Source organism: Hermetia illucens, chromosome 3 (genome assembly GCF_905115235.1).
Source record: "Hermetia illucens chromosome 3, iHerIll2.2.curated.20191125, whole genome shotgun sequence".
NCBI classification, from domain to species: Eukaryota; Metazoa; Arthropoda; class Insecta; order Diptera; family Stratiomyidae; genus Hermetia; species Hermetia illucens.
This window is the reverse complement of record NC_051851.1, coordinates 68249699-68310646: the sequence shown is the minus strand read 5'-3', so window position 1 is coordinate 68310646 and position 60948 is coordinate 68249699. Positions and strand designations below refer to the sequence as shown.

General features: G+C 39.6%; 3 protein-coding genes across 5 annotated transcripts; 2 read left to right on the top strand and 1 right to left on the bottom strand.

The window, feature by feature from the left end:
- Positions 1–4575: 4575 nt before the first annotated feature.
- Positions 4576–52078, bottom strand: LOC119651513. 2 transcript variants are annotated; one of them, XM_038055139.1, is made up of 2 exons: positions 51630–52078; positions 4576–5709 (listed from the first exon to the last, which is right to left on the bottom strand). In XM_038055139.1, the coding sequence occupies exons 1-2, from the start codon at positions 51707–51709 to the stop codon at positions 5430–5432; spliced, it is 360 nt and encodes a 119-aa protein (XP_037911067.1). In that variant the 5' UTR covers positions 51710–52078; the 3' UTR covers positions 4576–5429. The 2 variants fall into 2 exon arrangements, with proteins under 2 accessions (XP_037911067.1, XP_037911068.1); XM_038055140.1 differs by lacking the exon at positions 51630–52078 and adding an exon at positions 33941–34345.
- LOC119651511 lies at positions 23158–30502 on the top strand. The gene is made up of 4 exons (XM_038055136.1): positions 23158–23543; positions 29958–30089; positions 30151–30294; positions 30354–30502. The coding sequence occupies exons 1-4, from the start codon at positions 23252–23254 to the stop codon at positions 30428–30430; spliced, it is 645 nt and encodes a 214-aa protein (XP_037911064.1). The 5' UTR covers positions 23158–23251; the 3' UTR covers positions 30431–30502.
- Positions 41405–42867, top strand: LOC119651512. 2 transcript variants are annotated; one of them, XM_038055138.1, is made up of 5 exons: positions 41405–41544; positions 41599–41865; positions 42218–42349; positions 42409–42552; positions 42604–42867. In XM_038055138.1, exons 2-5 carry the CDS (start codon positions 41622–41624, stop codon positions 42678–42680), a joined length of 597 nt encoding a protein of 198 aa, XP_037911066.1. In that variant the 5' UTR covers positions 41405–41544; positions 41599–41621; the 3' UTR covers positions 42681–42867. The 2 variants fall into 2 exon arrangements, with proteins under 2 accessions (XP_037911066.1, XP_037911065.1); XM_038055137.1 differs by having other exon boundaries at positions 41488–41865.
- Positions 52079–60948: the final 8870 nt, after the last annotated feature.

The window sequence follows — 60948 nt, the reverse complement described above, 5'->3', positions numbered from 1 at the left end:
TCACATTGCCTTCATTAATGTGAAGCCCAAGATCTCGCTTTTCCTGCTCGATATAGTTGAAGACATCTCGGGTTGTTCGCTCTATTATGTCTATGTCGTCAACATAGGCTGGTAGTTGGGTTTTTTGAAGAAGATACAGGATGGCATTCACATCAGCGTCACGAATAACTGTTTCCGAAGATGCATGATAGAGTCTGAGACTACTGTTAATGGTGAAAGGCCCCGAAAGTTATCCAGCTGTTTCTATCTGGGCTGGCACATTGGCTATGCTGACGATATCGACATCATGGGAAGAACCACCTGAGACGTACAAACTGCCTTCATCCAGATGGAGCAGGCGGCGCGAGATCTTGGATTGCACATCAATGAAGGCAAGACAAAGTATATGGTGGCAACGTCAGCACCAAGAATCAACCAACCAACAACATCAAACCGCAATGGTCAAACGGGAAGAATAAAGATAGGAGACTACAACTTTGAGACCATTCATAATTTCTCCTATCTAGGATTGAAAATCACAACCGATAACAGCTACGATGATGAAATCCGCGCACGGTTGCTGTCAGCTAACAGAGCTATTTCAGATATTTCAGCTTACAAAAACTGTTCTGCTCGAAACGTCTCACCACAGGATCAAAGTTCTTATTGTACAAGACAATGATCTTGCCAGTCCTCATGTATTCCTCGGAGACGTTCTTAGCAAGAAAAATTGCGAGCTCTTGGTCACGCTCAAGAGAAGAATCCCCCGAAGAATGTCTCGTCCCCTTCATGAGGATGGACGATTCCGTAGCCTACATAACGACGAAATCTATGAGCGGTTGACATTTCGAGCAACATTTTGAGATCTGCGGCGGAGAAGTACATTTTAGCAGACAGACGTGAGTATTTTGGAAGTTGTACTTCGTTTTGGGCGTAAGAACATGTTCAAGTAAGTTGTGAGTCCAACAACTTTTTTAGAGTCACTACGGGCCTAGTCTAGTATTTTTCGTAATTTCCAAATCAATGAGATCGGCGGTTTCGCGGCCGGTTGGGCAGTAAGTTGATGAAATGAAGTCATAATCATTTGTATCGTTCAGAACATTTCAAATTTTCATAACTATATGATTAGTTGTTAGCCCTGGTGAGCATGTTTGTGTTGTTATCTCCCACCTAGAGTCGAAAAAAGTCTTCAAATTGTTTGAATCTAATTTCGAATGAAGGACAATAGATTGATGAAATAGTTAGTTCATCGGACATATCTGTTACGCGAATATAAGGCGTTTGCAGGTTATTTCGGGGGGCATTTCAGGATTGCTGTATTGCTTGATAGTTAGCATTCTTCTGCTCCATTGCTAGCATACAATCATGATCACACTTTTTTTGCGGCTGGGTCCAAATATGTTTGCCTCCGTACCAATAGTAATATTGTTCAGCTAGTTGTGAACCTACAGTTGCCGTGGATGATGAATTTCGGATTTATTGTTGGAGGCAAAATTAGCTGTGCATTTGGCAGTTGACTGGGGAAGGACCAGCACATCATCTGATCGGCCCGGAAGTTGAGTTTTGGAGATTCATGAAGTGGGAGGTAGAGCAGCACATAATCATCTTGGTTTCAGTTGTTTGGAGTTTGTTATTAGTATATAGTGAAGAAACACGATAAATTTCTCGAAATAAGTCTACCGCAAATTTAATATAAGTGAATTGATCAAATGTCCCCCAAGTAGAATCGGAAAACATTGAAATTGCGGATAGATTCTTAACGGATTTGTAGTGGAAAAGTGTTTTGTGGAGTAATCGGAAAATTGTAAAGCGAGGGACGCTTCCGGGACGCTGCCCGCCGCGCAGAGTTTCATGATATATTTTCTTAATAGTGGTAAGGACGTATTTCGGCCGATCATGCGGATTCGTTGGTATATATCGATAAACGGTTCTATGTATGTACTTCCGCGGAACATGAACGGGACCTGGAATACCCAGAAATTGCTCAAAGGAGAATGATCGCTATGTAGGGTGAAAGCACGGCGTCGAAACACACTTTTGAAGTGATTGTGACGATTAGTGTGCTCAGTTATAATATAATGAAAATTCCAGAATAACATAACATTTAGACTAGCAATTTAATATCAGATGAATCATTACGTAGAAGCAATCCATATAACAGCGACCATCATAATACTCGGCAAATGTGAATGTGAACTTGACCCTTACAACTCTGAGAGATCAAATATCTAATGCTTTGCATTTATTCTTTATAGTGTTTCCTTTATGATCGATTCACTGTCTGTCTGTCACTCGCACTTTTCTCCAAAACGGCTACACCTATTCCAACGAAATTTGGTGGATATATGGAGATATTAACGTAAATTGTTAAATGTGCGAGTAAGTAGTGTGCAAAGTGGGGCAGGACTTATTTTATCTAACCCGAAAATCTGAAAAAAATCAGGGTTATGCGTTTATATGAAATCTAGGTCTGAAGATATGTTCCATTCCGATGTCTGCTCAAATAAACTTACTAATAGTATATTAACATCTTTTTGACGTTGACTAGAAAACCCTTCTTAGGTTCATCCTAGCAGGACAGTATCGCGCATAAGATGGCTAAGTTTCGTGGAAAGTATCAAGTATCAAAGTTATAACAGTTCAAACTTATTGAGTGAGAGTTGGCTGCGTCTTAAGCCATGCGAATAAGATGTTGACGTCATAATTATTCTCATTAACATTGACATTCAAATGAAATATTAAAGTTTCATTTATGATGAATTTACTTCTCCCCAGCCCTTTTTCGGATCTTTTGATCTGGTCAACTTCTTCACATTTGGTAATAATGCTGAACTCCGGTTCCTCGACTCTTTCAGTTCTTATTTAATTCTATTTTTTTTACCCCTTATTTTCATTCTTAAGCTTGTCTTACTTTTTTATTTTTCTTCACTTCTAATCCTATTCAGTTCCTAATTTAATTTTTTTTTTATTTCATTAATATTATGTTTTAAGTTTATTAGCTATTATTTTTTTCCTTTGTTAATATTGAATTCTACTTTAGACGAAAGAAGCTATTATGAGTCACTAAACTAAATCTTTGATTTGGTGAACCCTTTCCGTAAATGCTTTCGACTCCCCATAGAACTCAGCATAAACACAGGTGTTAATAATAATCGTTGGCGCAACAATCCATATTCGATCAGGACCTTGAAGTGTGTTAGAGCACTTCATTCAAGACCGTAAAAAGAAAGGTGTTATCCTCCATTATTATGGTCAGAAGATGTGTAAACACAAAACCTTATTAAAATCGATTTACTGTGTCTCTGTCTGTCTGTCCGTCACACGCATTTTTCTCAGAGACGGTTATAGCGATTGACACCAAATTTGGTAGAAAGATGGGAACTATGAACGCTCCAACATACAGTGAGTTACATCCTTTTACGTTGAATGAATAAGGGGGGTGTAAAATTTTTTTTCACCAAATACAGTAATGTGGGGGATCAAATGAAAGGCCTCGGTTAGTACTTTCCGAAGCTGGTCTTAGTTTTGACATTTGTTGGAAAGTTGGAGAGTGCGGGGAGTTGAAATTGGTCATTTCTTTAAGGGGGCCATTCTCAGAAACTACCCAACTGAAAAATCTGAAAAAAATCAGGAGGCTGCCAATATATGGTGCCTGGGCTCCGAAATACCTTCCATACCGATATCTGTTCAAATAAAGTTAATAATAGTGTAGTACTATAATTTTTTGTAATTGGCTGGAAACCCCCCTTTAAATTCATCCTAGCTCCACGACATTTTGCTGCGATGTGGGCTATAATGTGAAACATGGTGGTGGTTTGGTGGAAATCGCACTATTACTAACAAAGTTATAATACGTCAAAGTTGTTGCTTCTTTGAAAATTGAAGACTATGAATGTCAATATCACCCGAAAGTGGATACTCTCACATAATATTTGGATATATTACGTGCTGCGTACTAAGAAATACACAAAACCTTTCATACCTGAAGCGTCCAGCTTCCGGGTTCCCGACTTGTTTATTTCAGGTTCCGGTGCGGTCTCATGCATCGGATTGGATTACATTAAAGGGTATCCATAAAGATCCCCTCCTCCATATTCCCGAGCATGGCTAGCACAGAGGGGCGCAAGCAACTGTCAAAGGGACACTTCAGTAGACCTGCGCTATTTGCCAACTTGGAATTTTTTTGACCACTCCTCAATCCCATTATCTATTTCGGCTTGAGGTCTTCTGTATCGAACCCAAAACACAACGCCAACGAGACAATTATCCAAATCCATATATGTCCTGATAATTATTAAGGCTGAGAAAAGGCGGTATTCAATCAACTTGAAGCCAGTTTGGATGAAGATTGTCTTGTCTGCGCGGATGCTCGCAGATTCTTTTTCGTATAAGCCAAGTACTTCCGAGGTTCCCTCCTCTACCTCGTAGGAGATGCCTTTCTCTAATCTTGCAGTCTCTTCTGTAGGGACATGAACGTTTATGAAGGTGATGTTTAGTGCAGAGTGCATAGAACTTAGAAGCGGTCGGCTTTTCAAAGTCAATAAAAACTGATTTCTTTTTGTGAGATTATATTTGTTAACGAAATAAACATTTAGGTAAGTATATTTGTCGACATTCGAGAATGTCATGTTTATTAAAATAAAGATGTCTTGCTTGCTATACACATATAGTAATTTCACAAAATATAAGTTAAATTCAAACATGCATCACAAATTTATTTTTCTATAAATAGGCTAAAGACTACTTTTCGTTTAATACTAACATTTTAGTCATATCAGATAATCAAATATAAAGAACAATCAACCGAAAATGCTGTATGATGCTGACGTCTGCCCTATCGAATTTAGGGCAACAATCGTGTTGACCTTCTTAATATTTAACTTGCGTGTTCTGTGGACGGTACTCTCGCCGGCTTTTCATATTTTTGCTTATCAAGTCTCTATTTGCGCCAATGGCAATCCGTCTAATGAAATAATTGTTATGTATTTCATCAGGGTACAGAAATTATAACATTGCATACGCTCATTTTTTTATGTTATTCAATGTCATATTATTTGTTATTTTAAAGATATCCTCGATATTAATGACATCCGTTTCGTATTTAAAAATACATCGAGAATAACTTTTCAGAAAATTGAACCACAATAAGCATGTTATCTTTCCGTATGAGATCAGGAATAAAACATGGTTTTGGATTTAAAATCATAAATTTCTCTTTAAAATGTATACTTTTTTTAACAATTTTCGCAATGTCCTGCAGGCAATAATAAATTTTTCTGTGACTCATTTCTAATGCTGCCTTCACTACTTAGTAAACTGAAGTTGAAATTGATTTTAAACGCACGCCAACTTCATTGTTACAAAGTTCCAATTATCTTCAGGATGATAATATATGGACATACATATTTTAAATTAATTGTGGAGCTATAATTAGTAGTTAAGGCTGTTCTTCAGAGGGCTAACATTACACTTGCAGTATTCACAAGATGAGTCGCAGTTGAACTCGTTCCATTTGGACTTAATAGTCCTTGAACAATTTGTCTTTTGATCACGTTACTCTTTGCTGAGCAATGTCCCTGATTATGTTCAGTGACGGCGATGATGCAAGCTGCAGTCAGTATTACAAATAGTACAGTCCAAAAAAGCGTCATCGTTATTCTACGCATATTCTGCCACCATGGATCGTTATCGAAGGGCATTAACTCCTCGAGGCTTAACCCTTTCATCAAGCTGGAAAGAAATGCAAAAAAATAAGAGTAGATTAACAATCAACCTAAAGGAAGACAAAATAGGAAATACTGGTGTGGCTTGAAATTGTAATTGCTATTCGTGATTAATTACTTACAATATTAATTGTTTTTTGATAAGAAACTGGGTGAGTGATTAAAGAGCTTTTCACGGATTCTTGGAGATACCATGCACTTGGGAAGAGTGGTCTAGGTCAAATAAAACGCTTATCGTCATTCGAATTGTACAATTTATGAGATGGAAAATTGTTATCATTTCTTATTATTTGTTATTGTCATACGCACCATATTAAGAGGTGTGACTTGTTCTGATTCATGTTAATCTAGGATCAACTGACGTGATATTTGTACCGAGCCGATGGAAATCCAACTTATCTACTGTTTTTGTGACGGGTCTTATTTATTTCAAAATTGAGGTTTCAAAATACTGGGAAATAATGCCTATAAAATTACTTGTTTTTTCTGTGAGGGGTTCATTGGCTGAGAGTTGTGTAACTGTGTTTTGTGATGAAACGGGGTATTTTTGAGAGGTAATGGGATATTTTGTATCATTCATCAGAGAAACTGACACACAATTTTGTTTTTAAATTAGCAGAGTTATTGATACAAATGTTGAGTTCTGTTCTCTCTGAGGTCGGGTTATTAACATCCTCTCCCTTTCGCTAGATTTATGCGTGTTCCTTAAGCCATCCATTCTAGAACTTTCAAGTATTAACCTAATCATCCATCATGCATCAGCTAGCAGAGACGATAAATCCTTTAGTTCAAATATATTTTTCCAATAGAAATTCTCAACTCCATTCCATTCTTCCTGTTTATTGTCATCCTACTTTATCTATTATATTTCGTTTACCTTCTTAAGCACATTTGTTACTCAAAAGGAATCCAAGATATAGTAGGAAATGACTAATGAAGCCAAAAAAGGGTGGACAAAAAAATTGGTAGCTAGAATATTTTCTTTTCGCTAGTGATATTTATTAAGCTTGCAAACACCAATATTTCGGGAACCACCTGTTCCCTTCATTACTGTTAGCAGCTCTGGACTTAATTTAATCGCTAGAAACACCGTGAAATTACAGTTAGATCGAATATTTTGTTAGTAAGCAATGGAGAGGAAAAGTGCTGAAATATTATAATTCCTAAATAGTAAAATTGTTGTTTTTGAATGATTGAAAATTGAGAAGTGCGATGAAAATTTAGGTGCCTACAGTTCATAAAAAGAATTAGATAATTTTCACTTCTCGTAAGGCGATAATAAATTAGCGGCTAGTTGTTGAGAGATTCAAGAATTATAGATTTTGGTTTCATTCATAAATTTTAATCATAGAATCTTTGTGAATGCATGCAATCAATCAATCAATATGTAATGGTGCGTTTCACAATTTTGGGATCACCTCTGAAATGCCTGGTTTAACCTTTCGTTACTATCTATGTTAACTTTTTGCTCTTGAGCACGGATCTTTTAAAACCCTTGTCAACATTCTTACATAAAATTGTAATGATAAAATAACGAGAGAGTGATAAATATCGCAAATTCGACCATTTCGTAACTATAAGACCACTTCCAGAAACGATAAAATTATCGATGAAAAATTCAAATTACAAATTAGTAGGTATTTACTAATAATTTGTGAGTGTTCAGTGTAGCTTCTCACACTATCAGCAACGTTTTACATAGTTTAGCGTTCGGTAGTATTTCACCTTGGTCGAAATACAGGTCGTGCTTAAGGTTGATACTGCATGTTGTTGTATTTAATGCGGCAAACGATGATTGCCTAAAAAGTTATTATTAGATTTATACCTGGCTGACAACTGATATGGCTAAACATCACTTTATTAAGCAGCAAGCCAGTGACTAGGGTATGATGTGTAGCTCTAATGAAGTGGTCCATTAAATATCGGTATATGCGAATGAAATAATACCCAAAAAGCAAAAACCATCCAAATATTGTAATAAGCCCCATGACGTATGTGAATCCGGATGTTTTCTTCTAAGAATTTAAAGCAAGCAAGAATCTAAAGAAAAATGACGAATATACGGCTTCAGGCTCTTTGAGAAATTTCGACATACTCAAAATTATTCCCCTGAGATGCCCCGCTTTAGCGTTCAGCTAAAGCATATTACCGTGCTTAAAATTCGGACAACAAATCAGTTCGTGAAATTTTTCCATTTTCAACGAAACCCCAGATTTTGAGTGTTTGCCATCCTTTTCTCCTGTAGGTTACCCTCTCTGATGAGAAGGAGTTTAACTTAGGAGGGCGGAAAGGCTTTTCCAGTTACTGGATGGGACCACACTTGTTTAATAAACGAGTCTGAAAGCAGGAAACTGAACGCTCCAGGTAGGAAAGGTTTTGTTAATTTTTTATGTAGGAATATTTGGCTCCACTTATACCTATATAATTCGTATACGGTTATATACCTTGAATATATTCCATATTCAATTCGATGTGATATCGGCATTTTATCTCGTGGGAAGCAGTAATTTGACGCAAAAACTTTGCAGTATGATGCTTCATGTTAAAGGCTATATTAATGTATTTTCTCTAGCTCCTTTCATATCCAGTGACAAAATGTTGGTATAAAACGGTATACAGTAGAATCCCGATAATTCGAACGTCGATTCTAAGCTAAGCTAATTCATACAAATTTGCCGGTCGCCAGAGTTAATTTTCTGCATAATAAATGCACTCCCGATAATTGGTAATCCCGATATTTCGTATCAAATCATCAGTCCCTTTATTACGAGTATACGAATTATGGAGATTCTATTGTAGCAGAACATTGGAAAATTTCTGAATTTGAAATAGAAAATTCTGATTTTGGGATGAAAAATTTTGAAATTGGCTTAGGAAAGTCTGAAGTTAATTTGGAAAAATCTGAAAATGTTTGAAATTCAGATTTAGTTTGGAAAATACTGAATCAGACTTGGAAAACCTACGAATATATTCAGTGAAAAAAATTGTACATCCCCTGTCGCATGTATGCGGAGCCTCCTTAAATTCAACGTAGAGTGGTGTATCCCATTATATGCGTGGGCGTTCAGAGTTCCCATCTTTCCATCAAATTGCATGTGAATAGGTGCAACCATTCTTGATAAAAGTGCATGTGACAGACATACAGAGAGGCAACAAAATCTTAAAAAGGACTGACTTAATAGCGACAAAAAGCAAAAGGGTTGGATAGAAGTAGCTTCTTCATATATTTGTCTTTAATATATCACTGGAATGTCGATTATTCTCGTTAACTATGACGTCAACATCTTATTTGCATGACTTAAGATGCAGTAAATTGATAACTTTTAACTGCTACAACTGTGATAACAATAGCCAGATCGCGAAAATTTGCAGTATCGGGCATAATACTGCCTCTATGCTTCTGCATGTTGGTAAACCTAGAACGAACTTAAGAGGGTTTCCGGCCAACTTCTGAAAGTTATTGAGTTTATTTGAACAGATATCGGAATGGGACATATTTTGACGCCTAGATTTAGTATATGCGCATGACCTTGCATTTTTTTCAGATTTTTGGGCATTTTTACCCCTCTCTCATTCATTTTATAATTGAACTCGACTTAAATTTATGTCATTTACTGTATGCGTGGGATTTCATAGTGTCCATATATTTACACAGAACCTTAAATATATATTTTTATGTAATAACTTTGTTTTAAGGCGATGTATTTTCAGGCCTATATTTTACATAGGGACATCGCGTTTCTGAAAATGGCACTCCTTGTATGCGTGAGATTTCAGTTTGAGTATTTTCATCAATTTTCCTTTCAAATGATACAACCGTTTTTGGAAAAGTGCGTGTGACTGGGAGAAAGGCAGTAAATCGATTTTAATAGATTTTATTTTACAGAAAACTTCAAAAAGTATTGTTGGGAGGGGGAGCGATAATTAAGAGGTGTTTATGATGAAAACCGAGATTTGCCCAGTTCATTGTTTCGAAAAATTGTCTATTTGCCCCAAAGACCCCCACTAGACAGAAGAAGGAAGCCGTTCCCCAAAATTAGCGCGGTCGGCTAAAACTTGGATGATGGACTCAGCGCCACTTAATCCCTGAAAAAAATAGAGTAGTTGTGTCCGCTAAGACCAGCCAAGGTTTCGAATCGATGGGTTTTGGCCGTTATATTTCATATCTATGTCGGACTTTGAATTTATATGGGTTACGCTGCACTGCAGGTTAGAGGTGAAGAAGCTTCTGATAAGTTTGCCTCTGCCCTGGCGAACGAAACCGACAGCAAGCATTTTTTATGATACTGTTGTTGTGCTACTCCTTTTTATATTACGCTACCTCGCGATACAGCAACGTGAAACCTGATCACCAATGTGAATTTAGGAAACAGCACACCATTGAAGCTTTCAATCTTTGAATTCTTTCAGTCAAGACCGATTGACATGAAATTTTGAGGTAGAGTGTGGCATAAGAAACAAAAGTTATATAGGGCCGACGTGCGTGTGTGTGAACCTCGGAAGGGTGTGGCACTCCCCCTCCCTTGAGGTGGAATATTTTTTTTCGAAATAACTACAGACATCGATTAAATGGTCGATTTTAAGCGAAAAATGTTTAGTAAAAATTGTTCGTACAAGTAGTAGTTTTCGAGTTATTCATGTTCAAACATGTCGCTCTTTTATAGAAAAAAATCATGTTTTTCAACGGTTTTTCGCAAGTAGCTCGAAAACCATGCATTTAATGTAGAATTGATATTGAGCAGAAGCAAAGCATATTAAATAACAAAAAGAATAAATCTTTTTATTTTTGATAGGTACAGGTGCATGCTTCACAGGCGGTCAAATAACGCAAAATCAGTGAATTTTGGTGGAAGTTGACCTGAAGCTCTTTTCCAGTGCCTGAAAAGGCCTGAGGTATAATAGAAGTCTGTGGGATAAAAAATAACTGAGCTATGATCAAAAGGAAAAAATCATTTCTGTTTTAAATATCTCAAAAAATAAAAAAGATTGTGAAATAGAAGGATCTTTTTATTTTTTGAGATATTTAAAAAAGTAAGTTTTTTTGTGTCCGGATAGCTGAGTGGTTAGAACACAAGGTTGTCGTACGGAAGGTCACGGTTCAAATCTCGCTGGTGGCAGTGGGATTTGTATCGTGGTTTTGACTCAACTGTGAATGAGTACCTGAGTCAAATCAGGGTAATAATCTCAGGCGAGCGCAATGCTGACCACATTGTCTCCTACAATATACTGTAGTGTACCGTTACGGTCTTGAATGAAGTGCTCTAACACACTTCAAGGCCCTGATCCAATATGAATTGTTGCGCCAACGATTATTTCCGAGTTATCACAATCTCGGCAGATGCCGGATTTTACCTAATACTAGCACTAAATGCCAAGCATTTAGGCTCGGACGATCCTACCTACTTAAAAACTAAAGGGGCACTGGTGGTGGTGGCCGGTGGTAGGTCAGTGGGAGAATCCGTCGAGTACCCCCCGCAACATCGAGCACGTATGCAGAATGGCGTACTTCTGCATGGTTTGAACCAGACTGTGCGAAAGTCCCAGGACATCAAGGGAAGCCGTCAGGGATTTAGGTACAATACCTGTAGCTGACAATATTATGGGAACTACAACCACCCGCTCGAGACGCCAAATTTCTTTGATTTCACGAGCCAATGGCTCATAGTTCACCTTCTTCTCCACGTATTTCCGTTCAATGTTGCTATTATGGGGGATAGCAACATCAATAATATACGCGGAGCGACTCGTCTTGTCAACTAGCAGTACGTCAGGCTTGTTGTGTGCGGTATGGCGATCAGTCAGAACTTGCCGGTCCCAATACATGCTGTAAGCAGAACTATCAAGTACTGCTTGCGGCTCATATCGGTAAACCGGACATGTTCCCGTGATCAGCCCATGCTTATATGCAAGGTTTTGAGGGATAACCTTACATACATCATTATGCCTGGTGATGTATTGCACCGGTGCCATAACAGTACAGCCAGAAATGAGATGGTCCAACGTCTCTAACGCCGAACGACACATTCTGCACTGGTCGTTCTCCACCCGTTCTTTCATGATGAGCTTTTTATAAGCTCGGGTGGCGACCACGCCATCCTGAATGGCACACATGAACCCCTCCGTCTCAGCAAAGAGCTCCCCAGCACACAGCTACCTGTTCGACAGATGCAAATCGACAAATCGCTGCCAAAGACAATTCACGTGTTTACCGTGCATTGCCTTCGACTTCCATTCCTCGATCCGCTCCTGGTCCGACTTCATCCCACTCAGAGGATTGAAAGATCGATCCTTCAAGTTAAGTAGAGTCAGTCCACAGTCTGCCTTACAGACAGCCGCATGCAAGGGGCTCGCCTGCTCTTTACTGTAAAAATAAGCGCGCAGCGAGTCGACTTGGCGATGATGTTGTGCCGCCACGTCAACCACGCCCCTACCTCCGATGTCACGAGGCAGGTTCATCCGCTCCACGGCAGACTTTGGGTGATGCATTCGGAATTTGGACATAGTTGTCCGTATCCGCCGCTGGACGTTTTCCAGGTCGGTCTTCGTCCACGGCAATATTCCGAATGCATAAGCCAGTGAAGGGATGGCGAATACATTCAACGCGCTTATTTTATTCTTCCCCGAGAGATGCGATTTCAGCACCAGCTTTACACGTCGCAGGAATTCGGACAGCAGAGCTTCCTTCAGATCACCAACTCGAGCATGGGTTCCTTGCAGAATTCCTAGGTACTTGTAGAAGTCTGTCTCGGTCATAGCTTCGATGTGGAGGTCATCAATGCTATGTCCGGCATGCGGCTCGTGATGACCTTTGCGAATGGCTTGGATTCGACATTTGTCTAATCCAAACTCCATCCGAATATCACGGCTGAACATGTCTATTATTCGCAACAGACTTCTAAGATGGTTGTCAGTACCAGCATACAGCTTGATGTCATCTAGGTACATCAAGTGTATCAGTTCGCACTTAGCACGTAGGCCATATTTTATTGCAAAACCATGCCCTCTAGCATCATTCAGTAGCCATGAAAGGGGGTTCAGTGCCATACAAAACCAAAGAGGACTCAATGAATCCCCCTGGAAGATGCCCCTCCGAATACGGATGGGCTCTGAGGTATTAGCACCCTCAGATGTACGGACTGACAAGGTGGTATGCCACCCTTCCATGACTGTCGCCAAAAACTTTATTAGTTTCGGATCAATGCGATACAGATGTAGGATGTCGATTAGCCAGGTATGCGGAACGCTATCAAAAGCCTTGGCATAATCGATATAGCAACTGAAGAGGTTTCTTTGGCCTCTAGTTGCTTGTCCTACAACTACCGAGTCGATAATGAGTTGCTCTTTGCAACCCCTTGACCCAACTCGGCAGCCCTTCTGCTCCTCGGACAGAATGTTGTTGGTCTCGAGGTGCGCATTGATCCTTCCACTAATAATGGACGTGATGAATTTGTAGAGGGTTGGTAAGCAAGTGATCGGTCTTGTGTCTGCGGGGTCCTGCACCGTGTCCTTCTTAGGGATAAGGTAGGTAATTCCCGCAGTGAGGAAAGGTGGAAATTCCTCCGGCCGACTCATGACCTCATTTATACTGCGTGCCAACCGACTGTGTACGCTGGTAAATTTCTTATACCAGAAATTCTGCACCCGATCCAGACCTGGGCCCCTCCAGTTCTTCGAGATGTTTATGGCTCGTCGAACTTCCTCTTCGGTAACATCCGCGAAATTCATGCCAGGTGTATTGGCATGGCGGGTGCCTTCGGCGGTGATCCACTCAGCATGCTCAGCATGCTGGGCAGGTAACCCCCAAAGTCCACCCCAATACTCTTTCGCTTCCGTCACCGAGAGCTGTATTGTCTGGACGCTCTGTTTATTAATATTTTTTTCAGACATGACGACATTACGTTTGACGAGCCAAACTCTGTCCATCTTGTACCTACAAAAAAATAAAAAGATTTATTCTGCTTAATATTATTTCTACATGAAATACATGAGCTATTTCCGAAAAACCATTGAAAAACATAAGCTTTATAAAAGTAGTTCCTTTGTTTTCTACAGTTCATTTTAAGTAAAACTATTAAAAAGAAAATTTTCCAGTTTAACTATAGATTTATTCGTTTTGAGAATGATGGGTTCCTAAGTCCGCATCAACTTAATGCTGGACAGGACCAAATGCGAGCCGCTACGGTCACGCTGCTCCCAGGGCAGAGGTGAGGCAGCGTCTGACAATTTGCCTCTGCCCTGGTAAGAAACCGTAAAGCCGCCATCGCTTGCTTTTTTTTTATATATTTATTGTTTTTTTAAGAAATGCAGAGGCATGTTTCGGACGCAATATGTGTCCTTCTTCAGTGTTCGTTTCTTAATTGCAAAAAATGCATTTTTTCGATGACAAAAAGATATGTTTGAACATGACCAAGTCGGGAAACCGGAAGCTGAACGCTTCAGGTATGAAAGGTTTTGTGTATTTATAAAGGCATTTGAGTGTGCATTTGTACCAATAGTGCATAGGATGCTATATATGCATATATTTTGTGAAAATATCCACTTTCAAGTAATATTGACATTCAAATTCTTGAATTTGCAAAGAAGCGATAACTTTGGCCCATTATAACTTTGTTAGTAATAGTCCGATTTCCACTAAACTTAGTAGGATCGTGCTCTATATAATAGCATAAATTGCTTCATTTCGTGGTACTAGAAAGAACTTAAGGGGGACTTTCCCTCCAATTATTAAAAATTATAGTTATATACTATTATTAACTTTAGTTGAACAGATATCGGTATGTAGGGTATTTCGGAGCCTAGGCACTATATAAAGGCAGCCTCGTGATTTTTTTCAGATTTTTCGGTTGGGTAGTTTCTGAACTAATACTGGCTTCGGAAAGCACTAATGTAGACCTTTCATTTGATATCCCACATGATTGTATTTGATGAGAAAAAAATTTACACCCCCGATTTGCATGTATGGGGTCTCCCTGCGCGACTTTTCCATGCAACTAGTTTCTGCAACCATTTCCACTTCCACTCATTCATAAAGGCAGGGAATCCGGAATCATTTCCGACAAATGAAAAAAGGGAAAAGATTCCGAAAAGGCTCACCGTCTTGCTGTCGCGAAGATATTATTATCTAAAATCGAAAGCTTAATTGATAGAGAGCAGATTGGTTTCGGCTCTAGGTTCTCCTATACCGACTGTAGTCACTCTATTGTGAAGCAGTGTTGTTATTGCCACAACAGTTCCAATGGAGAAGCATTTTTTCTAAAACTGGTGAGGCATTATTGACAGAAAAGAACAGAATTAAAGCTGGTAACTCATTTATTTACTTCACTATATTACAGCGTAAGTTTGAAGCTGCCTGATTTTTCGTAGACATTGTCGGTTCAACGGTATTTGCTCCCTATATCCTCACAGACGAATTGCGGAAATACGAAATAGCTTTCTTCTCTTGCTCAATGAAAATTCTTATTTTCAATTTACACATGTGCGTATGATAACGTAGGTAAGACAGCATTTCATATGTTCTTGAGAGAGTTCAGTATCTAAAGCAGCTTGATAAGATTAACTCAAATGACCCTGACTAGTGTTCATGGCTAGATTTGAACAACCGGACTACTTCCCAGATCATTTCTTATCACCAGTTGGCTACTACATGGGGACTCTCCCTCGTAAATACGTATAAAAGGCTTTGAGACTATCAGTAATCATATCAATATGTTCCAATGGTTAGCAGATATTTATTGAAGTATTTATTGGTAATTTAGGAGATGCATTGGTTGGTTGGTTTGATGGTTTTTATGGTTCTCTCTTATTTCAAAAAACCATACGACTACTAATTACAGATCAACATTATGCAATGTAGTCAAACGTTACGGAGTTCAAATTTCAATAAATTGCCCCCAAAAAACCAAGAAATAACACTCGATCGGCTATTTTTAAGGTTTTGTGTGAAATAAAACCTTATTAGAATCGAGTCGGTGTCTGTCTGTCACAACCGATTTATTAGGAAACGGCTGGACCGATTGTCACGAAAGTTGATTCGATCGTATGATCTCTTGATCTCTTTACATACAGCAAATGGCGCCATTTTGAGTTAAGTTTAGGGGGAGGCTCTTCATACATGCGAAAGGAGGGTGTACATTTTTTTTCCCACAGAATGTAGCCATGTGGGGTATCAAATTAAAGGGCTCAATTAGTACTTTTCAAAACCGGTCCCATATTTGACCTCGGATAAAATTTAGGGGAGTGAGGGTTCAAAATATGACCACCAAAAAGTGCAATAGGTCTCGTTCTCAGAACTTTTCCAACTAATAATGTAATGTAATTTAATTTAAATGTTTGAGAGGGATTTTAGCACGAAGTTTGCTGGAAGACTATTGCTTTCAAAAGCTTCAAATATTGACTGAATGTGTTGTCTATTGCTGCGCTTAAGATATTTTCACTCATTGCACTTTAAGAATTGTGTTGTAAATCGACTCAATGTGAAGTTTTTATCATCGTATTTTAAATCAGACCCTAGCCCTAACTATCTTGGACTTAGGTCGTCTTAGGGGGTCATCCTGGGTGTAGGATCCGAAGAATCGATTTCTTTTTTGCATCAATTGTATCTAGAATGTAGAATATATGGGCAAAGTGATTTGTTGACATTCGAAGTCGTTCGGAAATTACAATGTTAAACAGGTAAAATTTCGCATGCCAGATTTACGTCGATCGCCGTAATAAAGCGCGCATTTATCGGTCCTAATGGCGTTCGAATGACTTCACTAAAATCATAAGATTTGAAGCCAAGGCTTTACTTGTGTTTCTTCAAGAAACCTAAGGTTTATGGATTAGGTATAGCAGATTAATGGTCAGATAAGTTTTTATGGTTAAAAATCGCATTCTACTTTCTAAATGCAAGCTAGGATAATTTCGATTCATTCGATACTTTTTTCTATTCATTGAAGAAGCCTTGAAAAAACACCAAAATTTGCAAAAAAAAGTTTAACAAGGCACCAAAAATTTAGCTTTCAATATTTTTTAATAATTCTAGTTTGCGGACTGTGGTTAAGTCTGCACGTTAAAATGCCGTTTACAACTTTCCTTTTAGATGATCACAGCGTCCGCTAGCATGGCAGCAGAAAAACAGCTTTTTTTGGAGATGGGTGTATAAGTTGCTCCGCATTTTAATAATGAACTATGCTATCGGGCTGGAAAAAATACTACATATGCTCAAGATATATATATACATAAATATATGGTAAAAAATTCGTATTTATAACTACATCCAGTTCTTTACAAAAATTTCTAAAAAAAAGCGAATGTATGGGAATGTACCGAGTGAACTATGTTTTCGACCTTCGGTTAGTTATTTGGTTTTTGTACTGTTATCGCTTGTGGCTTATTCATAATGGAATATGGAATATTTAGGAATTTTGAACAATCTTGCCGTGTTAGTGGAAGTAGTGGGCGGAGGCGAAAATCACGATCGGAACACTAATGGTTATTTTAAAGTCACTTTCCTAAAAATTAAAGATTGTGATCCCATGGAATTTTGTAAGAACTGTAGAATGAATAAGGATAGATTTAATTCGTTGTTGAGTTTTGAAGGTGCTCTTAAGAAGCATTCGGTGGCAACGGTAATTTTAAAACAAAACAGAGCCATCTATGGACGTCAGTGAAAACTTGACGAACATCTCAACTCCGTATAGTTAACGCTGCTGCAAATTAAACCATCTTAAAACAAATGAACGACAACCTTGCAGGTGTCTTAAGTCCATCATAGTCAGGGTTTTTTGGGATATCATTCCATTGAATCCTATTTCAGCTTACAAAAACTGTCCCGCTCGAAACGTCTCACCATAGGGTCAAAGCTCTTACTGTACAAGACAATGATCTTGCCAGTCCTCATTTATGCCTCGGAGACCTGAGTTCTTAGCAAGAAAAATTGCGAACTCTTGGCCGCGTTCGAGAAAAGAATCCTCCGAAGAATTTTTGGCCCCTACATGAGGATGGACCATTCCGTAGCCTACATAGCGACGAAATTTATGAGCGATACCATGACCGTCCGGTTGTGGATAAAATCCGGCTCAATAGGCTACGATGGGCTGGTCACTTAATACGTATGGATGAGGATGATCCAGCCCGGAAAGTCTATAAGGGTAATATCTACGGTAGAAAAAGAACACGAGGCAAACCCTGCCTAAGATGGAGCGATGGCGTAGGTCAGGACGCCAGACAGATTTTAGAGATATCGAATTGGTGGAGCTCGGCGCAAAACCGGGATGTCTGGAGTTACATCTTGTTTGGATGCATTGTTCAATACGTTCGATTATTGGTCAATAATTTTAGTTTAAATCGGTGACCCCATTGCATTTAACATTAGACTCAATTTCAAATGAAGATATATCGTAACAAATCGTTTTGAATTTAAGAATAAACAAATGTGTACAATTTCAATGATCAGCTGAACAAGAAAGTAAGGAAAAATGATATCGTTGGTATTTATGAAAAAATGCCTGAAAGCATTTCAATATACCTACTTATCTGAATGCTAAGAATAAGCGTCGTTGGGGAATAACAAATTTACCGATTTTTATTATCAGAGTAAAACGGTAAAAAACCCAAAAAGTTGGAAAAATCCATTTTTACACTTATCATCTGATGAAATGCAATCGTTTAATTGCATCACCTGCCTATACACGTGACGATTAAATGATAATGGAGAAAATGAAAAATAAATTGAACTATTTATAAATAAACTAAGTCAATAATACGCAGTAAAAGAGAGATTGATAGTGGGTGAGTGCAATGTCAGTAGAAATGAAGATAATTATATTATATCAAATTATGGAGGGACTGCATCGTTCTCAAAACGTTTTGTAATATAGGACAGTAACGGATAGTAACGGATTCGGTCGATAAGTCCTACACAAACCGACGGAATATCACCAAACAACAAATAAAAATTTTCCACTGGAAAATCCTCTAATGACTCTTTCATTTGTCAAATTGACACTGATGGCTAGAAGTGATTTTACCTCAGTAACCCAAGCAGAACCATAAGTTACAAGTAATCAACATTTTTTTTTGTTTGGGATAGGGATGGGAGGTGAGGCAGCGTGCGTTTCCAATAAAGGCGTTATTGAGTATCTGCTAAAATTTTGAAGACGTGACCAGCTTTGAATTTGTTCCAAATAGTGCCTTCCATTGTCTTAACATGACCCAACTTCGATTTGTAACAAGAAACTACAAACCACATATTAATTGGTAAACAAATTAGTAATGACCTTGTGTTTACATATAACTGTTAAATAAAAAAATAAAATCTGATATACGAGTTGATGAGAAGTCGGCTCGTGTTAGAATTTCGAAATGATAAAAAAATATTAGCTTAGAGTTTTTGGAAAAAAATTAATAAATATACTCGTACAATATTTTGCAGGCTCCTTGGCTGATTCTTCATTCATTCGTAACGAACAAGTTTTAAACAAGTCGGAATTCCGGAAGCTCGGCATTTCGGGTATAAAGGTTTTGTGTTCATCTTATGTGAGGAATTCTCTATGCACATTTCTCCATTCATATATTGCTATATTACTCCATGCTCAAAAGCATACATATGTAAATACATTAAATACCGTTACTACTAAGGTACATACATATTTACCTTATTGTACTCCACCCGCAAACTTCTGCACTTCTCGAATGAATTTAAGGGGGTTTCGGGTAAATTTCTAAAATATAGTAATATACTATTATTAACTTTATTTATGCAGATATCGGAACGGGGTTTTTTTAGGCCTATGTTTCATATAAATGCACCATTGGGATTTTTCAGATTTGTCGGTTGGATAGGATCTGAGAACGAAACATGTTTCCCTTTTTGGGGAACACATTTTGACTCTTCACTATCCTGTGTTCCACTCAACATCAAAATAAGTTTAGTTTCGAAATGTACTAATCGAGCTCTTTGATATGATAGCTCACATAACTATATTCGGTAAGAAAGAATGTACACCCCCTTTCACATATATGGGGAAGTTACTCCTTAATCCCAATGCAAAATGATGTCACTTGCGGCATATAAAGGGACATAGAGACCACATGTTGTCACCAAATTTCTTGACAAGCGATTTAGCCGTTTCCGAGTAAATCGATGACGGATAGACAGAAGGACATTGAATCGACTTTAATAAGCTTATGTTTTGTACAAAACCTTAAAAACAGACGACATTCGTAGTAGCTTCTGGGCATTATTCCTTCCCTTATATAGATCCACAAACATTCATTGGGATGAATCATATTAAAGGCGAAAAACTGCCTAGTTCAGGCCTTAGTTGGCCAAAGTAGAATCAATTTTTGATTTTGAATTCTTTCTACTCCTCTCACTTTGCAATTGCAGTCGAAAAGTACAAATCGAGACCTTTCATTTGACACCCCATATATTGGTAACAAAAAAATCAACAATGTCCCTTTTGCCGGTGACGCAATTTGTAGAACGCTATTATTTCTTCCTGTGCATTCACTATTCTAACTTTCATACTAGGTAGGTGCCACCGTTTCTGGGAAAAATGCGTCTGACAGACAGACACATCACTGTGATTTTTTAGAGAATTTTGGGTTGGGTAGTTCTTGGAAATGAATTTTGTCTCACTTCAAATTGGCAGTTTTTTATCCCTTACTATCTTGTGAAAATATTAATCGAAATCTTTCACTCGTTCTAACATTATTGAAGAAATAAAATTACACCTTGTCCTCATTTAATCGGAGCCCTGCCTTAAATTCTGTAAAACATCCTGCCAGTCACTGTATGCGCAAGTTACTTATTACAGTTCAGATACAGCCGTTTTCAAAAAAAGAGCGTATGCAAAACAGACAATAAATCCATTTTGAATAAAAGTTAGCAAACAAAATACGCACTATGCATCAATTATGGTGAATGAAACAAATTTCCATTTTAAACAAGATGATTATCCGAGGAAAATGATCCTACCCATATAATGTCATTCATTACGGGCTAGTCATTGCCGTGCGAGAACTTAAAATAGCTATTCAAAATGGGATATAAAACCGGTCGCACTAATCAGATGATACCACGAGACTTTCTCGAATGCGCCAAGCGCTTCCTTTTTTTTCTTTTACAAACTTTGTTTACTGTTTATCTTCGTTCGTCATGCCTCTCTTTTTTGACGCCAGTCGATCGATGATGACGCTGTTTAGAGACCTCGTCCTTTTCATTTAGGGCCACCAATATCTCATCGTAATATTCTATCTTCCACTTCGTTAATGCCAATAAAAAGGTTCAGATGAATCCAAGATGCTTTTTGGACTTAGAAACAGGTCGGAATACCAGTAGCTGGACGTGCCGAGTGTAAAGGTTTTGTGTTTATCTTGTGAGAAATTTGTTGTGCCCGTTTTCCCATTCATACATACCTGAAAATTCAAAATAATCCCTAATAAGTATATATATTTTCAAACCGCAACTCCACCGTTTATACAAGTTCAGTTTATATGATGATGACGTCATACACGTCATATAGTGCGATAAATTCGATTCATAGATTTGATGACATTACTTATAATGATGCTAAATTTTTTACTTCTAGAGTGAACTTAAGGGAGATTTTCGCTAGGACCATGGGACCGTATGATTCAATAAAAAATATAAAATCGGTGTACTGTCTGACTATCTGCCCGTCCGTCTGTTTGTCTGTCTTTCTCACGAATTTCCTCAGAAACAATTACTCCTGTTGACTCAAAATTTGGTGGAGAGGTGGGCACTGTGAATCCCCTTGTATGCAGTGAGTAACGCATTTACTTTAAGAAGGAGGTCTCCATACATGCAAAGGTGGCTGAACATTTTATTTCACCGAATATATTCATGTAGGTTTTAGGTAGGCACTTTTCTAAACAAATATTGGTTTTGACATTCGTTGCAAAAAGGAGGAGTGCGGCTGTTCGAAAGGGTCTAATATTTAAGGGCCCACTCTCAAAAATTACCCAACCGAAAAAATCGTGACCTCAAAATACTCTTTTTTACGATAACTGCTCAAATAAAGGTCATAATAGTATGTTATTATTGAAATTTTTTGCAAATTTTTAGAGCAACAAAATTGCAGTAAGATAAGAATTTAATAAGAAGCATCATAATGGAAAGTTTGGTAGAAATCCTACTATTATTAACAAAGTTATAGTATGACGAAATTGCCTCTTCTGCATCAAATTACTACTCCCTACGAGATAAAATGCCAATACCACGCCAAATTGAATATCGGGCATATTCAACGCATATTCACTACGAGCTATACGTACGAGTATATGAATGAAATCATCGTGTAGTCAAATATGCTTGCATAAATTGAGGGATATAACAATACGTGCTAAGAGTTAATACGTTTCGTTAATACGAAAATAGGAAGTTTCTTTTTTCCTGCGTGCGCTCCATCCGGATGTATTTTGGTTTGTTCTATTTTTTTTTTGCAAGAAAAATGAAAATGAGAACCAATTTTCTTAAAAATTCATGTTGATTTTTCAACTTATGAAAATTTATATACAAATATCACGATAAGTCCTAACTTATCTGGTTTAGGAAGTAAAGTTTGTAAAAATCTATTATGCAAACACGTATTTTTAATAATCTAAAGTAACATATAATATAGAAAACAATAAAGTCGAAACAAGTCGAGAAATTGTAAGCTGGGTGCTTCAAGTGGCTAAGGGTTTTGTATATTTCTTTTATATGTGAATCGATATTTTCCCCATTTATACCTAGGTCGTACTGTATATGCACTTTTAATGTCAGACTAATCACTTTAGTGTGATCCTGACATTCAAAGTTTTAGATTGCAATAAATTTTCCCAAAAGCGCAACTTAGACCTATTATAATTTTGTTAGTAATAATGCGATTTCCACCGATTTTGGTAATATCATGCTATGTTACTGCAATTATGGTTTTAGGATGAACTTGAGGAGGCTTCACTAAATTTTCGAAAAATATGGTATTGTATTGTTATTAACCTTATTTGAGCAGATATCGGTCTGAAGAATATTTTTGGGTTGTGATCAATTTTTAGCCCCTGCACTTCCCCGATTTACAACCAATGGCAAAACTAATACCGGCATTGGGAAGTACTAATTAAGAGCTTTCATTTAATATGTCACACGACTACAGTCGGTGAAAAAAAATTGTACACTCTCCTGTTGAATTCCCAAAATTCAATGTAGGACGATGTTACTCACTGCATGGGCGCTCACAATTCCAACCTTCTAACCAAGCTCTGTGTCAATAGGAGTAACCGGTTTGGAGAAAAGTGCGTGTGACAGACGGACCCACAGACAAACAGACAGACAGTGAACCGATTTTAACAAAACCCTAAAGAGTAGTTCTGCTTGTTGCTTCCAAGAGCTCGATAATTTGGTAACTGGTAGAACAGGTCGTATAATCAAAATAGACTAAATGATAGTAAGACGGAGATTTCAGAGATGCTGCATAATTTCGATATCAGTTCCATGGGGTTAGTTGTTTTCAAAGCAAGTGTTGCTATTGAGACTGTTTATTCTATTCAAGGATAAAGCAAAAATGGTTGTAAAGCAATTGTTATCGGTGATATTCTTTGTGTTCACGTGCCTGGAAATTAGTAAGAGTGTGCATAATAAACATCCAGTGCCATTCAACAAATTAGCAACATGCCAGGAATTCGATGTAGAGTCAAAATCGTGTCTGCATTACTTTCCTGTTGGAAGCATTAAAAACTACAAGAACAGGGACTTTAAACTACAAATGAAGTTTTACGTGATGGCAACGAACGATGCTAATATTGTACTTACAAATGGATTGGAATTGGGAAAGGGACGTATCGCATATACCATTGGTAAATAAGATAATTTGTGAGGAGGAAGTTCACTCGAAATTATTTCCTCCGTATCATTTACATATGTGGGTGAAAGGAATTTTATTTAAAAAGTTTGATTCAACATTTTCATTACCGAACTGAGGACATGACTGTTGGGAAAGGTAAATTGCTACCTATTTAACGTGGTAATTTCGAACTCAATTTTGAAGAGTAATTAGTTATTTTGACTTCAAGATTGTTTGCATGAATGAATGCCTTGCATGGTTGACCATACACAATAAAATGTTAATATTGTGCACATGATTGAATTCATAATTTTAGACAATGAATAACTGCATAAATTTCTAGAAGTGATGAAGTAATAATCGGTGATATGCACATATACAAATGTTTTTCTCATGCTGCGAAAATTTTTATCAGATTAATAATTTGCAGTTAGGAAGAATTGAAAATTGCGATTATGATTATGGTGATGATCTATTCGAGAGGTCGTAAATTTTTAATTACTAAATCAAAATTGAAATGTACTAATGTCGATTAATTTCTTTTTAAAGTTTAAAGTTCCGTGCAAAAGAAAATGCTATTAAATTCGGTTTACTGTCTGCCTCTCCGTCTGTCTGTTACAGGCCTCAGAAATGGCTGCACTTGTTATCACGAAATTTCGCGGTAAAGTTGGAACTATGGACCAGTAGATGTTATCGTAACATTATTCTACGTTGAATTCAAGGGGGTGAGAGGTTCTCATATATCCAAAAGAGACGTAAAATTGGTTTGTAAATATGGGCATGGGGTATCGAATGAAACGTCGCAATTAGCACCTTTTCAAGCAGGTTTTGACAATAGTTGAAAAATTTGAAAAAAAAAGTTATGAAGCTATATGCCTATATCAAAAGCATTTTCAACAAACTCAATGATTGCATGAGTATTAAAATCTGCATTTTTCGATTGTTCATATTCTATTTATCATGATTAAATAATCACATACTAGGAATTCTTCTAAGCTGTAAATACCCCAAATTGGAGTATTTGTTTCGACTTGGAAACCAGAAGCTGGACTCTCCGAGTAGGGAAAGTTTTATAATTTTTTCTTCGGTAATTTTATATGCTCATCTTTTTGAATTCAGCTAGCCTGAAATGTAATTATATAGTAATTTCCCAAGACCATTTAAACTACTGTCCCTGGTCGGAGTGGTTACAGCGCAAGGCTGTTATATGGAAGGTCGCGGTTCAAATCTTACTGGTGGCAGTGGAATTTGTATCGTGATTTGTCGTCGGATACCACTCAACTTAGTTGTGAATGAGTACCTGTGTCAAATCAGGGTAATAATCTTGGGCGAGCGCAATGCTGACCACATTGCTCCCTATAGGGTACTATAATCCTGTATTTCAAGGCCCTGATTCAATTGGATTGTTGCCCCAACGATTATTATTACTATTATTTAAACGAATATAAATTTATTATTCGGTGATTTTTAAGAAAAAAAAACGTTTTCATCTACTATAAGTATAAATATACCTCGATTTACAAGCATTGAGGGATACACCTTAAAGTAAAACATTTTTGTTTCGGCGTATAAAGCAATTCTATAATATTATTACCTTTCTAATGTTCGTTACCACTATCATTAAAATTGAATGAAGTGCGCATACATATGAATGTTCAAAAGTACATATTCCCTTTAAAACATGTATTCAATGTTGATCAGTTTGGAGTTTAGTGGGAACTTTCAGCTTCTGTCGGAGTACCATTCAGAATAGCTATCCCAATGAGATTGATTGTAAGCGCCATCGATTCTCCAACATACAAAGTGGCAAATTAGTTAACAGAACGATTAACACCATTCAGTGTCAGCACGGACGCACACATTCAGAACTTGTTTAACTTTAACCAAAGGATATACTAGCCAGTTTCCATAATGAATCCTTATTTACAAAGGTGTTCATCTCAGGAACTAAGTAAATCATAAGTAGATTGCATCCAAACATCAGATTTTCAATGGAGAAAGAACAAAATGAAAAGCTACCCTTTCTTGGCGTGCTAGTATACAGAAACCAGACAACACAATAGGCCATAATGTGAAAACCGATATACACATCTACATAGGTGCAATATCGCATCCTAATATCCATCGCAAAAATACTCAATTCTCTCGTCCACAAGACTATAAACGTTAAAGTCAAGGCGCCTATACACCAGGAATTGAAAAGAATGAAGAAAGCGCTCATCCCCAACGGATCTTAGCAGATCAAACCACTATTAAGAAACAAAGGAATCCTAAAGAGACTACTGACTCGCAGAGCGAAACGAACAGCAGTCGCGGCATTACATAAAAGGGACAACGGAGAAAATCGGGAGAACCCTCAGGAAACACAAAATCTACACCATCTTCAAGCCTCCGACTAAAATGGGGCAAATGTGAAAAACACCGAAGACCAAAAGGCCGCCACTTCACCCACCAGGAAGGGAAGCGTCAAATTCTTAAATAGAATAGAAAACATTTAAAAAAAAAGTTTTCAATTATTTAAAACAAAATAAGGTTTGATTTAGTCGAATTAATCACGAAAACATTCAATATTTTAGCCAAAAATTCTGGTTGGCTTCATTTCAGCTTAAACGGAAACCTCCTAATGTGGGCTTTCAGAATGGAATTTTTAAATACTTGGAGTCAGTCCCTTCTACGACTGATTTTTTTTTTGTAACTATATTTTATTTGTAATTATTACTAACTATATTTTCGTTTGTAATTACGAGTTCTTTTTCAAGCGCGTTTCTTTTTTCACAATTGTATGAATTCTAACTCTAATTACCAAGAATATGAACCAACACTGAAGGTAATATAATATTTTTAGAGGCATTTTTTTACATTATTTGTAAAAAAGCAGTGCAAATTGAAAATTTATTTTCAGAAGCCGCAAAATTTTTGATGTCGATTATTTTCACCCGCATTGAGGTTCATATTTTTGCAAAATAAGTTAAGAATGAAAAACTTTTTGGCTTCAGATAAAAATTGGAGTTACTACATGTCCCGGAACTGGGGAACTCTAGTTACGACATTCAGCGGAATAATGTTGCATAACTTTTTTATTTATGTCTTCAATGTTTCGGAAAAAAATCTGAAAATTTGTTCAGATATGACTAATATAATGTCCAAATTTGATTCAATTAATTTTTTCCACCAAAAAAAAACGAAAAATACACGTGAAAATAAACTTTCTAATGCTTTAAGTTTGTACTTTCCTTATTTCCTTTCCAAGTCACAAGAAGGATTAATTTTCGAAACCAGTAATTTGATGACTTTTATATATACATTATATATAAATTCACAAGAAATTTGTTATCATTAGAGCAGATGATCCGCCTCGAAAACAGATCAAAGATATCGGTAACGGAAACAATAAACGATAACAGACTAACTCTTGGCTTTGCAACTAGAAAGTGAGAAAATGGAAAATACAGGAAAAGCGGACAATATCCCAGAACTAATATAATATATGTAGATATAGTGGCACTTTAGGGATTCGGCGTACGTAAAGATTAACAACATATTTTATCTTACACTTGACTGAAGATTAACACATGATGGATGACTTATATTAACAAGAGAATGGAAAGCAAAATTATAGTTATTTGTTCTTTAGATTGAGGGAGTTCTGGATTCGCCATCCACTTGCTGGAGGATCGGGCAATTGGAGTGGAAATTTGGGAGTTAGCCCTGAAAGAGGGGTTCATGGGCTAGAAAGGAAGGACTCAGCACCTCTTCAATTCCAAAAACAAATAACTAGTACAGTCGGGTTAGGCCTGAAATTCTATCCAATTTTTAAGTTGGATATAATTCGCATCCAAGGCGGAAAGGAAAGTTTTGGAGCGGACTATTGGACCGGAAAAAATTAAACTATACAGAATTAAGACTAAGTTTCTCGATCAAACTAGGAGTTACTAATACTTATCATCGACGAAGATGTAGTACGGTTTACTAAAACACAGCGCTATGCTGAACAACCATGTGTACCTATCAAGAGCACCGAGGAGAATGTTGGACACAAAGGACTTGCGAAATACCAACGAGGTAAACCAGAATTAAAATGGATATGCGATATGGTAGAAAATAGAGGGAAATGGGAGTGGCCAACTGCAAACAGAAATTAAAGGACCGGCTGATATGGAAAACGATCATAGTGTTTCCTTTACACAGCACAGGAATATGTTAGTGAAAGACATTAAATTCTACTAAAAGTGGAAAGTTTTACGGATATAGATTCCTTTCGCCCGGTTTTCCGAATCTGCAAGATAATAGGCGGTAATTCAACTTCTGATATTTAATTTCAAAAAATTGTAAATATTTTCATATGTCATATGACAGGGAATCACCTCAATAATACTGTCAAATGAGTTTTACTATAATGTATTCAGGAGTCTTAAATAATATCCGTCTGAACTATTTAATACAGTTTATTGTTTTAATTCATTTTAGATTATAAGCTCCTGAAAATTATGCAGTAACTTATTCAACAGTACGACGGAAGATATGCTTGAAGAGGGGCATCCTCTGTAAAGGTCGTTTTTAAAGTTCTGTGTGAAACAACACCCTATTAAAGTCAGTTTACTTTCTGCCTGTCTGTCTGTCTTACACGCCTTTTCTCTTAGAAGCGATAACTCCAATTGATACGCAATCTGGTAGACAAGTGGGACCTGTGAATCCAATTGCATGCAGGGTGAAACGTAGTTCCACGTTGAGTTTAAAGGGGGGTCCCATATATGTAAAGGCAGGATGTATCATTTTTTTACCAAGTATAGCCATATCAAATGAAAGGCTTCGATTAGCACTTTATGAAGTTGATGTTGGTTTTGAGATTGTTTACAAAGAAGAAGTGTGCGGGGGTCTGAAAAGGGTCAGTTACTTCAATGACCCGTTCTCAGAAACCACCCAATCCAACTATCTGAAAAAAGTATGAAGATCTATGCAGATAGTGTTCCCCCATACCGATATCTGTTTAAATAAATTTTAAGTATATTCCCATACTTTTTATAAGTATATTTTTTAAGAATTGAACGGGAACGTACCCTAGTTTACCCTAGAATCATTAGTTTGCAGTAATATAGGCCACACTAAATAGCATGATACTACCAATTTGGTGGAAATAGCACTGTTAGTAACAAAGTTATAATGGATCAAAGTGGTTACTTGCATTCTAAGATCTTGAAAGTCAGTATCAGACTGAAGTGAATGGTCTGACAAACTAAATGCATAAACGTTACGAATTCAGTACAAATGGTACCAATTAGAGTGGGCATTTGTCCCATTGTATCGTGATTTGACGACGGATACCAGTCGACTCAGCTATGAATGAGTTTCTGAGTCAAATTAGGCTAATAATCTTGAATTGTTGCGCCAACGATTATTATTATTTGTCCAAACCTTTTATACCTGATGCGTTTAGCTTCCAATTTCCCGACTTGATTTTTGATCTTTTTGGGAGTTTTGAAGAACTGAATAAAGATACAAATGTGAACTTTTCACCATATATGATATTACCAACCTTTTCAGGTATGAAAGGATTCATGGATTTTTTATGTAAGAATGCTTGGACGTACGGCAATTCCATTTGAACATAGCTCGTAGTGTATATGCAATGCATATGCTCAGCTATTCATATCAATATGATACCGTCAGAGATAAACTTTTAGTGTGGTGTAATTTCACACGCAAAATACAAATTTGTATATGTACATATTATTTTTAAATTGATTAAGAGTATCTGGTTTCAACCGTCGGAATCGAAGCAAAATGTTCGTTTTCGAGTTAGAAGCAGGGAGACGTACGATATTGTATATGACTAGAGAAAATTATGAATATGGAATTGATAAATATTTTCGAAGACTAGAGACCTTCCTGATTCAAAAAAGGGTTCTTTTTGGAAGTATGCAACTTTCCCAGTCCTTCAAAACACGACCCTAAATAACAAGCATTGTCACAAGCGAGTACACTAATGAGAGTAAACTTATATGATATCAAGGGGCAAATCAATGGTTATTGGAAAAATATACGTACGGTATAATGTGACAAACGAGAGATAGATATAGTTCCCCACTTGAGACTGATGGGCTACCAATTTGGGCAACCAAGGGTGCACTAATATTATACCATTACGCACTAATATATCGCTATCAAATATTGAAGAAATAGGAATTCAGTCACGCAAATATAGTGAGCTATTCAGTAAAGGCTGCCTACCATCGCAACTGCTAGAATATGAGAGTGTTCTCGTAAATCAAGCAATGTTTTAATAAAATTCTAAAATATGGGACAACACAGTGCAGTGTGATTGGGATTTCACTATTATCCTTACATACAAAAACATATTAGATATTGTGACATTTATGGAGGTTATCTTTCCGTCTAGTAGTAACCTACATTTATTTATTTTTCATAGTTGTTGCGGGTTTTGAAAACACATACTCTTGGATTCGAAATACAACTGAAGTGACAGTTGGCATAGACAGTCATTTGCCGAAAATTCTGTCACCACTCTGGCCAACTCCCATCCTTGTTCAGGTGAAATATGGTAAGCTTTCAATCTAAAATGTTTTCAAAAATACTGAATTCATGAAAATGTATCATATTAGATGGAACTTTGCTGGTGTCAATTCCGGATGTGGCAGAACCACTTATGGTAGCTGACGCTCGAGACTTAACAGAAATCAATCAAGTCTGCATTTATGCCTGGAATTGTGAAAGTCGGTGGTTCTATAACTGCACTGAACTTGAAGGTATTTAATAAATAATTAACTTCATTTCATTTTATATTGTTTAAATCAATTTGTTTCAGATGTTTTTATTGAAGATGAATCAGATTGTTCTCACAATAAAAGAGATTGCTTGGCAGGAATTGAATGGGTAAATTGAAAGCATCATTGAAATTTAAGTTGTATTTTTTGACTTAAGTGATAAAGTGAGTAAATAAAGTCTGTTTGGACGAAAAAATGTTTTCATCTCTCTACATAGCATTTCTCAATAAGAACGTTGAAATTGATTGTAAAGACTTACATTTGAAATTACCACATATCCTTACAACGCTACTGATATAAAAGAACTATGTGTGGCGGGAGAGGTTTTTTTAATATTTTATGAAATATAAAGCCGTGTATTCATTTACTATTTGTTAAAAGAAATTTACTCAAAAGTTATTCATTCCGCTTTTTGCAAATCCACGCATACAATAAATAATATGATTTTGCATTGTGTTTAGGCGAAAGAACTTCGTGCATGCGAGAAATCGCATAAAATCGTTATGTGGGTGATATCGTTGAAGGTGTGGAGAAATGGAAGTTTAGGATATTCCTCATCAGTGTTCTTTCCGCGGTATTATATGGGAGCAGGACTTGGAAAGTGACAGCCATTATTATTCGGTATACTTTGGCTCGGCCTAAACTCGATCAAAGAACTTCGCCGGCATACGAACCATATGTCGGTAGAAGTGTTGATTAGCGAAAGTCTCGGTGGATAATAATAATAATTCGTTGGTGCATCAATCCAGTTGTATCTAGGCCATGAAGCATATTAGAACACTTTATTCAAGATCGTAACTGAGTCGACTGGTATCCGACTTACAGCCTCTACAAAAATCTCTCTGCTATCAATGAGACTTCAACCACGACCTTCCATTGCTACAGCCTAGTAATCTAACCATTGAGCAAACCGGTCTTAGCAGTGAATAGGCCACAATTTAGGAAAAGGTGTTAATTTCATCGCTGGCTATAACCATGCAATGGAATTCACTAACCCGGATTCGCCGACGAATGGGACGCCTCCGAAACAAGGTCCGTAGAATAGTATAAAAGGAGTGCACACACAAAAATAACAAACTCCTTTTCAATAGTACTGGCCGATTGAAGAGAAATATCATCATCATCATTATAAATAAATAAGATAAAGATAAATAAGATTTGAAGCACATCAATTCGGGAAACTGGTAGCTGAATGTATCTAGCCCGTAATGTTTATGCATTTATTTAGAATGGAATTAATTTGCACAAAAGAGATTACTTTGACCTATTATAACTTTGTTAGTAATAGTGTGATTTCCACCAAAGTTGGTTGTATTGAGCTCTATAGTGCAGCTTATACTATTATACTTGATGATAGTCAATTTGAAAAAAAGTATAGTAATAACAAATATATGTAATCATATACTATTATTAATTGTACTTAAGAAGATATTGGTATAGAAGGTGTTTTGAGACCTAGAAACCATGCGCATAGACCGCCATACTTTATTTTTTTTTAATTTTTAGGTTGGATAGCTTCTGAGAACAGGCATTTTCGGACTTTCGCACTCCTCTCCTTGGCAACCAATGTTAAAACCAATATCGACTTTGGGAGGTATAAATCGAGACTTTTCATTTCAAACCCCATAATACTATATTCTGTGAAAACAATTTATACCCCTCTTTTGCATGTATGGGGACCCCCCTTAAACTCTACGTAGCTTCGACCAAATTTCGTATCTATAGGAGTAACCGGTTCTGAGAAAATGGGTCTGACAGACAGGCGGACACTGTAGTGTATTTAGTGTTTTACATACTGATCAAATAACGACCTTGAAAAATGTCTTTTACCAAATAAGAGGGTGGAGCTTTACTACAGTTCATTTTGAAAGTTGACGAATAGTGACCATATGGGTAGAAAAAACTAGCCGACTTGAATTACTCTTAAACCCAATGGAGAAAACCGACATGGAAATAAAAGCTGGGAAAATATATATTAACTTTGTCTCCTGTGTCTATCATAGTATCTCATCTCTAAGATGGTTGTTTCTTCACGAATTCCAATCCTGCTTAATTAATTAGTTTTCGATTTTTTCATCCCGATGGTATTATATATGTCTGCTCACTCCTCAAGCATGCTACGTACGTAGGTGTTGAAGGATGATTTCATCGACTCAAAATCAAGGAATGTTCAAAGATATTCTGGATTCACGATTGTAGACATTCAGACAGTGTCTCTCGAAGCGGAGTTTATCATCAAAGGTTGCGTCTATATCTTGAATGACGTTCAGGCCACCAAGAGAGTAGGAAAACCGAATAAGAGAGGATTTGAGGAAGTAGCATATCACTTGCAAACGTTTAGTGTCAACCTCTTTATACAGTACCAGCGAACCAGGTTGTCCAAATCCGACTGAAGAGCCATACAGTCTATTGAGGAAGCTACAGATGATAGAAGCGGAGTGGGAAAAGGAACAAACTTCGCAGCCATTAAAAGAAATGCAGCAAGAATGGTTGGAGAGGTAAGATCCGAGCCATGTAATGAGTGACAAGGGAATGCCAGGAATGTTAAGATTAGCGACTATATGCAAAATTACCGTGTGATTAACAGAGTCAAAGCCCTTAGAAAAATCCGTGTAAATGACGTGCACTTATTGTTAATATTTTAGATATATGGCGGCTAGGTTGATGAAGTCTAGTAGGTTAGTGACGGGAGACGTTTCACGAAGCCGGGATGCTTTTTAATTATAAGGTGGTCAAAGTGAATTGTCAACCAGCCATTGACATATCTTTCTGGACTTTCGGAACAGGAAAAGAGGAAGGAAATATGAAGTTAATTCTTGGCATATGCATGATCATGACCAGGGATAGTAAGAGCTTCATTCAAAGGCTAAGAAAATGTTTTCTTTTTGAAGTTATGTAGAGAGGGCGGGAAATCCATTGTTTCATCTGAGCAAAGACTAACATTGGCGTCAAGATTGCCAATGAGGTACTGTTACTATGGAACGAATAAGGAGGAGTATTTCATTAATAAATTACAAATTTGCACGAAGATTGAGGCGAGTCAGCAAAGGAGCCTGTAAACTCGATTGCTTATGGGTTACTTGTGTTACGGATGGGAGACTAGAAGAGGTTGAAGTTTTCGCGTGGTAAAGCAACCTCGAAAGTAAGGTATTCCTCCCGGGACTTAGCTATGCCTGAAGTCTGCAAAACTTTAAAGTGACTTTGAAGTGGGTCAGCTTCAGGCTTCCGGAAAATTTTTATTTTTTCCTTGATGCATATTTCTAACGGAGCTCCTTATGAATCTCACTGGTGAAGAAGAATGAATAAGGGCACAGGGACCTGGAGAGGGAGGGCGTAACAAGGAAGCAGGTTAAATAGGATAATATAAAAGAATCTGAAAAATTTTCCCCAATAAGCAATAATAAGACTTCAAAATAAATCCCATTTTTGCCCACATAAATTAATAATAGTAAATACTTTGTCATTTTTCCGAAATTTGTATTATTATAATTAAATTTCTTGTATTAAAAAATTACGACACTTTTGTACGTATTTAAGCACTGATTAAGTTTTCAACCCGTACACCCGGGCCGGCCCGGCCTATTATATTAACTTAAGAAAACTTTTAGAAAATATGTAGCACACTTACTCTCCGCACATTGGAAGACTTGCATCTTTTGGCATGGTAATAACACACCCTTTCAAAAGAGGTGTACTCTCTGTTGCCATTATGATTACTTTGTGTTCCGAAGGATCTTCTTTTTTCTAATCACTTTTTGCAGTATATGAATCTGCAAAAAATTATCGCAGCTGAGGACCTCTTCCTTCGCAAAGTTGTCGTCCCGTGAAGCACTGATACAATCGTTCTGTTCATTATCACCAAAATTTCTTCACATAAAACTCCACTGCACACTAATAAATATACTTTTTTTACTAAAATTTAAATGTTAGGCTTTCTAAGTATTAAGCAACTTAAGAAATGCAATTGCTTCAAAATTGGAATATTTGAAGCCTAGTCTGTTCAGAGATAGATCTGCTTTGGCACTGAACCTACTGAAGTGAGCTGTTGCATCAAGAAACCTCGTTTCTTCGGTAAAATTCATTTTGGTAAGATTTCGTTATCAGTTCTACTGTTGACGTGATGCACAGATGGGAATGCAAAAGTCCGGGCTAATAAATACTACAGATGATTATTGTTGATAAATATTATCTTGTAAAGAATATAATATTTTTGATTTAGTGAAACAATATTGATGTTTCCATAATTCTTTTTTTTTGTAATTGGGTGAAACACGGAAATCCATGAGTAATTAGATAAGCGTGTACGCTGAAGAATGATGAATATTGAAAAAATCCCTAATCTACATTGTTTGAGCGGGTTTCGGGAGATTCTGAGATGCAAATGTTTCATTGAACTGGCACTATCATCTAGTTATACCGATAGCAGGTGTGTCGGTATTGTCAGAAAAAACATTGGAGTGAAAGTCAAGAAATTTTTTGTTAATCTATTTGGATTGATAAAAAATAACGAAATACTTTTTACAAAAAGATTGTGCGGTCCGTCGAAAAAAATGCTCTACTATTATTTTCAAATTTCCGTCCTCGCAGCATATACTTAAAAGAAGGAAATGTAGAGGAAGATCGTGGTTGGATGCCAGATATAAAGAATAAAGTGGACACTCAACGCTATCACAATTTTCCAACTGCATTGTTCTGGTAAATAGGAACTCCAATTCGGAGGTTGCCTAATTATTTCGCCTTAAAGATTTTTCATAAGCACTCTATCTAGTATGCGTATTAGAAGCCGATCATAGTGACTTTTTCTTCCCTGTCTTTGGCCATTCCAGAAAGCAGTTGTGATAACATTCCCCTTCGGATACAACCTTGTCATGGTGGGGTAATCTGCAGTAATTCACTACTACATAAAGAATTTCCAAAACATAAATAAGAAATCTAAGGACATATGTAACTGGTAAGAAGTTACAGACGAATCCACCCCCGACCATAAGCAATCGCAAAACATGCGGCCGAGGTACGGACTTTGGAGCCTCGCCAAATTCATGCTCAAATTGTACGAGTGGCATCATTTGATATAGGGTTTAAGAGTAGGAGCTCTTTCTATACACGAAAGGGGGCGTGTAAAATTTGCTTATCTGGGGTATCAGATGAAAGGGCTCCATTAGCACTTTTCGAAACTGATCTTACTTCTGATACTGGGTGAAACATAGGAGGGTGAGGACTTAAAATATGTGACACGAAAAGTGTAACAGGTTTCGTTCTCAGTACCTATTCAACCAAAAAAACCTGAAACAAATTACAATGGTGCACCTATATGCAATCTACGCTTGAAAATATATTCCATTCCGATATCTGCTCGAACATACTTAATATTATACATAATGGCATATTACCATATTTTAGAAATTTACCCGAAAGTCCCCTTAAGTTGAACCTAGAAGCATAAAATTGCACCAGAATAAATGATAATATAGCACACATTGTGAAAAGTTTGGAGGAAATCCGACAATTATTACCAAAGTTATAGAAGGTCGATATTTTATATTTCAAATGAATTTATTGCTCTCTAAGACGTATATGCCGCCAATTCATATAAAATGAACTCAGGTGAACGGCAGGGTGCTTGGGAACATTAGTTTTTCGTGTTTAGTTCTTTTTAGTTATTTGGATATCAGCAGCAGACAAACATATATGTGCATATGCTAATGAAATTTCCGGATAGTGTCCAATTAAGGTAGATACACATGTACGTTAGTACCATCGGTGTCTAATTGTCGTACATATATGTGTATATGTGCTTTTCTGCACGGAGTAAAGTGGAAATATTCGTATGCGTTTGAACAATTTAGATACATACGTACATGCACTCAGATATTTATCAGTATGTGATAATATTAGAAATATATGAAGGAATATTTTCAATTTCTTTTTTAATTGAAATATGTACTTAGAAAGTTTCTCACATAAGATAAACACAAAACCTTTCCGACTGGTTTACGATGGATCTGCATGGATAGAGCGTACATAGACAGGATCCCTGTATGGGAGCTGGCATGGGTGAGGTAACTACAGGTAAAATTCCACCTATTAGAATCTTTTTATAAACCCACATAATGGGAAGCAAGTAATGTGGACTTAACTGGTCCGATACGCTCGATACGATCGTTTGTGGAATCAAGTCTTTGCTGTGCGGATACCCCGAATCAGAGAAGGCGTTAAACTGAAAACGGAAGAATGTTTTAAGGAAAGAGACGAGACCTTTGTGCAGTTTACAGTAGAGTGTGAGAAAAACCCATTGACTCCAGTCGGGTCCACATTGACCACGACATACACTTCTAACGCTACGATTATATCAAAAATCATAAAGGTTGGTCAAATCAATTTGTAGCATGCCAAAGCCTCTTCCTTTACACAATAAGGCTCATTAAGCTGCTTGACTGGCCTTCTATCTTTCTAGTGCAAGAACTATGAGTTCAATCTAACAAAGTTTGTAGTATTGTTGCTTTTTGTTACCCTATGATCCACGGTGACCTCAGATTGCGCAAGTGCTTAGAGATCTGGGAAGTGGTTCTGACCTGTCAAGGTGTTATAATACGAACGCTTAGCATATTCAGTGGGGAAGTAGCAAATATAATTCTAGAAAATGGAAGCTATCTGATTTCAGTTGCTCCCGTTACTTCAACCCGTTTCATTATTACGTTTGACTAAATACTACTTTGGTGATAGAAGTTCAATTCTACACTATGAACTTCATACTTTTAGAAGGTTTTGAAAAGATTTGCTCTCCTACCCAAGGAAAACTCGGTAAAACGTTTCCTTAGTGGAATCGAGAATTGTGCTTGAAAATTTCAAAGTGAGACTCCTTGAAAATGAACTGTGAGGGTTTGAAGATGAAAGACAGGCTTCAAGGCTGTGAAGACTACTTAAAAGACATGAGTCTTGGCCGACTGCTGGAAACTTTTAGAAAATCGGATCGTACCTTCACAAACTTTACAGTTGAGTCTGTATAGACTCTCTTAGAAGTACCCTATCCGAAAAAACAAATCGTATTCGCTAAATCAAAAACAACACAGTTGTCAGCGTAGAAAGTCCTGCGAGTTTATTCGGCATTCTTTGATTGTCAGAAAACGTAACTCTCAAAGAAGAGTACGCGATGGGTGGTCGTGGAAATTGAAATGACTTTTAATTGTGCCCCTTTGTAGGTGTTCAGAAGTGGCCCGGAAGTAGACGGGGCAGCATCCCTGTCGACCGAATCAATACCAAATGACCAAGGAGGACCTCAATATGGTGACAGCCGTTGTATTCACCTTGAATTGCTGGTCCTGATGCAGTAGTCGAATGCTCCAAGGTCTTGAGCGATCAAACTTATCTGAATTCACCAGAGGTTATCTGGTAAAATTGGATCCGGAATAGTCTTCTGAGTTCATGCCCCAGTATTCTCGTGAGGCAGAATTCTGGGGCATGTGTTCTCAGCCCGGTTGTTTAAGACCCTTTTGTGGAAGTTTCATGAGGATTGTGGTTGCCTCCACAGAGCCCTTCGAGTCTCAAGCGTTGAATTTCGTTATACGGGTGTTGTACTCTTTAGTTCGGTAGAGATTTTAGGTTGGTCTTGTATTCACCAGTATTAAATGGGGTTGCACAACAGGACTCTGATTCTCTCTGGTCACCAAATCAATCCCTGTCTTAAGAAGACTGTAAACTTTCCCTATGCGTGCCCAAATATATGGTCTGGCTCATCGAAACCTCAAAAAAGTTTGTAGGAATATATAGAGACGCATTGGTTTGATTTACAGCTGGTGTCTTAGACCTGGGCGCTCAGTAAATCTAAATAAATACATATATGGTTGCCATTCAACCCTTCGTAGAGGATAGTGCGTCAACTGCGCCTGCGCGCCATCGTATTCGATCCAGTGAAATGTACTTCAACTCTCTGACTTCTCGAAACGTACGCACTGCTCCTCCATTGTTCTGTGTTCTTGGAGCAATCCACTCTTCGACCATCTTGGGACAGTGGGATCTACTGCATATGCTAGCTAGCAATGAATTTGTCGTCCCTCCTTAACGTGTAATCTATCCATTGTCAGTTCCGCCTTCTGCTCACAACAACTATGGATAACTTACCTGCGTGCCACCAAGTTCTTTGCTCGGAATACTATCACGCCAGCATGCCTTGATGATAGGCAAGTGTTCACTAAGGTTTGAACCTTTTGTGTAATAGTAGGGGTCACTTTCCATTTGCTACTCGCAAATCACAACACAGAAAGAACACTAGCATAGAACAAACTTAACTTGCTCCTGGTGTTGAGATAACCGCATTTCCAGATTGTATACAGCGTAAGCGGATCTAGTACTGTTAATACGTCGAGCGACATCTAGTTTGCTGCCCCTGTCGACAGAAACCACGGTTTCTAGATGTACAAATTGATTAATGCCTTCGATGCTCTGCCTATTAATGTAGATACGGAGAGTATGATGACCCGTTGGACTGAGAACCTTAGTTTTGTTGGTGTTTACCTTCAGTCCAAATCTACTTGAATCTTTTTCCAAATCCAGAGCCATTTGGCTAAGGTCTATGACCGGGTGAGAGGAAGTAGATGTCACCAATGTAGTCGAAGTGTTTGAAGAAAGATGTCATAGTCCATTGAAATTATCCACGTCTTGTGGACAAGGCAGTATGAAGAACGTCACTAATAACAAGAAAAAATAATATCCGTGACAAGATGCAATCCTGCCGGACTGCGTCGAATTTCTCTAATATTCTACCTCGATGCAGCATTTGAAATTTTCCGCCATCATATGTCCCTCTGATAATGACTATTAGTTTCCCTGGAACGCCCCTACTGCAGCGAGCACTCCATATATACTCCCTGTTCGCCTTATCCAAACTATTTTCGAAATCGAGTTCTATCGTGATACGGTATACACTTCTGAAATCATTGCTACCTCTTTGCTTGATCAATGCAACAACAAATTGTCTATTGTCACGGCACATATTATGTTTAATTTCCCGGGATTTTGCATGGTATCAAAGTTTGAGTGAACAACAGCAACTTCAGCGGCAAAGGGGCACGGAATCTCATCGAGGCAGGTAAGTTACACGAGACCCGTATCGGTATGTCGATGCCGTCTAGACCGTCTCCCTGCGTGTGTTTCCTCGTCTTATTCCAGCCGGAAACGTATGCATCCAAAAGATTGATCTTGAATGTTTCTACTTGCTTCCTCCTCACTTGCTAGGAGAGCAAACATGAATTTATTGTCGAGAATGTTGCACGTGCTTGCCTCAACCAAGCTTCCCATAGAGGAATTTTGAAGTATCATTCGCTCACTGATTCTATTAAGATCCATTACCATTAATCTGAAATGAATCTTTAAGAAAGCTCTGCCTTAACTTCTACTGGGATGTGGGAAGCCCATAAACAGCTAGCATAATGTTTGTTGGTATGACAGATGCTGCCACGTACTTGGAGCCAAATGCTCCCAACGCCAATGCACTACATCACATACATTCATTCGAGGCCGATGTCATTGCAACACTCAAACAGAAGACAACTCCTTAATCTACTGTTGATCGCGAAGTGGACAACCCGATTTGATGAGGTTGTGGAAGCTTCAAGAACCCAAAAACCTACCAACATTATTGTTACGGTGGCCAACAACGTGTCGTCCCCTCCTCCTCCACACTTCTCTGAGCAAGTAGTTGTCAGAGGCCGCCTTGGAATTCAGATTATTGATCACGATCACAATGTCACCTTTAGGAAGCCTCTTCTGCGTGTTCTTCATTATATCGGAAACCTCCGTTGTTACATCGCACTGTACAAAAGTGATGCTACTTAACATGGACTGAAATCATGCAGGCAAAATCCTTTCAGAAGCTAGGTCCCAAACCAAGAGAGTGCATTTTACTTCATTTAGACCCAGAATGTCCAGCTTATATCGTTAGAATTCTCGCTCGAGTTGGAGAAAGCAAGCTTTCTGAAGACACTCGCCACCTTTGCTGAGGAGCGTGCGCACATTCCAGAACTTAATCATAGTTCATTTTCGATAGCCAAAAGCCTTCGGCGTGAGGTCAATCCCTACCAGAGACGACGTTGATTCCGGTAGCAGTATAAATTCGGAATTTTCTAGTTCCTATCCCACAAATTTTTATCCCTTTTAATCGCTGTTACAGCAAGCAGGGCTTGAGTGTATTCTTAAGCCCTAACTCACAATTAGGAAATATTATATCAATACGACGACATGTCATAAATACGCATTGCTTAGGGACGGCTTCACATAGAGAGTAGTATACAAATGAAAATCACCACAAACATTCAGGATTCAAATTTAGAGTCTAAGGTCGACAGAATGATGCTCAGCCAACTCGCTCGTTTTATTTGTGAACATAAAGAATCGAAAATGGACATTTAGAGTAAGTCTAGTGAAACCCGTCTTATCCGTAGTTTACGTCATTTACTGAATGAAATCAGAAATGAAAAGCGGTTTAAATACAAAACGTTAATTGAATGCACTAAATTACAATAGCGTGATATACGATTATATGTTCAATACATATACTACATATATATGTAGGTAAGTTTGAAATATTTTGTCATGTCTGGATGGGGTTTTTGGGACAAATGCAGTTATTTTGCTGCGCTTGCAAACAATATTTCTGACAATAGCTGTAGAATTTCCAGTTTTTCAGAAGCAAAATTAAAAGATCGACAGAATTTTGTAGCTTTCAGACATTGCAAGCTGGTTTCTCAACTTTAAATATTAAATTCAAAAACACAGTGTTACCAAAGCTCTTGAGTGTGTTTGCCATACTTGGAGTCCAAGGGTTGAATTGATCTATTTTTAAGATTTCAGCACGATGCTGCTAAACGCAGAACAGATGCACTCTACATTGCATTCGCAAAATCCCCCTTTATTATATGTACATTTCTGTTATACTTTCAACAAAACACATTTGTTAATAAGAAGTGATCCCTGAGCTTCGGATCATCTCCAGAAAACAATTAGAACCTAAAAAGTAATTTGAATCCATGTATGTATACTAGATATGAATATGCTGCCTGTAATCCCCCTTTAAAATGTAACTCTGGTCAGCGTTTCCAATAAGTTAATTATTCGTTAACCGGTTCCCCTGGTAGCAAAATAACAACAAATTTTAAAATTATTGTAATATAAAGACTTCCAACAAGTTCGTGCTTTTATCTGAATACCTGAGTTCTTTTCACACTGAGTGTTTCGACTGTAGGAATTTATTTGAGGATAAAATAATAATGGTTTTCACGCGAATTTCTTTAGTGATATTCTCGATTCTTACGTACATGCGGATCATTGGCAGCATATACAACAAATACCCCGTGCCATTTAATAAGTTAGCCACCTGCCAGGAGTTCAATATAGAGTCCAAATCATGTCAGCATTACTTTCCTGTTAAAAGCATCAAAAACTACAAAACCAACGAATTTAAGCTCCAAATGAGGTTCTATGTGATGGCAACGAATGATGCTAATATTGTTCTCACAAATGGACTGGAATCGGGCAAGGGACGTATTGCATATACAATCGGTAAATTATAGTAGATAGATTATATCGTAAAACGTTGTTATACAAACATATATGATATAATTATGCAAATATAACAGAGATATAAACTCCTTGAATTAATTTAGATAAATGATCAAAGAGTGAGTATTTGGTATGAAAACAAAGACCAGAGATTGGCATGGACCAATGTGTGAGGATAAAGTGTGCCGAACAATCGCATTAATATTGTACGCATATTCTAGATGGTTTTTGCGACTTGGTAAATGCAGGAACAACCAATTGTCTGATAAAGGTTTTTCGAGAATTTAAGTTATTATAAAGTATTTCTTTCTACACAACAACGGCTATCAAATCTAATTTAGTTTTCTTGTAGTTATTGGCGGTTCCGGTAATACATATTCGTGGATTCGAAATACACCTGAAGATACAGTAGGCACGGATAGCCATCTGCCGAAAATTCTTTCGGCACTCTGGCCAACACCTATACTTGTCCAAGTTAAAAATGGTGAGCTTATATTGATAAGCATTTCAAAATATCCTAAATGGTATGCAAACTCATATCAGATGGGATGCTGTTTGTATCAATCCCGAATGTGGCAGAACCACTTATGGTCGCTGATGCCTCAGATCTTACACAAATCAATCAAGTTTGTATCTATGCCTGGAATACTGAAAGTCGTTGGTTCTATAACTGCACTGAATTGGATGGTAAATCATTGAATTGACTGGAATGCAATTGTTGTAATGAGGTCGTTTTAGATGCTTTTGAAGAAAGTGGATCAGGCTGCTCACAAGATGATACGCACTGTTCATTGAATATTCAGTGGGACGTTTGAAACCTTTATTGATCAAGAGGAGGAAGTCGTGAAAGATTTTTCAAATGGTTTATTTGTTAATAAAAAAAGAGATATCTTGATGATGATTTTCTTTAAAGTATGTTATCGTAATCTTAAAGTATTTCGAAATGTATTTTTTTGTCATTTCCTGTTACAGATTTTTTAATAAAATGTCTCAGAAAATAAACAAAGTGGTGGTTTCAAGCAAAATGAAATTCTCCATAGAATGACCTAGAATCAAAAGCGTGTTTAAAATTGTATCACAATATTTTTCGAAAAAAAACTGTACCTACACTTCATCTGCGATGCCTGCACCACAGTCCATTTAATAAGTAGTATCCACACTCAATGGACCGGACTTGCGAATGTATTGGAGAAGCTTATCTGTACACATCATAGGCACTAAACCAACTTAGATACTGCCAGATGTTGAGAGCCTATGATGTGTACCTTCCCCCATTACATTTCTGTCTGGTCCATTTAGAGCGGGTACCGCCTACTAGATATACTGTGGCCGGCACCATATACTACTCTTTGGGGATAGATTGCAGATAGACTCAACAAACATACAAAAAGAGTGTGCAAGAATGTGGCCGTGTAGGGTATCAAATGAAAGAGCTCATTAATGGAAGGTTTATTTTTGATATTAAATGAAAGGTAGAGGAGTGAGGGTTCAAAATGTAGACTCCAAAAATTGAACCAGATGTTCTTCTCAGAACCTGTGCAACCAAAAAATCTGAAAAAATCACAATGGTGTATCTATACGAAATCTAGGCCTCAATATACATTCCGTTCAGATATCTGCACAAATAAAGTCAAATTTTTCTATTTTATGTGAATTTTTTGCATGATAATGCTTATCATGATGTATCATTATACAAGTGTATCGCTCCTTCAGTATTACGAGAAATTGAGCTCATATGAATGGGGGGTTAAATGGAAAAATCTTTTTTCTCTTTTTTAGCTTTTTTCAGTCATTTGTATGTCACCATCAACTACTCAAAGGTAGACATATGTATGTATGCATATTTATACGTTAATGAAGTTTGTGGGTAGTGTCTAATTCAGATAGATATATTTGTACGTTGGTATCAACCGTACTCAATATACGCACTGTATATGTGCATATGTACATATGCTTTTGTGCACGAAATAAATCGGAAATATGCGTACGGTACGGTAGCATGAAGTCGACCAAACGTTGGGTAAATCTCGCTGGAATTTTTCTCCATTATTCGAGAAAACGTTTCATCAAATATTTTTTGTTCGAAATGGGACCTCTGCGAAGCCTACCGTCGACATAATCCCGCAAGTTCTCAATGATATTGCACTCCGAGGATTGTGTAGAGGTGGAACACTACACATTGGTTATTTTCGATGCTCTAGGTTTCAGGTCACTGTTTTGGGACATCTTAAATGTTTGACAAATATCAAAATTCTCTGATTTTTTTAAAAGATCAATGTATATTGGCATCCATATTCTCCCCCAAGAATGCCACAGTTCCCACGTCATCTGCGCCGTAAGAGCCACCCTATCATGGTACTTTTATTGTGATTTTCAGATTTTTCGGCTACAGTTTTGTGTTAGGTTTTCTCTACGGCGAAGTTAAACCATCGCAGGATAATACATTAAATTTACACTTTTCGACAAAAAGTACATTTACTTGATTGATTTCATTAACATAAGTTTTATTCCTTGCGATACGTGAAAGGCATGACTAGGGAAGTGCTATGGCTCTAGGCTAACATAGAAGAAAACAAGTCGGCACTTCGGGTATGATAGGTTTTGTTTGCTTCTTCTGTGAGTATATTTGAGTGCAGAACTATCCCATTTGTACGTAGCCCGTTATGTATATGTATTTAGCATGTCAGACTACTCACCTCAGTGTGACATTGATATTTAGTTGCAGTAAATTTACACGGTAAAGTCAACTTCGAGCTACTGTAACTTTGTTAGTAATAGTACTATTTTGATCAAACTCGGGGATAAGATCTCTCATATTATATTCTATACTACTACAATATAATTATAAATCTAGGATAAACTTAAGGTGGTTTCTACACAATTTCCTCAAAAATATGGTAATATACTATTATTAACTTAATTTGAGCAGATATCGACATGGAGAGTATTTTGAGGCATGGACACCATATAGGTGTAGATCCATATTTTTTTTTGAGATCTTTTGGTTTGGTAGTTTCTGAGAATGGGTCCGTTAAAGAAATCATCACTTTCCCCCCCCCCCCCCCCCCCCACTCCCTGCCTTGATAACAAATGTCAAAACTAATACCGGCTTCGAAAATTCTAATCGAGACCTTTCATTTCAACCCCCCCGCCAAACTCAACGTAGAAGGATATCAATAACTGCATGTCTGGGCGTTCGCAGTTCCCATCTTCTCACCAAATTTCATGTCCGTCGGTATAGTCGTTCCTGAGAAAAGTACGTGTAACAGACAAACAGATATTGAACTAATTTTAATGTTGCAAACAAAACCTTAAAAAATTTTTGATAAAATTTGATTTTATTATTCAATACAGTTGCCTTCGACGGTGATACAACAATTAGAGCGGTCATACAATTCGTTGATACGTTTTTTATAGTAGGATTTGTCTTTAGCCTCAGTTTCGGTTATCATCTTTCGAGCGAGCATCCTCTTAAGGTTCGAGAAGAGGAAGAAGCCGTTGGGGCCAGATCTAGAGAATACGGTGGATGCGGAAGCAATTCGAAACCCAATTCATGAATTTTTGCCATTTTTTTCGTTCATTATTAACACGGTGTATTTTCTTGATGAAACAGCGCACTCTTTTCTTCAAATGGGACCGTTTTCCGCAATTTTACTTTTCAAACGTTTCAACAACGCTATGTAACCGCGACTGTTGATGGTTTTTCACTTCTTAAAATATTCAATGAACATTATATCATAAGCATCAAAATACTGATCCAAGTACTTTTTTGTTCGAAATAGGACCTTCGCGAATCCTATCGTCAAGATAAGCCCGCAGGTTCTTAATAATATTGCTTCCGAAGATTTTGGAGAGGTTTTGAATAGCTTCGAACATGCAGCCGACTGTTGCAGTCCATTACGATCGTTTTGATCTTGGTGTGAAATAATGCACCTATGTTTCGTCCATTGTTACATATCGACTCATGAATTCACGTTTTTTATGGAGGAAGAGCTTCAAACATTACTCAGAATTGTCAACTCGATGTTGTTTTTGGTCGATTTTGAGCTCGCGTGGCACCCCCTTTGAACATTTCTGTCGAGTATGCTATCCTGGCTGATGGCGTCTCCTTCTTCATCTGTCTTGTTCGAACAAAGTTATTAAGCGATTCTGTTCCTTCGTGTCCTGCATTACCCTTATTAATCTATGGATTAGAGTTGGCCGAAATCCATTTTTAATGGCAGTATCTACAATATATCTTCTTCTTCTTTTTCAAGCCTCTCTTTGGCAAGAGGTATTAACAAGAGTCTATGTACCATGAATCCGTAAGTGGCCACTTTATATTGGTGCGAGTTGTTAGACGTGCTGACGATGGTTCGAATTCGAAATAATCATTCTTCTTTAGTATTTTGAGGGGAAAGGAATTCAACCGTTTGTTTGTTTGTTTTCAATCGTGAATTCTATATTGGGGTGTCACTTGTTGATTTGATCAAGTATATCTTGCGTATCCCTCTCTTTCACAATGACCAGAACGTTATCCACTTAGCGTAGTTAAAGTCTCTTTAGCTACTTTTTGCAGTTTTGGAGATATTATCAACTAGTTCTTCGTTATTGGTTACAATTAGGTTTGTTTGATATTTCGCATGTTGGAGTTACTACGGTAGCCCGAAGTATTGTATTCAAGAAATAGCGCAATTAGTAGAGTGTTTTTAAAATTATAATTAATAGGAAATGAGAAAATATATTGAGTGTTTTTATTCAAAAGATAAAGGATGAAAACAAAACAAAAAATATATCCAGTTGTTGTTGGGTTTGATGTTGAAATTTCCCTTTTTGGAGACTTGATTGAACTTCTCCTGCGTTTCTTCCCAAATGGGGAGCTCGAAAAATGAATGTTGATATGGTCTAGACCAGAACGGGATAAATAAAAAAATAGAATTTTGCCATTTTTTTATTTAAAACAATGAATTTCAGGACCGCCCCCACTTTTTTTGCTTAAAACATAGTGTTGAAGTATTGATAAGAACGAATAGCCAACAATTTGACTCACATTTCTTTGAATATAATAATTTGGCGACAACCTGTACAAAAGTCTCTCATACCTGAACCAACAAATTTCCGATTTCTGACAAGCTATATGTTAAAAAATTAAAGAGTTTAACGTTGATGTGATTTCGCTGTCCCTCGTAAGTGGGAGAGCTATTTCGCAGACCGGATGATAGATACCTCGAATCACAATACCGCCATATCTGTTTAATCTGTTCTTCATCGGTCTGGAGACGGCTCTCGACAGCATCAATAAAAAGTGCATATGGAGTGCCCTACACAGGAAGGTATTCCAGAGAAACAAGAGCAAAGCTCGCTGCTGGCAAGATCTGATCGACGAGGTGAATGGGGATCCGTGGGGACTCGGTTACAAACTTGTAACCCGAAAAATCGGGGCCCTGCGGAAACCCTGTTCACTTAAGGCCGAGCAGTTGGACCGCATTGTGAGGGCACTCTTCCCTGCACACCCCGTATGGGATGGTGACGTCGGCGCGGAGAGCGCAGAGGACTGTCCACTTTTCTCTGTAAAAGAGTTGGAACAGGCAGTCCTCTCTATGAAAAACAAGAAGGTGGCAGGACCCGATGGTATTCCAGCAGAGGTGTACAAACTGGTATTCCAACACCGGTCAGACTTACTGCTCGGCGCATTCAACGCTTGCCTGAAAGAGGGCATTTTCCCTGCTCGTTGGAAAGTTGCGAGGCTTGCGCTGATCCCTAAAGGGAAAGGCGATCCCGAACTGCCGTGTTCATACCGCCCACTATGGATGCTTGATACTGCTGGGAAAGTGCTCGAAAAGCTCATCAGAAGTAGACTCGCTGAAGCGATACGCGCTGCCGGAGATTTATCTCCCCGGCAGTTTGGTTTTAGGGCAGGAAGATCGACAATTGATGCTGTCATGCAAGTCGTGGACGCCGTTCGACGAGCAGAGGCACATAGCCGACGAACTCGACGGGTGGTGCTCCTCGTAACGCTTGACATCAGAAACGCCTTCAATTCCGTAAGATGGAAAGACATTCTAGGCACACTAGACAATACCTTCAACGTGTCGAACTATCTCTTACGGATTTTGAGGGACTATCTGAGGAACCGCTCCCTGCTCTATGAAACACTAGAGGGTCAAAGGTGGATGGAGGTCACGTCGGGGGTAGCACAGGGATCCATCCTAGGGCCGGACCTCTGGAACGCTACCTATGACAGTCTGCTTAAACTCGACATGCCAGAAGAGTCGCGCCTGGTCGGCTACGCAGATGATGTCGCAGCGCTTGTTGCTGGACGCACTGTCGAACAGGCGCAAAGCAGACTCGGCATATTGATGCGACGGGTAAGCGGATGGATGACTACTCATGGTTTCAACCTTGCACTGGAAAAAACCGAAGTAGTCATCCTGACTAAAAAGAGAATTCCGACCCTGCGTCCCATATCGTTCGGCGAGTCGATAATCGAGTCAAAATCAGCGGTAAAGTACCTCGGGTTGACTCTTGACTCAAAGATGAGCTTTTCTGAGCAAATCCAAGCAGCAGCGAACAAGGCTGCGGCTGGAGTTTCGGCGTTAAGTAGGCTAATGGCAAACATTGGGGGTCCTACGTCTAGTAGGCGACGTCTCCTGATGAGCTCAACGCAGTCTGCCCTGCTCTACGGCGCAGAGGTATGGGCTGGCGCTCTTAACAAGGAGGTATATCGTAGACGCCTCGCGCAAGTACAGAGACGGGGAGCTTTACGGGTGGCGTCTGCGTACCGCACAGTCTCTGAACCGGCCGTGATGGTGATCGCGGGAGTTACCCCCGTTGCCCTTCTTGCTAGGGAGCGTCAGGCCATATACAAGCGCAAGGAAGATGAGCCAAGGGAGGTGGTTGCTCGCGAAGAACGGCAACGCACTCTAGACGAGTGGCAGCTCTCTTGGCAAAATGAAACTAGAGGCAGATGGACTGCGTGACTCATCGGCAACTTAGGTGCGTGGCTGAATCGGAAGCATGGTGAGACTGACTATTTCCTTACCCAATTTTTAAGTGGGCATGGAGGTTTTCAGTCTTATCTGCACAAGATTGGAAAGGCGCGTTCTCCGGATTGTGTGTTTTGCAATTGAGTTGTGGACGATGCCCACCACATTTTTTTTTCTTGTGGAAGGTGGGATGGGGTTCGTCAGCAGCTCTATTTAAACACAGGGGATCTCTCTCCACACAACATTGTGGAAGATATGCTGAGGACTACTGACAGCTGCAACCGTGTTTCCTATTATGTTCGGGCCCTTCTCGTTGCTAAGAAGATAGAACTCGACCGGTGGAGGAGCCGGATGGCAGGGGGCTCCTTGAACTGACAGTTCCCTTCCTCCTCTTCCCTCCCGTTGGTGAAAGGAATTTCCTGATTTGAAGGCTCCGCAAGGCGGGAGAGTTCGGGGGCTGGCCCGAAGTAATGTGACAAACGGTTCCAGGCTAGCTCTCTGACGATGGGGAGGTGTTTAGTTGGTAGTCCGACGACGTACCGAATCGGGAGTCCAACACTGTGTGCGTAAATGCATTCACCTACCCTACCCAAAAAAAAAAAAAAAATCCAGAGAAACTAATAGTGGTTATCAGAGCAACATATGATGACACCAAATATGACGAGCTGCACCGCCTTAAAATCTCGAACGAATTCGAGGTTCAAGGCGGAGTCCGCCAAGTTTGTATCTTGTCATTGATATTATTTCTTCTTATTATCGGTGAATGTGCTTCGGACGACATGGGCTTCAACGGACCATGGCATCTTGCCTTAAACTCCTCGACTATCCAGATGGCATCTTACTGGATCATGGATCAGCCGGGCTAGAGATAGATGCCAAAAAAAGCACAGTTCTTGGTCCGGCGAGTGATCTTACTCTTCCTATCTTCATCAATAGGCAGAGCATTGAAGGCGTTGATCAATTTGTATACATAGGAAACGTGAATTCTACCGACAATGGTGCCGAACTTCCCGGTACTCGATGCAGTAACAGTGCTAGATCCGTTTTCATTTCCTTATCTAAAATCTGAAAATATATTTGAAATAATAAAAAACTTGTTGTTTCTTTTTCGTTGGTGTAGATATTTATTCTTGTAAACTCCGATATTTCGGGAACCACTTGTTCCCTTCATCAGTGCTAACAAGTCTATCTCAAAATATTTTATTTAACTGTAATTTCACGATGTTTCTAGCGATTAAATTAAGTCCAGACCTGTTAGCACTGATAAAGAGAACAAGTAATAATAATAATAATCGTTGGCGCAACAATCCATGTTGGATCAGGGCCTTGAAGTGTGTTAGAGCACTTCATTCAAGACCGTAACGGTACACTAGGAGGCAATGTGGTCAGCATTGCGCTCGCCCGAGATTATTACCCTGATTTGACTCAGGTACTCATTCACAGCTGAGTCGACTGGTATCCGACGTCAAATCACGATACAAATTCCACTGCCACCAGTGAGATTTGAACCGCGACCTTCCGTACGACAGCCTTGCGCTCTAACCACTCAGCTATCCGGACACAAGATAAGAGAACAAGTGGATCCCGAAATATTGGTATTTGCAAGAATAAATATCTACACCAACGAAAAAGAAACAGCAAGGTTTTATTATTTCAAATAATTAATCGTTGGAAGCACGTATTATCGGGATACGCTGGTCTCATAAAATTTCGAAAGTGGAACTTCGTCAGCGCGCAGTCAAATTTGCCGTGAATATGTGGATCAAAATGCGGAAGTGGCTATAAATAGGGGACACATTAAGGAAAACCGTGAACTCTATTGTTGGCTATGCCATGTAGCGAAATTCACTATCCCGGGATGGCCGATGAGCCAGCACGCACAGAACACTGGAGAAGGAGATGAAGCCTCTCCTGAAGTCCGGGTGAAATTGGAGCGCATTTCAGCAGACCGTGTCTGATGACGCGCAGGCGTGGTTGAGTTACAAAATAGCGGTTGGTTCTACTTAACTAATGAATAATAAATTGAAACCTGTCAGGAGTTGTGAAAGTTAAGGCGGACCTAACTCTACCAAAGATGGTTCCAATCCCCGTTTGTGAAAGAAGGAGAGAAGAGTGACCAGAGTTTGAATAGAACTATCTAATACTCAGGCGTCTCAGTTAGTAGCTGGAGCCTTCTTAGCAAGTAGAGTCGGACTGAAGACGCCTTCGTCGCTTTGTCCAAAATCTGGAAATGCAGTTATCTCACGACCAATATCGAGTTGAGACTGTTCCCTACTAATGTTCTTTCTGTGCTATTATATGGAGGTAGTACATTGGATGCGACCTCCACTGTTACTCGGAAGCTCCAACCTAGCTACGTCGTGCAATGGAGTTTACTATCTCAAGATGGCTGATGAGTGCGCCGTTTCGGAAGCACATGACGCAGAATAACAAAGGAGGAATGCAAGCTTTTCGGGAAGTCCTGAAGGGATATAAAACACATTTCAGCAAACCGCCATCAATGGCGTATAAGCGTGGTTGAGGTGTTATCACCCATTCAGGCTTAACAGGCAACCATATTTATCCAATTGGATTTGGAACTATTATTTTCTGCAAATAAAGCAATGTTATTCCCAAAAAATACATTTATAAATAGGGATCTTAACTCAGTGGTTTGCTTCTAAATTCCAAAATTTGTACATGGAAATTGCATGATCAAAGTCGGGAATATTTTTGATACAAATGACATTGATATATGTATAAAGAGTTTTTTATTTAACTATCAAATTTATCAAATGCCTGTTCGAAAATACTACTTACTTTCCAAACATTGGAATACTTTTATTTTTCGGCATGTTGATGACACATCCATTTAGAAGGGGTGTATTTTCCGTCGCCATCGTGATTATTTTGCTACTCGTGAGAAATATTCCGAAAGGAAGAACTTTTCCTTTATATTTATTTTTCAAAATATTTTAGAACACAAAAAAATGTCGTCTTAGGCAAAATTTTCCTCCTGAAAGTTGTTGTATCACGAAGCACTAATACGAGACCGAAATTAATGGATATGTTCATTATCACCAAGAAGTCTTTTTTATGTGGAACCTCGCTGTATGCCAATAAATATTTTTCCGACAATTTATTATTAAAAATTCAATCACAAATTTTTCTCTTTAATATTTAAAGGCTTAACAGATTGCACTGCTCAAAAGTTGGATGCTTAAGAGCCTAGACTGTTCAGAGGTAAGACCGCTTCGAAACTGAGCTAAAGGGGATGAACTGCTGCATAACGAAACCTCGCGCTCCTGTTAAGCTCATCTTGGCGGAATTTCGTTATCATGAATATGCATCCACATCTGACGGTGACCAGATGTGGATGCAATAGTTGCTATCAGTAAATGTGATACTATTGAATAAGTATTGTTAATAAATTATTGTTTTTAAACAATGTACATAATATTCGAATGTTGTTAAATGGCATTGGATTCCCAATGTTTCTGTATTTGCGAGAAACACGGAAATGAATAATGGAGATTATATTGTTTAAGCCCCACATCAGATAAGCTCGGAAGTTCATAAAGGCTAAGGTAATAAGGCGAACTAAGTGTGGGTAACTTGGGTTTGAGGATATTCAGGGAAGAAACTAAGGAACTTGATGGCAACCATTTTTAAATCGAGCGATAGAAATATTAAACAATGGTTCTGAAGTAAGTTTTTAGCTTCATTATTGAATTGGATAACTATAATGACGGTCTCAATTGTTAAAATCTGAAACATAGGAAAAGTTTCATTATCATCAACGGCGCAACAACCGGTATCCGGTCTAGGCCTGCCTTAATAAGGAACTCCAGACTTCCCGGTTTTGCGCCGAGGTCCACCAATTCGATATTCCTAAATGCTGTCTGGCCTCCTGACCTACGCCACCGCTCCATTTTAGGCAGGGGCTGCCTGGTCTTCTTTTTCTATCATAGATATTTCCCTTATAGACTTTTCGGGTTGGCTCATCGTCTTCCATACGGATTAAGTGACCCGCCCACAGTAATCTATTGAGCCGGATTTTATCCACAACCTGACGGTCATGGTATCGCTCATAGATTTCGTCATTATTTAGGCTACGGAATGGTCCATCCTCATGTAGGGGGCCAAAAATTCTTTGGAAGATTCTTCTCTCGAACGCGGCGAAGAGTTCGCAATTCTTCTTGCTAAGAAGTCTCCGAGGAATACATGAAGACTGGCGAGATCATTGTCTTGTACAGTAAGAGCTTTGACCCCATGGTGAGATGTTTCCAGCGCAACAGTTTTTGTAAGCTGAAATAGGCTCTATTGGCTGACAACTGTGCGCGGATTTCCTCATCGTAACTGTTATCGGTTGTGATTTTCGTCCCTAGATAGGAGAAATTATCAACGGTTTCAAAGTTGTATTCTCCTATCCTTATTCTTCCTGTTTGACCAGTGCGGTTTGATGTTGTTGGTTGTTTGGTTTTCGATGCTGACGTTGCCACCATATACTTTGTCTTGCCTTCATTGATGTGCAGCCCAAGATCTCGCGCCGCTTGCTCGATCTGAATGAAGGCAGTTTGTACTTCTCGGGTGGTTCTTCCCATGATGTCTATATCGTCAGTATAGGCCAGTAGTTGGGTGGACTTAAAGAGGATCGTACCTCTTGCATTTACCTCAGCATCACGGATCACTTTCTCGAGGGCCAGATTAAAGTCTTGAGAGTGATCCTGCTGCATTTATCTGGCCTCGCACATTGGTCAGGGTCAGCCTAGTCAGTCTTATCAATTTCGTCAGGATACCGAATTCGCCCATGGCCGTGTACAGGTTTACCCTGGCTATGCTATCATAAGCACAAGAGCACGTTCTGCGACAAGAGCACGTTCTGCGAAGCGGTCAAGGGGCTATTGGGGGAGAAGGCCCTTGTTTCCAGCCTAGAACCCATGTGCTCTCTGGAAATACGGGATCTTGACTGCCTCACAGAAAAGGTCGAAGTAGAGGAGGCGTTAAAGCGTGAATGTCCGGAGGTAACCAATGCCCGGGTAGGTATTACCTCTGTAAATGCTCGAGGCCAGAAGCTTGCCGTGGTGGATGTCCCCGAGCAATATGCGAGGAAACTCCTTAACAGCGGGAGAATCAAAATCGGATGGGTAGTATGCAGGGTACGAATGCGGATAGTCCCCACCAAGTGCTACAGGTGTCTGGACTATGGACACACAGCAGCAGCTTGCAAGGGTCCGGACAGGAGGACAGCATGCCGGACATGCGGCCAAGCGGGTCATCAAGCGAAGACTTGCAAGGAAAGCGAGAGTTGTGTTCTCTGCAGGGATCGTGGCGCATCTGGCGAAAACGTCGCACACACTGCGGGCTCGGGACGGTGTCCGATCTTCAGGGCGGAATTGGAGAGGGCTAGGATGCGAACGCCATGATCCGCATTTTGCAAATTAACATGCACCGGAGTGCAACCGCTCACCAGTTGCTAGCGCAGTTCGCTGCGGAAGTAAATGCTGATCTAGTGCTGATTAGCGAGCAATACCGAAACAAGGACCCGTCCTCATGGTATCTCGACTTATCGGGCACCGCTGCCATCTGGGTTCGGGACGACGTTCGACTTCGTGTTCTTGCCGAAGGCCGGGGGGACGGATTTGCCTGGATCCGGTGTTTAGGGATAACGTTTTTTAGCGTTTACCTGACGCCGAATGAGTCGATTCCGGACTTTCAACGCCGGCTTGATGCTCTGGAGGACGCCGTTTCGAGCACGGAGGGACGAATCCTGGTTGGCGGTGATTTTAATGCCAGGGCTCTTGAATGGGGCATGCCTCAATCAGACTCCAGAGGGAAACGGATTCTGGAAATGGCGGCGAGAACCGGGCTCGTAATTTTAAACACCGGATCCACGCCAACGTTTCGGCGCTCAGGTTGTGAAGGAAGCATTCCCGACATAACTTTTGCGTCGGAATCTCTGGCATCATCGGTGGACGGGTGGCGAGTCCTAGAAGACTTCTCGGCAAGTGATCATCAGTACATTGCGTTCGAAGTGTTTGACGCTACTTGCCGGCGAGCACCAACACGACGTTCCCCCTGCGTGTGGAATGTCGCGAAGGTGAACATCGGAAGGTTCGTCGAAGCTCTTGGAGCAGATAGGGCCGCGCTGGGGGGCACTCCGGGGGGTGGTGGTGTCGCAGCTGACACCGTCGTAAATTCAGTGATGAATCTGATAACGACGGTGTGTGAGGCTTCCATGCCCCGGAGAGGCCCCAGGCGCGACAAGCCTTCTATGTACTGGTGGACGGCGGAAATTGCCGACCTACGGAAGGAGTGTCATAAGCTCCGCCGTTTGGCACAACGTTTGTACGCCAACGAGGAGGCATGTGCCATAAAGGCACAATATAGATCAGCAAAAAGGAGACTCCGCAGCGCTATAAATAAAAGCAAAGCTCGCGGCTGGCAAAATCTTATTAATGAGGTAAATGATGACCCGTGGGGACTTGGCTATAAGCTTGTCACTCGGAAAATCGGGGCTCTGCGGAAGCCCTGCATACTGAGCACCGACCAGATGGACCGCATTGTGCGGGCATTGTTCCCCAGACACCCTGTACGGCTTGATGTAAACAGCGCGGAAAGCGTCGTGGATTGCCCCCTTTTCACAATGGGAGAACTCGAAGAAGCGGTTCTCACTATGAAAAACAGGAAGGCGCCAGGTCCTGATGGCATCCCGGCGGAAGTTTACAAACTGGTGTTCCGCCAACGGCCAGAATTGCTGCTCGAAGCGTTCAACGCGTGCTTGAAGGAGGGCATTTTTCCTTCTCGCTGGAAAGTGGCCAGACTCGCGTTGATCCGTAAGGGTAAAGGAGATCCGGAGCTCCCGTCTGCATACCGACCGCTGTGTATGCTTGACACGGCCGGAAAAGTGCTCGAGAAGCTCATCAGGGGTAGACTCGCTGAAGCGATCCGTGCTGCCGGGGACTTATCCGCAAGGCAGTTCGGGTTTAGAACAGGGAAATCTACAGTGGATGCTGTTATGGAGGTCGTAGATGCGTTTAATCGAGCCGGGGCACACAGCCGCCGATCTCGACGGATAGTGCTCCTCATAACGCTTGATGTCAGAAATGCCTTCAATTCCGTAAGATGGACAGATATGCTGGGCACACTAGAGAACTCCTTTCACGTGCCAAGCTATCTCTTGCGGATATTGAGGGATTATCTGAAAGACCGCTCCCTGTTCTATGAGACGCTAGAGGGCCAGAGGAGGATGGAAATCACGTCGGGAGTAGCGCAGGGATCCATCCTAGGGCCGGACCTCTGGAACGCTTCCTACGATAGTCTGCTGAGACTCGATATGCCTGAAGAGTCGCGCCTGGTCGGTTATGCAGACGACGTTGCGGCACTTGTTGCCGGACGCACTGTTGAACAGGCGCAAAGCAGACTTGGCATATTGATGCGACGGGTAAGCGGATGGATGACTGCTCACGGTTTCAACCTTGCGCTGGAAAAAACCGAAGTAGTCATCCTGACCAGAAGAAGAATCCCGACCTTGCGTCCCATATCGATCGGCGAGTTGACTATAGAGTCAAAACCAACGGTTAAATACCTTGGTTTAATGCTCGACTCGAAGATGAGCTTCTTCGAGCAAATCAAAGCAGCAGCGGACAGGGCTGCAGCAGGAGTCGCGGCCTTAAGTCGGCTAATGGCGAATGTCGGCGGCCCTATATCAACTAGGAGACGTCTCCTCATGGGAGCAACGCAGTCCGTCCTTCTCTATGGTGCGGAGGTATGGGCTGATGCCCTTGACAAGGAGGTGCATCGTAAACGCCTCGCTCAAGTGCAGAGGCGGGGAGCTTTGCGAGTGGCGTCTGCTTATCGCACTGTCTCCGAACCGGCTGTGATGGTGATTGCGGGAGTGATCCCCGTTGCCCTCCTTGCCAAGGAGCGCAAAGCTATCTATCGCCGTAAGGGCGAAAACTTAAGAGAAGTGGTTGCCCGTGAACAACGTCAACGCACCCTTAACGAGTGGCAACTTTCTTGGCAAAATGAGCCAAGGGGCAAGTGGACTGCGCGGCTCATCGACAAATTAGACCCGTGGCTGAACAGAAAGCACGGTGAGATTGATTACTTCCTTACCCAACTTCTAAGTGGGCATGGAGGTTTTCAGTCTTACCTGCACAGGGTTGGGAAGGCGCGATCTCCTGACTGTGTGTTCTGCAATAGAGTGGCGGATGACGCTGAACACACCTTTTTCTCTTGCGAGAGGTGGGACGGCCTCCGCCAGCAGCTTTATGCAGACACAGGGGAGCTCTCTCCAGACAACATTGTCAGAGAGATGCTGAAGAGCGCTGGCAGCTGGAATCGTATTGCGCATTATGTTCGGGCTCTTCTTACTACGAAGAAGATTGAACTCGACCGGCGGAGGGATCGGACGGTAAGGGGTTCCTTGAACTAACAACTCCCTTCCTCCCCTCCCCTCCCGTTGGTGAAAGGAATTCCCTGACTTGATGGCTCCCAAAGCCGGGAGAGCGGGAGGGCTAGCCCGAAGTAATGTGTCAAACGGTTCCAGGCTAGTTCTCTGATGACAGGGAGGTGTTTAGTTGGTAGTCCGCCAGCGTGCTGTTGCGGGAGTCCAACACTCTGTGCGTAAACGCATGCTATCATAAGCGGCTTAGTCGATGAATTGATGGTGCAACTGTTGTCCATATTCCAACAGTGTTTCCATCGCTTGCCGCAGAGAGAAAATCTGATCTGTTGCTGATTTGCCTGGAGGCCTCTTTGGTATGGGTCGATGATGTTCTGGACGTATGGGCCTAGCAAGATAGCGGAGAATACCTTATAGATGGTACTCAGCAACGTGATACCTCTATAGTTGCTGCACTGTGTGATATCTGTATGAGACACATAATGCCTCATTGCCAATCGTCAGGCATTGATTCGCTGTTCCATACCTTGAGCACAAGGTTTTCCAGGGTTTGAGACAACTTTTAAATTTTTTATAATAACATTCATTCAGGAGACCATTTCCAGCACTTTCTGATGTAAATATGAAGACTGGTTTACCATTTATACAGATCTGCAAAAAAATTTTTTGATAGTTTTTAGTGATTTATTTGTTTGTAATGCGCTAAATCCAAAAATGAATTCCGTTGTTTATCCCAAAGCGATTACTTGGAAGGGATACATACTCGTATAAGTAGAGCATATAAAAAAAATTGAAATCATATTTATTATTTAAAAGATTGATTTGATTTGATTGAATAAAACGAGCTTATGAGCTTCCCAAAAATTGTTATTTCTTCAGTGTGAGGCTCCTCTTGGTATATCGTATGGATAGCATCTGGAATATCTCTCTGTAGCACATAGCAGCTGTATGCCATTATTTTTATGCTTCAATTTCCTTCATATCTTCTTTCCATCTTCTTGATATCTTTATGGAGACGCTTTCCTTGTTCTTCACTCGCGGCCTCTAAATTCTCACGAAAATAATCCAGGGGAGAATGGAGACAAGACTTTAGCATTCTTCTGACTATATCAGGATCTTTATATCTCTTGAAATTTGTGAGGATGTTGGCAGATTCTTAATCTACTAGAAGTCTTCTGATATCTAACCCAACAAACATACCTTTCTTCAATTTCGCCTCCGAGAGATCTGGAAACTTTTCAGCAAAGTATCTGAAACATTCACCGTCTTTTGGGATAGATTTGACAACTGTTTCGTGTAGTCAAGCTTAGTATGAAGGGGAGGAAACATATTTTTTGTGGTGGTACCAAGTTTTCTCACAAAACTAAAAGCGTGGTCAAAGGGTAGTACCGGCCCCAGGGCGAAGCGTGGATTTGTACCCACCATGGAGCATAAAACCTGAGAAAGCCCTGCTGAGCCAGCTCTACTACCAAACCCTATTTCCACCTCCACGTGGTGATCGCTGGGAGTTCTTTCTTAATGAAAAACTGCAAACGGAGGAGGATAGAGGCGAGTCTTCCGTGCCTAAAAACGGGATCAATTGTATCAACTGCCCCTCCAGGTTGAGGGTTGGGTAGGACTAACAACTCTACACGAAAAACCGACGTTACGAAGATACAGAAAGAACCTCGGACAGGATGGACTTTCCATCAACGAATCCAGCAACGACAGCGGAATAACGATCTGTGCATTTTCTCATGGAACGTGCGCTCCCTGTACAGACGGAATGCTGCTCAGCAACTAGCCGATACCCTGTCCCAATATAAGGCCGATGTAACAGCGTTGCAAGAGATGCGCTAGACAGGGACTGGTTTCCTGGAGAAAAGCCACTAAACCATTAAACCATGTGCTCGGAGTAGGTTTCTTAGTCAGCCAAAAAACAAAACCTGCTGTTATCGGCATTAAAAATATAAGCGAACGGCTATGCCCTCTGTGTTTGCGAGACAAATTTAGAAATATAAGCCTCATAAACGTTCACGCCCCTACAGAGGAGACTACAGAGTTGGAGAAGAATACCTTCTACGAGGCAGTTGAGCGGACCCTCGAAGCCTGTTCCAGGTATGATATCAAAATCATAATTCAAGATTTTAACAGTCAAGTAGGGACGAATATTCAGGCGATACATTGGCTCCCATAGCTTACATATGGATACCAATGATAACGGACTGCGGATTAATTAGTTAGCAGTATCGCACGAAATGCTTGTTGGAAGTACCTGGTTTGCGCGGAAAGCGGTCCATAAACATATGTGGGCCTCCCCAGATGGGATTACTTTCAACCTAATTGACCACGTGCTGATTGAACGCCGCCACCTCTCAACCTTGATGAATGTCTACCTCGTTGGCATAGTCCTCTGGGCTCGAATAACAACTCCGCCTACAATACAATTCCATCTGACAATCAGGTGAAAATAAACACTGAAGCCATTCACAATACAGCCGCCCACAACACCCATAAAGGGGAAATGGACGCCTCAATAACCGCAGCTAACAGATATCCTGGAGATGAAACATCAACCAATGATCTTCCCAGCCACCAGAAGGCTGTTATCATTGATACGGCCACAAGCATACTTGACACCAGCCGCAAAAAGAGTCGGAACGATTGGTTCGACGATGAATGTAAGCTAGCTACGGAACGGAAGAATGCCGGATAGCGAGTAATGTTGCATTCGCAAAGAACGCGGGCACGTGCAGAGACTTATCACGAACTCCGTCGAGTGGAGAAGTGACTTCACAGAGGGAAGAAGGAAGCTTGGGAGAACCAAGAGATCTGTGAATTGAAAGTACAAGGAGCAACTGCACCAGGCGCGGAAGTTCTACCTACAAGCCATGAGGATGAAGCCTTATACACTTCGATGCTCATCCCGCCGAGACAAAGAGGGAAATTTGATTCCCGATAGAATAGGCATATTGGAGCGATGAGTTGAATATTCTGATGAATTGTTCAACAACTAAAATATCGGCGAGTTGGAGATTCCGCCAACTGAAGACGACGAACAAATGTTGGCACCACCGAGCATGGAAGAAACAGTCCGTATAACCCATTGGCTTAAAAGTCATAAGTCGCCAGGAGCCGATGAAATTACAGCCGAATTTGTTAAATATGGAGGCGACCATCTACACAAAGCAGTTCATCAACTGATGTCCAAGATGTGGAACAGGGAATCAATGCCTGACAATTGGCAACGGGGCATTATCTGTCACATACATAAAAAGGGAGATATCACGCGGTGCAGCAATTATAGAGGTATCACGTTGCTAAGTACCATCTACCATACGCCCAGAATATCAGTTGCCTACACCAAAGAGGCTTCACTCCAGGCAAATCAGCAACAGATTAGATTTTCTCTATGCGGCAAGCAATGAAGAAACTGCTGGAATATGGTCATTAGTTGCATCATCTTTTCATTGACTTTAAAGCCGCTTATGACAGCATCGCCAGGGCAAAACTGTACACGGCCATGAAAGAATTTGATATCCCAACGAAATTGATAAGACTGACTAGGCTGACTCTGATCAATGTTCGAGGCCAGATAAAAGCAGCAGGATCACTCTCGAGACCATTCAACATCAACAATGGTCTAAGACAAGGGGATGCCCTTTCATGCATCCTCTTTAACCTGGCCCTGGACAAAGTGATTCGTGATGCAGATGCAAATGGGAAAGGCATCATCCTCTTCAAGTCCACCCA

What these genes read in the sequence shown, in the direction of transcription:
- LOC119651511 (XM_038055136.1), top strand. Translation starts at nt 23,252, where the DNA reads ATGGTTGTAAAGCAATTGTTATCGGTGATATTCTTTGTGTTCACGTGC. An exon ending in CCTTGTTCAGGTGAAATATG is followed by an intron (nt 30,090 to 30,150) that starts GTAAGCTTTCAA and finishes GTATCATATTAG; the next exon opens with ATGGAACTTTGCTGGTGTCA. An exon ending in TAACTGCACTGAACTTGAAG is followed by an intron (nt 30,295 to 30,353) that starts GTATTTAATAAA and finishes AATTTGTTTCAG; the next exon opens with ATGTTTTTATTGAAGATGAA.
- LOC119651512 (XM_038055137.1), top strand. Translation starts at nt 41,574, where the DNA reads ATGGTTTTCACGCGAATTTCTTTAGTGATATTCTCGATTCTTACGTAC. An exon ending in ACTTGTCCAAGTTAAAAATG is followed by an intron (nt 42,350 to 42,408) that starts GTGAGCTTATAT and finishes AACTCATATCAG; the next exon opens with ATGGGATGCTGTTTGTATCA. An exon ending in TAACTGCACTGAATTGGATG is followed by an intron (nt 42,553 to 42,603) that starts GTAAATCATTGA and finishes AGGTCGTTTTAG; the next exon opens with ATGCTTTTGAAGAAAGTGGA.
- LOC119651513 (XM_038055139.1), bottom strand. Translation starts at nt 51,709, where the DNA reads ATGGCGACGGAAAATACACCCCTTCTAAATGGATGTGTCATCAACATG. An exon ending in AGTATTCCAATGTTTGGAAA is followed by an intron (nt 5,710 to 51,629) that starts GTAAGTAGTATT and finishes ATTTCTTTCCAG; the next exon opens with CTTGATGAAAGGGTTAAGCC.